The sequence below is a fragment of the Vicia villosa genome, linkage group LG5 (genome assembly GCF_029867415.1).
Source record: "Vicia villosa cultivar HV-30 ecotype Madison, WI linkage group LG5, Vvil1.0, whole genome shotgun sequence".
NCBI lineage: Eukaryota > Viridiplantae > Streptophyta > Magnoliopsida > Fabales > Fabaceae > Vicia > Vicia villosa.
The window spans coordinates 163,900,399-163,972,487 of record NC_081184.1 but is presented as its reverse complement, the minus strand read 5'-3'; the positions used below and the strand labels follow the sequence as shown (position 1 = coordinate 163,972,487).

The window sequence follows — 72,089 nt, the reverse complement described above, 5'->3', positions numbered from 1 at the left end:
GTTAACCCTGAAAAGAAACAAGGCAGAGAAAAAATGAAGGCGGAACAAACCCTAATTCTAAAAATAAACCAAATAGTATTTAAATTAAATTAAATAGAGTACTTAACTTCGTATTTTGGATCAGGCGCGTAGTCGGGATTAATCATATTGCTAACCCTGAAAAGGCATAAATAATAAAAAAAACATTCAGTGTAGGGCATGATCTTCGTAAACCCTGATTAGGGTACGAATTTAATAAAGTAGCAAAATTGATTTGATTAATTATTGGTTTCGCAACCTAATTAATTTAATTGAAGAAAAGAAAATAATTATAATCAGACAAAAGTATTTTTATGATTTTATGAATTAAAATAAATGTGAATTTAAAGATATTAAATGAATTTTAAACAATTAAAAGAAATAAATAAAAACCATTATCATAATTATTAAAAATAAATGGTATAAGAAATAAATATAATAAAAATAAATAATACAAATAAAATAAATAAATGTTATAAATATTATTTATTATTATATATAAAAAAGAGTATAAGGTTTTCTAATAAAAAAAACTATAAAAGAAATAATATATATATATATATATATATATATATATATATATATATATAATTAATAACAAACGGGTTATGTAATTAAGCATAAAAAAAAAATTGAAAACTTATCTTTTTGATTCGGTGTGGCAAGGCTGAAGGCGCATGGCGTGGATCTGCAGTCTGATGTGCGTTGGATGGAGGAAGGCTGAGATCTGACGGTTGGATGCGAGAGGGTCCATGGCACGCGTGTGGGCTAGGCACATGCAGGACGCGCGCCAAATTCTTTTTTGTACCAGCAAATCGCGCCAGGCCACGTAATCGTCTCCTCCATGAAAATCCTGCAACACATCTTTCACAGCGCTATCCATATATGCGCTATAAAAAGTAGTCCTCTATTACACCTGCAAAATTGAAAGAGGGCCAAAACACAACAAGAAATTTGGCGCGACTACGCCATTAAGATCGTCCAGCACTCCTGAACGCGATTATGGCCATGGTTTTATCTAATTTTGCCTATAAACAAAAGCCCCAAATTGAGGTTCAAAACCCTAACCATGGAGAACCTCTGTACCTGTGCTTATCGTTCAATTAAACCATACAGAAAGTTTGCAAACACAATCATAAACATAAATATGCAATCGGAACATGAGTATGTCGCATGAATTTGGTGAATCGGCTTTAAACAAAAAATTGCAAACCGTGAGTTTCTGATGGTGATTCTGGATGCTTCAAGCTTCGTTCGTGATTGAGAAACGATCAGTTATGTTCTAGGAATATGTTAGCACCTTCAAAACTCCTTGAACTCGCCTCAATTGCCAAGAACAAATTTGACTTTTCCTTCACTTTTTGCACTCGGTTTTGGGTTCTCTTCACTGCAAAAATCTGAACCCTTGCATCTGAATAGCTTGTATATTTATAATGGATGGATTAGGGTTGATAAATTTGCATGAGATCTTCATAAATCTTTGATTGAGACTTGATTGAAATTTAGATTTTTGAATGAATCTTTTTGGTGCAAATCTTACTTCTTTTGACCAAAATTATATCTTCTTATTCCAATCATTCCTTGGCTGGTTAAAGGAGAATATTTGATTGAGTTTTTTTCTTAAAAGTCAAAGCAAATCAAATTTTTATTTATTTCTTTATTTTATGTAATTTTATTTGTGATTTAAAGTCATAAAAAACCATAAACTAATCAATAAAATAACAAAATGTCAAGAATTTTATTTTTTGGGCGTGTATGGGCTTGGCATGAAGATTTGGTAAGAAGGAAATGGGCCCATTAGCAAAAAGGGATCAAACTTCTTCATATTTTTCCTTCCAAAATGACCTAACTTTGACAAGGCCTATCTCCTTCAATTTTGGAGGTATGGAAGTGTTCTAGGACATTTTGGAAACCTTAGAGAGTCCTCTAACCAGTGCCTTTGGTCCCATGTCAAAATCATTTTCCATTCTCATTTTATGATCTTTTGAAAAAAAGTGTCTTTCTGTTGACTTTTGTAAAGGACCTATAATGTATGAAGCCATATCTCTTAAACCGTTGACCTATGAGCACTGATTCTTGGGCCATTGGATAGAGGAATGAATTCCCTTCAAAATGAGCTTTGGTGGGAATTTTTCTGATGAAGTATGAATATTTGGTGAATTTTCAAAGTTTGGTTGATTTTTTTCAGTTCATGCCCAAAATAGTAACTTTTGACTTTTGACTTCTCTGATCTTTCCTTGCATCATCATGATCAACCCTTGATCAAATGATGATTTTAGGGTTATGAGGATGTTGTTGACCAAATATCTTGAGTTTTGACTATATATTGACTTGAAATGACTGTTTTGCCCTTGATAGTCGACTGTTGACCTAATCAGGATTTGGGGGCCTAAATTTGCTCTGTTTGACTTGAAACTTTATATGGAGATACTTTGGGATGTTAGTGACCATATGGAACCACCTTGAGCCATTGATTCAATGATTTTCCATCGAATTAATCAAACCCTAATTCAGAGCTTTTGTATAGGAGAGTGTGTTTTGGAGCTTTGTGTTTTGATTTGATTTTGTGTATGGAAAATAGCATGGGCAAATTTTGGGGTATGACAAAAAGGAAATTGAAGATTGCTTGAGAAATTTAGAGGCTTGTGAGGAGATGAATCCATTTGAAACTCAAATTGAAGAGTTGAAGGATGAACCTAAAGTTGAAGAGCAAAAGGTGGAGTTGAATGTGTTACCGTCTCACTTGAAATACGTGTTTCTCGGTCACAATTCTACTAAGCCGGTTATCATTAATAGTGGTTTGTCTAACAAGGAAGAGCATCGATTGAAGGAAGTGTTGATAAAGAATCAAGAAGCAATAGGATGGGTTTTATCCGACTTGAAGGGTATTAGTCCGGCCTATTGTATGCATAAGATTATGTTAGAAGATGATTTTCGGCCCGTGGCACAACCTCAAAGGCGATTGAATCCAACCATGAAAGAAGTTGTTAGAAAAGAGGTTGTGAAGTTATTAGAGGCGGGGATGATTTATCCCATCTCCGATAGCGAATGGGTGAGCCCGGTGCATGTGGTTCCTAAGAAGGGTGGATTGACAGTTGTGAGAAATGAGAAGAACGAGTTGATTCCTTCGAGAGCGGTGACCGGGTGGCGTATGTGTATTGATTATAGGAGGTTGAACCAAGCAACAAGAAAAGATCACTTTCCATTACCTTTTATGGATCAAATGTTAGAGAGGTTAGCCGGAAGAAATTTCTATTGCTTCTTGGATGGTTATTCGGGATACAATCAAATATCAGTGAATCCGGCGGACCACGAGAAAACTGCTTTTACATGTCCTTTTGGCGTTTTTGCATACCGAAGAATGCCATTTGGACTATGTAATGCTCCTGCAACATTTCAAAGGTGCATGCAAGCTATCTTCTCTGATTTGATCGAGAAAAGCATTGAGGTGTTCATGGATGACTTTTCTGTGTACGGGTCGTCATTTGACTTGTGCTTGAAAAACCTTGAGGTGGTAATGGAGAGATGCATTGAAACAAATTTGGTTCTCAACTGGGAGAAATGCACTTTCATGGTGACAAATGGGATTGTTCTTGGCCACAAGGTTTCTTCAAAGGGGCTTGAGGTCGATCCGGCAAAAATTGAAGTTATTGAAAAGCTTCCCCCTCCGGTGAATGTGAAAGGCATAAGGAGCTTCTTGGGACATGCTGGGTTCTATAGAAGATTCATCAAGGATTTCTCCAAGGTCGCAAAGCCTTTGAGTAATTTGCTCAACAAAGGTATGGAATTTAATTTTGATGAATCATGTCTAAAAGCTTTCCTAGAACTTAAAGCAAATTTGACCACCACACCCATAATTGTCGCTCCTAATTGGTCGCTTGAGTTTGAACTCATGTGCGATGCGAGTGACTATGCGGTTGGTGCAGTCTTAGGCCAAAGGAAGAACAAACAATTCCATGCTATTCATTATGCGAGCAAAGTTTTAAATGAGGCACAGGTTAACTATGCCACTACCGAAAAAGAATTGCTCGCAATTGTATTTGCATTGGAAAAGTTTCGCTCTTACCTCATTGGTTCTAAAGTGGTGTGTTATACTGATCATGCCGCAATCAAATATCTTCTCACCAAGCCTGATTCAAAACAGAGGCTTATTCGGTGGATTCTTTTGCTTCAAGAATTTGATCTTGAAGTGAAAGATAAGAAAGGTACAGAAAATTTGATTGCGGATCATTTGTCTCGGTTAGTGAATACCGAGGTGACAAACAATGAAAAAGAGGTGAGGGAAGAATTCCCAGATGAAAAACTGTACATGGTACAAGAAGTTAGACCCTGGTTCGCAGATATGGCTAATCACAAAGCATCTGGCTGGATACCGGAGGATCTAACTTGGAATCAAAGAAAAAAGTTTTTAAACGATGCTAATTTTTATGTTTGGGATGATCCTCACTTGTTTAAGTTGAGTAGTGACAATCTTTTGAGAAGATGTGTCGCGGATGAGGAGACAAAAAGCATTTTGTGGCATTGCCACAATTCGCCTTATGGTGGTCATTTTAATGGTTTGCGTACGGCCACAAAAGTCCTTCAATCGGGATTTTGGTGGCCTACTTTGTTCAAAGATGCTTACCACCATGTTGCCTCATGCGACAGTTGTCAACGAACTGGTGGAATAGGGAAAAGAGAGGAAATGCCCCTCCAAAGTATTGTAGAAGTAGAAGTATTTGATTGTTGGGGCATTGATTTTGTTGGACCCTTCCCTTCCTCAATGTCAAATGAATACATCTTGGTAGCTGTGGATTACGTGTCTAAGTGGGTGGAAGCGATTGCTTCACCCAAAGCGGATGGTAAGACCGTGATAAAGTTTTTGAAGAAAAATATATTTTCGCGGTTTGGCTCGCCAAGAGTATTAATTAGTGATGGTGGATCTCATTTCTGTAATGCTCCGCTTGAAAAAGTGTTGGAGCAATATGGAGTAAAGCACAAGGTAGCTACTCCCTATCATCCACAAACTAATGGGCAAGTTGAGAGGACCAATCGAGAGATTAAGAGAATTCTTGAGAAAACTGTGTCTAGTTCTAGGAAGGATTGGTCAATGAAGTTAGATGAAACCTTGTGGGCGTATCAGACCGCTTTTAAAGCACCGATCGGTCTTACACCATTCCAAATGGTGTATGGTAAAAGTTGCCACCTTCCCGTAGAATTAGAACATAAGGCATATTGGGCTTTGAAGCTTTTGAATTTTGACCACAAGTTGTGTGGAGAGAGAAGAAAAATCCAACTTAATGAGTTGGAAGAGATGAGATTGCATGCCTATAAGTCTAATTCGATTTACAAGGAAAAAACCAAATTCTATCATGATAGTAAGGTTAGACTGAAGGACTTTAAGGTAGGGCAATTAGTTTTACTTTTCAATTCCCGGTTAAGACTTTTTCCGGGAAAGTTGAAGTCTAAATGGTCTGGACCGTTTTTGGTCAAAGAGGTTAGAAGCCATGGGGCTATTGTGATAGAGGACCAAAAATCAAAGCAAGAATGGGTAGTTAATGGTCAGAGGTTGAAGGTTTATCGAGGATGCGATTTTAATCGTGAAACTTGTGTTTTATCGTTTGGTGATCCTTGATTGCCTTTGACCGTCGAGCTGACCGACGTTAAACAAAGCGCTTATTGGGAGGCACCCCAATTTGTAATTATTCAGCTTGTTTTATGTGTTTTTTACCGTTTATGTTTTTTGCGTTCTGGTCGAGCCAAAATCAGTCTACCGGTAAAGTTACACTTGCTGGTAGAAGAAAAATTTTTCTGTGTTCTGTCAAGCCCGCTTAGCGCGCTCTATCCCGCTTAGCGCGCTTTGATGATTTTTGAACCCTTAGTTCCAGAGATAAGCGCGCTTAGCGCACTTCAGACCCCGCTTAGCGCGGGTGGTTTTTCAAAAAAAAATATATATATATATATTTTGAAGGTTGGGTCTTTGTTTCTGACCCGGCCCAGCGCGTTTTCTGAAGGGAAAATAGGGTTTTGAGGTCTTTGTGCCTCATTTTCCCCATTTTTGCTCTTCTAAGCTTGCTTTCTCTTTGTTTCTCCATTTTAGTCTTTGCTCTTTCTTCATCTTCATCATCACCAAGGTAAGCAGCTTCTTCTCCATTTCCTTTTCTATTTCTTTATGCTTGTTTTATATCTTAGGGTTTAATTGTAGATTAGGAATAGAAATTTTGTGGTTAGGGTTTGTGTTTTGAAAACTAAGTGATATAATCTGATTTCCAGTGCCTTGTACATGTTTAGAATAGAATTTGGGTGCTGGAAATGTTTGGTTGCAACCCTGGTTCGCAGGGAATTTTTCTGCAAATCGCAGAGCCCGCTTAGCGCGGTAGGCGCGCTTAGCGCGGTAGGCGCGCTTAGCGCGGTCTGGGGATTTCAGAAAAATTCCCTCTTCTGCCTGTTTTTGTTTGATGCAGGGGGAGTGTTCTATTGCTTTGATTCTGATTGTAGCTGTTTATTTTTGTTATTTTTATGTTAACATGTTGGTTTTGTGTTGCCATTTCTTTAATTATTTCAGATGGGACCGAAATTCTTAGGCTCTAAGAAGCGAAAGACCGGAACCGAAGGTGGCAGTTCTTCTCAAGCACCTAGGGCTATTCCGTTTAATCAAAACCGGTTCAAGAGTCATGTCCAAGAGGAGAGGTACAAGAAGTTAGAGGTTAGGACATGGTGGCCAGAGAGAATTGTGAGGATCAATCCTGAGGGAACCTATGGGTGGTGTCATCACACCATTGAGGAGTATGGTTGGCTTAGACTTTGTGAGCCTGCACCTAAGTTTCATTTGGAGATTGTAAGAGAGTTCTATGCTAATGCCGTTCCAAATGAAGAATTTCCGGTTGAAGGTGTTCCCTTTGAGTTCAAAACTTGGGTGCGTGGTAAGGAAATTGATTTTTCTCGTCAGGCTATCCGTGAGTTTCTTGGAACTCAATTACCTTTTGAGGATGGTGAGCTGTGTGGGTATCATGTGCAATTAGCAAGGGGTAATTTCGATTGGGAGCATTTGAGGGAGGTCTTGTGTTCGGCTGGGCAGTCTTATGATCTTAATCCTTCACAACAGCCCCAGAAATTCTCTAGGAAGTCGTTGTCTACTAATGCTCAGATTCTCATGTCTGTGGTCCTTCATGATTTGAGGCCTAGGAGTCACACTTCTTCTTTACCTGCTGAGTCTGCTGCTTTGGTTGCTCGTATGATTGAGCATGAGCCGATTGATATTACTCGCATTATTGCGAATGAGCTGAAGAGGGTTGCTTTGAGTGGAACTCGCCATGGTGATCGTGCTCCCTGCAAGTTGATATTCCCGGGTTTGATCATGAATCTGTGCAGGAAAGCTAGAGTGCAGATTCCTTCTGAGGGGCTTATGTCCATTGACACTTTTATTGATGATACTTTTATTGAGCGTTATTGTTTATCCAGGTTAACTGCTGTTCCTGTTGCTGCTGCTCGCCCTGCTCGCCGCCGTAGTGATCCTGATAGAGAGGAGAACTTGGCATTTCATATGGCACATCAGAGAGCATTCATGTTTATGCATGACGCTATGTCTCAGTTGAGGTTGCAGATGATGGAGCCCCATGTGGCTCATCCGTGGAGTTCTCGCCAAGATTTGGTGGATTATGCTAATTGGCGTGAGGTCAGTCCATTTCCTGAGGAGGAGGGAGATGGTGGCGAGAATGAGAATGTGGAAGATGAGGAGGATGAGTAGTTCTTTTTAGTTAGTATGTTTAGTGCTAGTTTTTTTTTTTTTTTGACTTAAGCTTTGTAGTTTTTTGTTCCGTCCTTTTATAGGATGAGGTATTGTGAACCTTAGGCATTGCTATGCCTTTTTGGATATTTTGACACCTGTTGGTGTTTGTTTTAATTTATTAAGTTTTTAGTTTAATTGCTTTTATTTCTATATACATATGCAATTGTGTTTTTTTTAAAATTTTTGTTGTTGTTCTTGTGAAAGTGCTTCCTTTGATGAAGCAAGCTTTTACAACCAATTGGGGCGGTGATGATATAGTGTGAAATTAGTACGTGCAAGGTACATTTCTACCGTTCCTTTAATATACCATGAATGAGATGCTTGTAATTGTACAAATGAGATGTCATATTTTCTTTAACAAATATAGTTCAATAATGAATCATTTTAGTTCTAAAACTAGTGTGAGGAGCCTTTCCATTGTACATATATATATTATTTTGTGGTTACCAACAATGTGCGTTTAACTCGTGTTTATTATGTTTAATCTTGCGTTTTTTATTTTAATTGTGTAAAGCATGAAAGTGATCAAAGCATTTTGTTTCGCATTACGAGTATAACTTCTCTTCCAAATATAACCTACCCGGTGAGTGTGTGAGTATTTGCTAACCACTTTGAGCCATTTTGCCAAGATTCAATCGGTATCATGTCATGCCGTATAATTGCCGATTTTTGATTTGAATCTTGATGACTTTCTTTGAACCTTGAAAAGTACCATGAAATATGGTTAGGATTGATTCCTTTTCGCCTTAGAATAGGGAGCATTCGTGATTATGTGGTGGTAATATTCAAGTTGGGGAGAATAAAATTTTGATCTTGGTTGTATTGGTGTGTAGAAGAAAATAAATAATTGCTCAAGAAAGAAAAAAAAAAAAAGAGAAAATGAATGAAAAGAAAAAGAAAAAGGAAAATAGAAGAGCTTTGTATATAGCTAGTTCCTTTAAAATAAAAAGATGAACTCTTGAGCAATAAAATTGTGTGATCGGTTGATAAGGATGTGTGGATATAATCATGATTTGAATGCTCTCTTAGGAATTGACCCCTTTTGTTTCAATGGCCTTGAGAAATGACACTTCCTTGTTAACCAACCCAAGTTTCAACCCTAAAGTCTTTGTGATTCTTGCTTTTACGCTTTTTATATAAATGTTGTGTAGATGAATGCATAATTAACTCTGGATGTTGGCGACATTGTTGTGTGAGTGTTAGGTCCTCAATTTTGTCTCTTACTAGAGAAGTGTGTATTTAGTATTAGTATCTCAAGCATGGTATTATTTGAGCAAGGGTGAGATGTTGCTTGTGTGCTTATGGAATTTGAACCACCCATTTGTTCTTGTCTTAGCTTGTGCTCTCTTGGTTTTGCTTGTTGATTGTTTTTGTGTTTGTTTTCGTTTGAGGACAAACAAAGGTTTAGTTGGGGAGAGTTGTTAGTTACCAATTTGTGTAAATATCTTAGGTAATTTTTGGTAACTCTCAAGTCTTTTCGTGGTTAATAGTAGTATTTTATTGTCATTTGGTATATATTTATTCTTATATTTATATTATTGTTGAATAGTTCTTATCTTTGCAATCTATGTTGGATTTTGTAGTTTTTATAGATAATTGGAAGCTTGGACCATGGAAAAAGCGTTTTGAAGATGTTCCAAGACCAAAGCCAAGGATTGCTGAAAAGAGGTAGCGCGCTAAGCGGGGTTGAGCCCGCTAAGCGCGCTTTTGAAGAAAAGAAGGAAGTTCTGGCAGAGAGTTCCGCGCTAAGCGAGGTCTGGAGCCCGCTTAGCGCGGTTGGGCGGTTTAAGCAATTAATGATAGCGCGCTTAGCGGGCTGCACCGCGCTAAGCGCGGTCTGCGAAACTTTGTTTATTTGTTTATGGGCCAGATCACTTTTGAAGGGGGTTAGAGATATTTTGGAGAGAAACAAGAGCAATATACACTGTAGCAAACATAGAATTGAAGATTGAAAGCCTTGATCGTCGATTAATCGCCTTTGATGCTTGTTGATCTTCATCCTTTCCTTCTTATGCAAGCTACCATTCTCATGGATAGCTAAAACCCTTTTGTATCAAGATAAGATGTAATCTTCCTAGCCTTTTGTATGTTTTTCTTGTGAATATATGTGTATGAACAAGTTATGATCAATATAGATGGTTTAGTTTGTTTATTAAAGCTTTTTCTTTGGTATAAATGTTTGAGACATCAATGTTTGTATCTAGACCTAACTCATCATCTTTCAAACTATAAGTTGCAGACATGGATTTAGAGTTTGATGTTTACTAAGTATCGGTTTTAAAACGTTATTTGTATTGTTTAAACGGTGGAGAAATCGTCGGTTAAACAATACGGTAAATCTGACTATATCGTTGCGGACACGGACGATATAGGTGTCGATACGTAATTATATTGATCGTTAGCAAGTTCATAAGCATCTATTTATAAGGAAACATACAAACTTAGGTCGATGAAATCGAATCTTGATACATTTTCTTTAACTTAGAACTTTCATTAATTTACTCTTTGCTACTAAAAGTGTTGAATGATCTTTTGCAAACCCAACTTTAAAGTAACATTAACTCAAGACAAAATAGGCTATAGAACGGCGGTGATATCGCAATAATCCCTGTGGAGACGATAATAACGAAAAGTACACCACAATACTCTTTCAACACAATGCATGTACATCGTCAGCAGGATCTTGTTCCAAAGGCATACAATTAGTGATTCATGTGTTTTTGATTTTCATCATTCTCCTTTTTTAGTTGCTTAAGACAAATGAGTGAAGTATCAATGAACATAATGACAAAGATGAAATGATTTGAGAAAAACATGTATATTACATTTTTATTTATTCAAACAGAATGAGCTTCTTACAATGGATAGTACTTGATAACAACAAAAGTAGTACAATTGAAAATACTAAAGAAATCTATACAATGGCAAGTTTGGCCTTATTCTAATGCAAATGAAATGTTTTCTGACAAACATGAAAGTCTTCATGTTCCACTAGTGGAAGCTCCATTGTGAGGTGGCATGGGATTGTTGACCACATTAGGTGCCGCAGGTGTGAATGTAATCTCCTTTGCATCAAGCAGATCCTGAACCTTGTCTTTGAGAACTCTGCACTCTTCAGTGGTGTGACCAGATCCTCCAGAGTGGAATTCACACTTGGCATTAATCTTGTAGTTTGGAGGGAGAGGATCAGGAGGAGGCCTCGCTTCAGCTAATTGAATCAGTTTTTGATCAAGCAAGGCGGCGAGAAGTTGGCTATAGGACATTGGCACACGATCATACACCCTTTTTGGCCTATTCTGTCTCTGTTGACCTTGTCTCTGTTGATAACCTTGTTGTTGTTGTTGAACATATTGCTGATACGGAACCCAAGGTTGTTGACCAACAGGTGCCACATAAGCTTGAGGAGCGGTGGCGTTCACTTGATAGTAGGGAGCTTGATCTTGAGCAGAAGCAGCACTAGTCCAACCTTCTTTCTTTTTGATGAAATTACCTTGAGGTTTTTTGTACCCATATTGATTTGCGGCAGCAGCATTGGCGGGATTCTGGATCTTACCAATTTTCAAGCCATTCTCAATTCTTTCACCAATCCTAACTAGATCGGAGAAACCAGAAGAAACACTACCCACCATCCTTTCATAGTAATGCCCTTGAAGAGTGTTCATGAACATATCAACCAGTTCGGATTCAGAAAGTGGTGGATTAACCTGAGCAGCCATTTCTCTCCACCTTTGGGCATATTCTTTGAATGTCTCATTGGTCCTTTGCACCTGATTCTGTAGTTGCAACCTAGTCGGCTCCATGTCAATGTTGTATTGATATTGCTTGAGAAAGGCATCAGACAAATCCTTCCAAGATCGGATCCTATTACGCTCCAGGTTCATATACCAGTTCAAAGATGCCCCAGACAAGCTATCTTGAAAGCAATGGATGAGCAATGAGTCATTGTGGATGTGAGAAGCCATCTTACGACAATACATGATGATATGGCTTTTTGGACAACTTAAACCCTTGTACTTCTGGAAGTCGGGAGTCTTGAACTTAGGAGGGACAACCAGATTAGGAACTAGACACATATCCTCAGCATCCATCCCATAGGAACTAAATCCTTCAATGGCTCGAATTCTTTCCTCAAGGATTTTGTACTTCTCAGCAGATTTCTCAACGGGTCGAGCTCTTTCAGCAGTTGGTATTGTTTGCATTTCTGGATTAGCAGAACGAGTACCACAGAAAGCAGGAATAGGAATCTCTGTTTGAGAAGGTGGCACAGGGAATGGGAAGACGGGATCAGCCATAGTCATTGCTCCAGAAGTCACGGGTATAGTCCCACCTTGGTTTGGAGCTCCAAGGGTATCAACAGTCATGAAGTTGAATGGCATCCCAAGAGTAGCATTAGTCCTTGCTTGGAACTCAAATGGAGTAGAAGAAGGTGGAACGACCTCAAGTTGGCTAGCAGCAGCTTGGTTACCAACAACGGGAATCTCTTGTGTAGCAGGAACCCTTTCAGTTCGCAAGGCTTGGATAGCTTCCAGGATAGCATCGACCTTAGTTTTCATTTGATCCATCTCTTCTCTAATGGCAGCTTGATCTTGTTCATAGTTCTCCATGATTCTTCTTCTGTGAGCTCTTGTCAGATATCGGTGTGGAGGAATCGTCTTGACTGGTCTGATGGAGAGGAAGAGTGGTAAGAGTCTTGATAACCATGGATGCACATGCATGAATGCAAAAATGTTAATGATGCAAATGTAGCAGGAATCAGGATCAAGGATCAAGGCCTCTTGGATAACAGCTTCTCATGATCAATAAGATATGGTCGAATCCTCCAGATTCAGAGGTTCGACGTTGCTTTTTGGATAAACAGCTTGTGCATAAGTCAAAGATGGTCGAACCCTCCAGATTCAGAGGTTCGACGTTGATTCTGATAGATAACTGATGTAGAACTTCTGTATAAGTCAAATGTCCCAGGATCAAAGGTTCGACGCCTTTTTGAATGCCAGGAAAACCAATAGTCACCAACATAACATGTACCTGCACCTGTATAGAGTATGATTCCCTCCCCACTCACAGGTGTAGTCTAGGTCAGGGTAAGGTCATGAAACGCAGTATACGGTCCGCCCGAAGGTAAGCATCGTCACAGCGCGGATGCGGGTGACGATAATACCTCCGTTTGAAACCACTACTCTGCTCGTGGTCACATAATCCATCCCGAGACGTACACCTCGAGACAAACTATGCTCCCACTCTATCCTAGGGTCCCTAGAGTGCACTCATAGCCTGTGTATTGTGCCTTTTACCTCATAGAACATCCCACCCAACCTGCAAATAGAGAGAAAATATGTGGCCCCCACGGGGACCCATAATATAGTCCAGATGCATGCGGGAAGTAAACATGATATGCAAACAGGAAATAGACATGATATACAAACATATATACAAAATGTAAACACATAAATAAATAAATAAACACCCAATAAAAGAGACAAACAAAGGCTAGGATCGACTTGCTAAGAATGGACCAGCACAGGTCTATCACGTCCCCAGCAGAGTCGCCAGCTGTCGCACGCTCGCGAAAATGAAACAACAGAGTCGCCACCAATATATTTATCCCAAAGAGGAAAGGAATATCGGAAAACCTAGAATAAAGAAAGGATAAGAAAAGGTCTTTCGACCAGAGGTAGGGTACGGAAGTCGGTTACGCGAGGGGAAGGTGCTAGCACCCCTCACGCCCATCGTACTCGATGGTATCCACCTATGTTTGTTGTTATCTAAAGGGTGTATAAATATAAAGCTTAGTTACTGAGGGAATGCATGCAAATGAACAAAGAAGAAACACGGGGAAAATAAGTTTTATAAATAGTTGTGCTCGCTTAGGCCCCGCGACCTAATGCCTACGTATCCTTTTCAGGAATCAGAGCGCCGTAGTTCGGCTCTTTAGTTTTTGTTTGTTTTTGTGTTTTTTAGTTGAACAGTTACATTCACACTCCGCTGCTCGACCTCTGGAGTCTTAAGCTGGGAATGGAGCGGAAATAACGTATCCGATTAAGAGAAAGAGTGCCCTGAAGGCAAGAGAAAGAATGCCTCGGAGGCAAGAGAGAGAAGAGAGAAGATTGGTTTGTGTCTTTTAAATGTAATTCCATGATGAACAAAACCCAATACAAGGCTTCGCACCACTTCCATACTTTGTTTAGGTCTGAGCCTTTATTAAGTGTTTTAAGTGTTTTTGGTTGAGTGTTTTTTAAGGGAATTTACTTTGCGATTCGAATCACATAAAAATGTATAATGATTGAGAAGCAGATTAGGGAATGAATCCCACTCACTTCTATCCCATTATGTAATGTTCAAGAAACAGATTAGGGAATGAATCCCACTCATTTCTATCCCATTAATTAATGTTCGAGAAACAGATTAGGGAATGAATCCCACTCATTTCTCTCCCATTAAGTAGTGACCGAGAAACAGATTAGGGAATAGATCCCACTCATTTCTATGCCACTAAGTGATTGAGAAACAGATTAGGGAATGAATCCCACTCATTTCTCTATCACTTTCTTAATGTGATTCGCATCTCTATTTGTTAATGTTTTAATGTTGAAAAGAAAAAGGAAACGAAAACTAGCCTAAAATGAATAACTAGCCTAATGTTATGATGGGGACTTCTAAGTCCTAATGTTGTCATGGTTTCTACCTAAAGTTAGGAATTAAAGAGACATGAAAATAAAGTCAAAATTAGAAGTCATAAGTAAGATTCACGAGCAAAATTGAGAATGATATAATGGTACCAAATTATACGCAAGCATGAAGTAACAAGCCAAAAAATATAGTACAAAAGTGGCCTAAAAATACTACTAATTTTATATTGATTTTAATGAGAGAAATTGAATTACAAGTCAAGTAAAAGACTAAAACAAATAGCCTAAAACTAATATTTTTTATGATTGTTTTTATGTGACAAAAATTGTATTAAGGTCTAAGAATACTAGGTATATGCATTTCTGAACCTGTTTCTGCTCCTGCTGTTCGTTCAGAAGCTGCACCAATAGAGGTTGTCCCTACACCTGAACCAGAAAAAGCCACATCAAAATCATCTGTTTTTGTTCATGTTCTTACACCTCCATCTTCTCCTATAACCATTCCTTCCTCTCCACCTACCACCAATCCTGTTCTGGATATACCACCCCTTCAAACTCTCTTTCCATCTCAATCTTTTCCCAATGCCACATTTGAACATACTCTCTCCACCTCTCAAAACAACCCTTGTGATTCTCCTCTTCCAACCTCTGCATCACATGAGCAGCTGCTCCGTGATTGCAACTACACTCCCAAGCCTCGTCCTGAAGCTGAAATGGTAGTGTTAGATTCTGATACTGAAGCAGAATCTTCTTATAGGTTGGATAGAGAACCTCATCCGTACTTCACTTCCAACCCTGTTTGTTCAAAAACCCAAATAAACTTCCGCCTTGAATACCCTATTGGTGTAGTTTTTGAAACAATAAAGAGGAATCTCAGAAGTACCTTTGATACTCTCAGAATTGCTGAAAGTTCTGGATTGAATGATGTTGCTATGCGGAACTTCTGGAGGATCTTTCGCAGAGAATCAGATGCTCTGTTTTTAGAACTTCAGGAAGCCTGTGTAGCTGCTGCCCCACGGCCTCGTGGAATTCTGAGGAACTATGAAGACTTCTGGTTTGCTAGTCTCAAAGGAAGACATCTGTTGGAAGAGAAGCCCTTCTTGGATGAGATGGAACAGTTAAGACTGGCTGCTGCAATGGAAGCAAATCCATGCAGGGATATTGTTATCTTTATTCCTGATCATCCTGTTCTGCTCGGAGACATCAAGACACTCTTTAACTATCTGAGGGAAAATCCTTCTAAGAAAGGCCCAAGCGTGGTCATTCCGGAAGTTGTTGACCCACCAGAAGTTGAAGGTCCTTCTGCTCCCAGAAATCTAGCTGCCATTCTTCAGGCACTTGAGAATGGAGACTCAGAAATTCCTGCTGCAGAATATGGAGATGCTTTTATGTAAGAAGCAGATGCTGAAGATCATGTTGCTGAATCAGATCCCGTTGAGGAAATTCCTGCAAATGATCTATCCATGGAAGCTACAGATCAAGTTGCTATTCCTGTGGTTGAAAGCGGTGAAACTTCTTCTGATCAATCTTCTCGTCTTGCAAGGACTCTGGAAGAAATTCAGAAGAGACATGATGAGCAAAGCTCACTCAATGCTGAGTTTAGAACTTTCATGGTGAGGCAAGATGGACACAACAATGAAATTCAAGAGATGCTGGCCAAGATCCTGTCAAAGCTAGGGTCATAGATTGAGTCTGTGTTGTCTCTTTCTTTTTGCTGCATCTGTTTTTGTGCATCTTGTCTTTCTTCTTTGTGTGTACTTCTGTACCTGTTGTTTGCACTTAAATGAAATCATCCTTTTCCTCCGTGTGTTTCTTTTTGTTTGTCTCTGAATCTTTTCTGTTTTTTGATGATATGACAAAAAGGGGGAGAAATATATGATAAATGATTTGATTTAATCAGTTGCTTTCACTAACAAGAACTGCAAGTTCTATATGGTTTAAGTGTTTTGCAGGTATAAAGAAGTGAAGAAAATCCTCAAAGCAAACACAAGAAGCAAAACCATAAGAAGCGTTATTCTGTAAAAAGAATAAGCTTATGGAAACTGAAGCAAGCTGAGTGTTGTCAAGCTTCAGAATCAGAAGCACTAATAATAGAATTTGATCCAAAATTTGTCTATTTGCTTTGACAAAATTCTATTTGCTCTGATACATTATTTTAGCCTATATGGCTCTGATACATATCATGTGTTCTAATATACATTTTATGTTCTGACTCGTTCATGCTGACTTTTGTCGTTTAGTTTTTGTTCTGTAACATTTCAGGATGTAGAGATGCTCTGGTACATTCAACAATGTTCTGATACAAATCTAGCATGAAGTGATGTTAGTAGAAATTCAAAGCTCTGAAGCTATCCGAGGGAAGCAGAAATCAGAAGCTGTGAATGTTCTAAAGATCCAGAAAACTCAAGTTCTGAAGCTGTCCTAAATGGAAGCAGAAATCAGAAGCTGTGAATGTTCTGAAGATCAAAGAAATTCAAGTTCTGAAGCTGTCCTAGATGGAAGCAGGAATCAGAAGTTGTGAATGTTCTGAAGATCAAAGAAATTCAAGTTCTGAAGCTGTCCTAAATGGAAGCAGGAATCAGAAGCTGTGAGTGGTCTAAGGATCTAAAGAAATTCAAGTTCTGAAGCTGTCCAATGGAAGCAGAAGTCAGAAGCTATGAATTCTCTGAAGACAGAAGCTTATGTGATCGTCTCTACCGAAATAATCAGGGAAGTCTTTTATTAAAGTTCTTCGAGTATTTATTTCAGGGGGAGATTATTTATCTCAGGGGGAGATTGTTAATCTCAGGGGGAGACATATTCACATGCTTATGCTATAGCTGTGTAATTTGTCTTTTGCCGTCTGCTCTTTTTGATCGCAAATTCATATCATTTATATATGTTTTTGTCATCATCAAAAAGGGGGAGATTGTTAGAACAAGATTTGTTCTGATCAATTATCTTAGTTTTGATGATAACAATAATATGAATTTTGCTTAAGATAATATGGTACTCTAATCCAATGCAATTTCCTTTTCAGGAAATATATAAAGAGTATGCATAAATCAGCGCTCAGAAGCTTTGACTCAGAAGGTTCAGCATGCAACATCAGAACATGGTCTGGCAAGACATCAGAAGATGGTCGAAGCAGAATCAGAACATGGGTCTATGGAAGCATCAGAAGAACATGAGATCAGAAGCACTGAAGTTCTGATGGTATCACGCTCAGAAGCACTTCAAGGTCAGAAGATCAGAAGATGCTTTGCACCAAGCTGTTTGACTCTGATGATAATCAAACGTTGTATTTACAAACATCAGATCAGAAGAAAGTACAAGTGGCAGGCTACGCTGACTGACAAAAGGAACGTTAGAAGATATTAAAGGCAACGTCAGTAGACACAGCGTAAACAAGGCTCGAGGTAGTTGACAAAAGCATATAACATTAAATGCGATGCTGTACGGAACACGCAAAGCATTAAATGCATTCAACGGTCATCTTCTCAAACGCCTATAAATATGAAGTTCTGATGAGAAGCAAGGCTAACCAACGCTGAACAAAATTATTCTGAAAGACTTGCTGAAACGCTGTTCAAATCAAAGCTCAGAATCTTCATCTTCATCAAAGCTCACTACATTGCTTTTGTAATATATTAGTGAGATTAAGCTTAAACTTTAAGAGAAATATCACTGTTGTGATTATAGCTTTTAAGAAGCATTGTAATACTCTTAGAAAGATTACATTAAGTTGTAAGTAGCTAGAGTGATCGTGTTGATCAGAATACTCTAGGAAGTCTTAGCTTGTGTCTAAGCAGTTGTAATTAGAGTGATCACGTGGTGGTCAGGATACTCTAAGAAAGTCTTAGCTTGTGTCTAAGCAGTTGTTCCTAGAGTGATCAGGTTGTGATCAGGATACTCTAGAAGACTTAGTTGCGGACTAAGTGGAAAACCATTGTAATCCGTGCGATTAGTGGATTAAATCCTCAGTTGAGGTAAATCATCTCTGCGGGGGTGGACTGGAGTAGTTTAGTTAACAACGAACCAGGATAAAAATAACTGTGCAATTTATTTTTATCTGTCTAGTTTTTAAAGCTACACTTATTCAAACCCCCCCTTTCTAAGTGTTTTTCTATCCTTCAATTGGCATCAGAGCGTCGGTTCTAAGGTGCAAGCACTTAACCGTGTTTAGAAAAGATTCAGGAAGAGAAAAACGCTTCATTAAAAGATGGCTGGTGAATCTCAAGCAAATCCAACTCCATCTACATCTGGCTCTGCTGAGCAACACAATGGAAACAATGGTTATACTAGACCACCAGTATTTGATGGTGAAAACTTTGAATACTGGAAAGATAAACTGGAAAGTTACTTTCTTGGTCTAGATGGTGATCTATGGGATCTTCTGATGGATGGTTACAAACATCCGGTACATGCCAGAGGCATAAATCTGACAAGGCAAGAAATGAGCGATGATCAGAAGAAGCTTTTCAGGAATCATCATAAATGCAGAATTGTTTTGCTGAATGCTATCTCTCATGCTGAGTATGAGAAGATATCTAACAGGGAAACGGCCTATGACATATATGAGTCCTTGAAAATGACTCATGAAGGAAACGCTCAAGTCAAGGAGACCAAAGCTCTTGCATTAATCCAGAAGTATGAAGCCTTCAAGATGGAGGATGATGAAGACATTGAAAAGATGTTTTCAAGATTTCAAACTTTGACTGCTGGATTGAGAGTTCTTGACAAAGGCTACACCAAGGCTGATCATGTAAAGAAGATCATCAGAAGTTTGCCCAGAAGATGGGGCCCAATGGTGACTGCATTTAAGATTGCCAAGAATCTGAATGAAGTCTCTTTGGAAGAGCTTATCAGTGCCTTGAGGAGCCATGAAATTGAGCTGGACGCAAACGAGCCTCAAAAGAAAGGTAAGTCTATTGCATTAAAATCAAATATCAAAAAATGCACTAACGCTTTTCAGGCTAGAGAAGAAGATCCTGAAGAATCAGAATCTGAAGAAGAAGATGAACTGTCCATGATCTCCAGAAGGCTAAATCAACTCTGGAAGAACAAGCAAAGGAAGTTCAGAGGCGTCAGAAGTTCAAAGAAATTTGAACGTGGAGAATCTTCTGATGACAGAAGATCTGACAAGAAGAAGGCTGTTTGCTATGAGTGCAATGAGCCTGGACATTACAAGAATGAGTGTCCGAAACTTCAGAAAGAAAATCCCAAGAAGAAGTTTCATAAGAAGAAAGGTCTTATGGCAACCTGGGATGAGTCAGAAGATGATTCAGACTCTGAAGATGAGCAGGCTAACTGTGCGCTGATGGCGACAGAAGATGACGGATCAGAATCTACATCAGAATCAGATTCTGAAGAGGTATTTTCTGAACTATCTAGAAAAGAGTTAGTTTCCAGTCTAACAGAACTTCTGGAACTCAAAGCTCATCTTAGTATCAAATACAAAAAGCTGAAGAAGCAATTTGAATTTGAAACTAAGAAGCTGGAATTGGAAAATTCTGAACTGAAGGAAAAAGTTTTAAAGTTATCCAAAAACAGTGGATCTCCTTCTGAAACAGAAAAAGCCATTCCTAGCATGAATCATATTCTGAAAGAATATGACTTGAGCTTCAGAAAATTTTTATCTAGAAGCATAGGCAGAAGTCAACTTGCTTCTATGATATATGTTGTGTCTGGAAATAATAGAGTAGGCATTGGTTATGAGGGTGAAATCCCATACAAGCTTGAATCTGTGGATGATATGAAAATATCATACAAGCCTCTGTATAACCAATTTAAATTTGGCCACTCCCATGATATTAGGCACACATCACATGCACAAAGCTTTCACATAACACACACTAAGAAGCATGTGACACAACCTAGGAAATATCATGAAACTCAGAATAAGAAGTATCATTCTGTTCCTCCTGTTAAATATTTTGCTAAACCCAAGTTCCACCAGAACTTGAAGAGAACTAACAAGAAAGGACCCAAGAAGATGTGGGTACCAAAGAAAAAGATTATTTCTTTTGCAGATTCTCTTGGTGACAAAGAAGATAACATACAACATGTCATGTCACCTGGACTCAAGATGTTCTCAACACTTGAAGAGAAGAAGGACTATTTTCCAAGTCCTGATACTTAAATCTGCTGAAGAAGTTAAGTGGGAAGGAGATCAGAAGAGCAAGTTTATTAGATCTGGAACCATCTGTTTAAGTTTGTTTCTAAAGCAATGGTGTTTCGTTCTTGGCTATTCTGAATGCTCTAAAAGCTACAGAATATACAATAATTGAAACATTGATTGTAGAAGAATCAATCAATATATGGTTTGATGATAAACTTGGTTTTGAAGAATCAAAGCAGCTTAAGAATTTTGCAGATATAGTTTATCTTATCAGAAGCTGCAGAACCAAGAAGCAAATCTCCAGAAGCTATGTATATCAGAAGGAATGGATCAGAAGATCATTCAGATTTACATCAGCACACTTCAGAAGGAGCGTTTCCAGAAGAGAAACTTGATCAATCAGAAGCAGTGATCAGAATCAAAAAGGCGTAAAGTCTATTCATATTCTACAACTGACATCCATTATCTGATGATGAACTCGTGTCTGTGCGGTTAGTACAAAGCGTGCAGTTGAAAAGACGCCGACCTAGGTAACTGCTTTAAATCATTTCATTTACCACGATCTCTCTCCTCACGTCACTCGTCATTAAATGAAAATGATTTCTTTTGATTTTGAAACTATTCATTCTGTCTATTTATTCTTTTTTATATTCGTCTCCTTATTTTCTTTTCAAATTATATCATATATCTTTTTCGCTCTCTTGTTTCTCTTTCTTCTTGCATTTTCTCATTTGAAAAGTTCTTAGTCGCTTCTAAAACCCTAACCGAAAACCCAGAATTTTGTTCTTCCTAGCTGTCCATTCTATTTCAATGGCTGCCTCTTCATCTCAAAATGTTGATTCATCTACCCTTCTCCATATTCAAGATGAAGTTAATCAGGAACTCACTCCAGTTGTTGCGTGCTCCATTCCTAAGGAAAAATTAGATGTTTTATGCGAACTTATGGTTGATTTTGATAACATTGAAGAACATGGTTTTCATCTCAAAGAAGATATAATTTTTCAAGGATGGACTTCTTTGTTTGCTGAGTTCTGTGGACCAGTCTACCCAGATCTTGTCAAAGAATTCTGGGTACATGCAGTTGTCGCTCCAAAATCCATGTTGTCTGTAACTCGGTGAACTGACTTTTATTTTTAGTATGCAACAATGTTGCGGTGAGCATGAGTCGCCACCGACTTTTATTTTGTCCAATGTTAGGAAAGGTAAAAAGTACAGAGAAAAACCTTTTTGAAAGAAAACGGGCTCGGGGGGTAAGTTATGAAAAGGGAAGGTGTAAGCACCCTTTTCATCCGTAGTTATCTACGGGCTCTTAATTTGCTTAGCTCATGTTTGTTTGTTTTGAGTTGAAAAGAAATATAAGGACTTTAGCGTAAATGCGTAGCCTTAGTTTTTTGAAATAGTGTGGAAAAGATATTTTTTATTGAGCTAGGCAGGTTTAAGAGAACTACCCTAATTACTTGGTCCTTTTCTATATTTTTTTACAATTCCCAGGATCATCCGTACTATATAGAAGTAGGAAATCCTTGTTATATTGGACGTGCGGGTCATCGAAGGGTCATCGATGGTCATTGAAAGCAACAAATAGAGATACTTTAGCAATTTAGCGGGACTATCATCATTTTTCGAAGGGGCTCAGAGGGACAAGATCTTTTACCGTAGGCAACTCCGAGGGACGTTTAGGGACTAAGATCTTTTTATGATGATATTTTCACGAGGGTCATCGTTTGCTAAAGTACCTCCATATTCGAGGGACATGACCATATGATCGAAGGCAACCAAGAGGGGCGTACCATAGAGGTGAGTGTGTGAAAGGTGTGTTGCATTCAGTTATTTATTCTTGGAATTAGTGAGCTAACGGTTGATTTTAAGTCTTTCCATACAATCCTATTAACCATGCATCTAAACAGTTATATAACAGTTTATATGGTGCGGAAAGTAAAGATGCAAAAAATAAACCCTAAGACTATTACATGGCTTCGGGATGGGGATTACATACATATTTACCGAATGGGGGATGGAACCTACTACGATTATTACAAACCAAATGAGAATTAAAGCAAAATAAAATGACAATATGTACAAAACATTAAGCAAAGCTTGTGAGTATCCACGAAGATAATCCGAATGCCTCAAAATTAATACTTCACAATAAAAATAAAATGTTAGTAACACAAAATAATATATGGAAAAAAGAAGGTAAAAATATGGACAAATATTAATCAAAGATTAAACAAAAAGAACTAAACATTTTTGATATTTTTTAATATAAGAAAATAAATTAAAAGAATTAACTTAAGAAATTTAAATAAAATAAATTAACTAAAAGATTAAAAGAAAAAACTAAATAGAAGAAATATGTTAAATAAACTAAAATGAGGTGAGGGATATTGAAAAGTAATAAAGTTAGAAAGGTCTAAAGCCCAATTAAATATCTAAACTCCAACTTTCTAACTAATAATAAAATTATAGAAACTATAATAAAAACAATTAACATGATAAAATATCAAATAAAATAAATTAAAAAGAAACATGAAGTGGGGTGGTTCCTCATTCCTTACGTTGGAAGTTAAAGTTTTTGTTTTTGTTTTTCCTTTATAATAATAATAATAATAATATTAATAATAATAATAATAAACATAAAAGAAAATGAAGTGAGACTTTTTCAAACCAAGTAGCACCAATGAGATTTAGGCACATCATATACTAAAAAAACAAAAAAAAAAAAAAAAAAAAAAAACATATTAGTAAACACAAAACCATATATCAGTATGAAGAAGAAAGAGATAGCTCCAACAAGTCCTCTCTTCTCTCTCTTAAACCAGAACAACAAATCCACTTTCAATTTTCAAACAATTCAATTAATCACCATGATTAATTAGCATGAATTAAAAGTGATAGAAACCAAACCAGAAGAGATGGCGGATACGAAAGTGGCGGAAACGGCAAAGGGGCGGTAATTGGTGGAACTCCCAACGGTGGTTTGATGGAGGTCTGAGACGGTGGCTGCGGATCGCGGGGCCGCTACAACGTCCGTTTAGGATCCGTTTCGGAGGAGGTACTGCGTCGGTGGCAAAAGGCGGCGCTCGCGGTGGCCTGCTCATCGGAGATCTTAGGCTTCGATCCAACTCTCTTCTTCTTCTCTTTTCTGCAAAACGAAGACAGTAACACAATAGCTTTTTAACAGTTAATGAAATACACATATAACATTGTATGCCTTGAGAACAATTGAATTATGTGGTTAGTTTGTAATAAAGATTTGTTTTTGCAGGTTTTGTATTGATTGTGTTGTTAGTGTCAATGGTGAATTACGGTGGTAGTGGCTATGATTTTTGATATAGGTGGAAGTTGTTGTCTATGATTTATGGATGTATAGGTTGTGTTGAAAATGATGTGTATGGTTGAAAAGGGGTAGTGCAAAGTTGAAACAAAAAGGCTGCTAATTGTTGTATGAAAATGGTTTGGAAATATATGCCTGTTAGTTTGAAGTGGGAGACGGTGGGATAATGGAAATTGGTGCGGCTACTGTATCAGAATAGGGTTCCCCTTGTGGTTGTGTTAGCCTCTTATTTATATATTGTTTTTTTAGGTTAAACTAAAAAGGACACTAATTAGAATAAGATCAGAGCAATAAAAACCCAAAATTAACATAAATATATTTTCTTGATTTTTTCTAAAAGTAGAGGAAATCAAATCAAATATTTAAATGCTAATTATTTGGATTAAAAAAAAGAATGAAAAAACTACTATTATAATTTTTTTGAATTTTTGGTTAAAAATGCATAAAAATGACACAAAGTGAAAAATAAATATTTTTTAAAATGCTTAATTAAATAATACGAAAATTAAAAAATTAAATGATAAAAAAAAAACAACTTTTTGATGTTTTATGATTTTTTGATTAAATGTAAAAATAAAGTGAAAGGCATAAAGTTAGAAACAACTAAAAGTAAAAAAAAGTGGGATTCGAACCCATGACCTTCTGTTTGCAAGCCTTTCATTCTTACCAATTGTGCTATGTTATTCATTTGAAGTAAAAAGCCAATTGAAAGTATATGAAGCATCGACCAACATTTTCTATTTATTAAAATATAAGCAATTTGAGAGTAAACCACTATATTTTAAAATAGACTTTAAATTGAATATTTATAAAATTCAGGATATCAGTGTAAATGAACCCAAGATTTTTATAAAACCCAATTTTTGAAATTGTTTTGAATTTTTTGAAAAGTATGGGCAAATTTTGGGGTATGACATTGTCTTTCGTCCATGGAAAGTTTGTGGTAGTAACTGAGAACATCTTAAGGGTGATGTTTGATTTGAGAAACGCTGAAGGAGCTTTTGAAATCGACAAAAGGGAAAATTGGGAAGATGTTTTATCTACTCTCTACCCAGACATAAATGAAACAAAGAATGTCAAGGATTTGAAAGATCTCTACAAAATCTGGACCAAAATTCTCCTTGGGTGTTTCTATCACAGGAAAGGGACACATGCTTCTGACTTCATCAACAATGAGCAAAAATACATTCTGTACTGCATTGCCACTAAGAAGAAGGTTGATGCTATCTACATTATCTTCAACCATATGTGGAAGGCTGTGAAGGAGTCCAGAAATGCTTTCAGAGAAAAAGGTGGAACAATCATTCCTTTTGGAAGGATTATTTCAAATCTTTTGGTTCATTCCAAGATTGTTGAGAACCTGGAATCTGAAGGTATTATCAAAGATCTTGCTGTCACAACTGGGGCCTGTCTGAATGCCTTCACTTTAAAGAAGATGAAAGTGATTAAGGCTATCACTAAGACTCCTCAACCTCTTGCTGCAACAAGAATCAGAAGAGAACCAGTTCTAGCTGAATTTAAAACCTTCTTCAATAGTGAGGTACCAAAAGTCAGAACTAGGTATCTGAAGTCTCAAAAAGAGGACAAAAGTCTTAAAGATCAAGAGAAAGGTGCTCCAATTATAGTGCATCGCAAGAAGGAAGAAAGGACCAAAAGAAAGCTTGATCATCCTGCTGCTACCACCAAGAAAGAAGTGGTCCCAGAAGAAGTCATTGCAAAAGTTGTTAAGGCTGTTTCTGATGACTTTGTAAAGAAAAAGAAGGAAGCTGAGAAAAAGAAGAAGAAGTCAAATAACAATGCTGAGATTGTTGAAGTTGTTGAGAAGAAGAAAACCAGAAAAAGGAAGATGATTCTTCAAGAATCGGATGAAGAAAATGTCTCTCAAGAGGCTAAGAATCAATCAGAAGTTCTGGCATATGTCAGAAGGAAAGAAATCTCTAGCGGCAAAGCAAAGATCATTGAAGAGCCGAAGAGTAAGAAGCAAAAGAAGACTGAGGATGTGGCTAAAGCTTTTCTGAGAGGTTCCAAAGGTATATGCATTTCTGAACCTGTTTCTGCTCCTGCTGTTCGTTCAGAAGTTGCACCAATAGAGGTTGTCCCTACACCTGCACCAGAAAAAGCCACATCAAAATCATCTGTTTTTGTTCATGTTCTTACACCTCCATCTTCTCCTATAACCATTCCTTCCTCTCCACCTACCACCAATCCTGTTCTGGATATACCACCCCTTCAAACTCTCTTTCCATCTCAATCTTTTCCCAATGCCACATTTGAACATACTCTCTCCACCTCTCAAAACAACCCTTGTGATTCTCCTCTTCCAACCTCTGCATCACATGAGCAGCTGCTCCGTGATTGCAACTACACTCCCAAGCCTCGTCCTGAAGCTGAAATGGTAGTGTTAGATTCTGATACTGAAGCAGAATCTTCTTATAGGTTGGATAGAGAACCTCATCCGTACTTCACTTCCAACCCTGTTTGTTCAAAAACCCAAATAAACTTCCGCCCTGAATACCCTATTGGTGTAGTTTTTGAAACAATAAAGAGGAATCTCAGAAGTACCTTTGATACTCTCAGAATTGCTGAAAGTTCTGGATTGAATGATGTTGCTATGCGGAACTTCTGGAGGATCTTTCGCAGAGAATCAGATGCTCTGTTTTTAGAACTTCAGGAAGCCTGTGTAGCTGCTGCCCCACGGCCTCGTGGAATTCTGAGGAACTATGAAGACTTCTGGTTTGCTAGTCTCAAAGGAAGACATCTGTTGGAAGAGAAGCCCTTCTTGGATGAGATGGAACAGTTAAGACTGGCTGCTGCAATGGAAGCAAATCCATGCAGGGATATTGTTATCTTTATTCCTGATCATCCTGTTCTGCTCGGAGACATCAAGACACTCTTTAACTATCTGAGGGAAAATCCTTCTAAGAAAGGCCCAAGCGTGGTCATTCCGGAAGTTGTTGACCCACCAGAAGTTGAAGGTCCTTCTGCTCCCAGAAATCTAGCTGCCATTCTTCAGGCACTTGAGAATGGAGACTCAGAAATTCCTGCTGCAGAATATGGAGATGCTTCTATGCAAGAAGCAGATGCTGAAGATCATGTTGCTGAATCAGATCCCGTTGAGGAAATTCCTGCAAATGATCTATCCATGGAAGCTACAGATCAAGTTGCTATTCCTGTGGTTGAAAGCGGTGAAACTTCTTCTGATCAATCTTCTCGTCTTGCAAGGACTCTGGAAGAAATTCAGAAGAGACATGATGAGCAAAGCTCACTCAATGCTGAGTTTAGAACTTTCATGGTGAGGCAAGATGGACACAACAATGAAATTCAAGAGATGCTGGCCAAGATCCTGTCAAAGCTAGGGTCATAGATTGAGTCTGTGTTGTCTCTTTCTTTTTGCTGCATCTGTTTTTGTGCATCTTGTCTTTCTTCTCTGTGTGTACTTCTGTACCTGTTGTTTGCACTTAAATGAAATCATCCTTTTCCTCCGTGTGTTTCTTTTTGTTTGTCTCTGAATCTTTTCTGTTTTTTGATGATATGACAAAAAGGGGGAGAAATATGTGATCAATGATTTGATTTAATCAGTTGCTTTCACTAACAAGAACTGCAAGTTCTATATGGTTTAAGTGTTTTGCAGGTATAAAGAAGTAAAGAAAATCCTCAAAGCAAACACAAGAAGCAAAACCATAAGAAGCGTTATTCTGTAAAAAGAATAAGCTTATGGAAACTGAAGCAAGCTGAGTGTTGTCAAGCTTCAGAATCAGAAGCACTAATAATAGAATTTGATCCAAAATTTGTCTATTTGCTTTGACAAAATTCTATTTGCTCTGATACATTATTTTAGCCTATATGGCTCTGATACATATCATGTGTTCTAATATACATTTTATGTTCTGACTCGTTCATGCTGACTTTTGTCGTTTAGTTTTTGTTCTGTAACATTTCAGGATGTAGAGATGCTCTGGTACATTCAACAATGTTCTGATACAAATCTAGCATGAAGTGATGTTAGTAGAAATTCAAAGCTCTGAAGCTATCAGAGGGAAGCAGAAATCAGAAGCTGTGAATGTTCTAAAGATCCAGAAAACTCAAGTTCTGAAGCTGTCCTAAATGGAAGCAGAAATCAGAAGCTGTGAATGTTCTGAAGATCAAAGAAATTCAAGTTCTGAAGCTGTCCTAGATGGAAGCAGGAATCAGAAGTTGTGAATGTTCTGAAGATCAAAGAAATTCAAGTTCTGAAGCTGTCCTAAATGGAAGCAGGAATCAGAAGCTGTGAGTGGTCTAAGGATCTAAAGAAATTCAAGTTCTGAAGCTGTCCAATGGAAGCAGAAGTCAGAAGCTATGAATTCTCTGAAGACAGAAGCTTATGTGATCGTCTCTACCGAAATAATCAGGGAAGTCTTTTATTAAAGTTCTTCGAGTATTTATTTCAGGGGGAGATTATTTATCTCAGGGGGAGATTGTTAATCTCAGGGGGAGACATATTCACATGCTTATGCTATAGCTGTGTAATTTGTCTTTTGCCGTCTGCTCTTTTTGATCGCAAATTCATATCATTTATATATGTTTTTGTCATCATCAAAAAGGGGGAGATTGTTAGAACAAGATTTGTTCTGATCAATTATCTTAGTTTTGATGATAACAATAATATGAATTTTGCTTAAGATAATATGGTACTCTAATCCAATGCAATTTCCTTTTCAGGAAATATATAAAGAGTATGCATAAATCAGCGCTCAGAAGCTTTGACTCAGAAGGTTCAGCATGCAACATCAGAACATGGTCTGGCAAGACATCAGAAGATGGTCGAAGCAGAATCAGAACATGGGTGTATGGAAGCATCAGAAGAACATGAGATCAGAAGCACTGAAGTTCTGATGGTATCACGCTCAGAAGCACTTCAAGGTCAGAAGATCAGAAGATGCTTTGCACCAAGCTGTTTGACTCTGATGATAATCAAACGTTGTATTTACAAACATCAGATCAGAAGAAAGTACAAGTGGCAGGCTACGCTGACTGACAAAAGGAACGTTAGAAGCTATTAAAGGCAACGTCAGTAGACACAGCGTAAACAAGGCTCGAGGTAGTTGACAAAAGCATATAACATTAAATGCGATGCTGTACGGAACACGCAAAGCATTAAATGCATTCAACGGTCATCTTCTCAAACGCCTATAAATATGAAGTTCTGATGAGAAGCAAGGCTAACCAACGCTGAACAAAATTATTCTGAAAGACTTGCTGAAACGCTGTTCAAATCAAAGCTCAGAATCTTCATCTTCATCAAAGCTCACTACATTGCTTTTGTAATATATTAGTGAGATTAAGCTTAAACTTTAAGAGAAATATCACTGTTGTGATTATAGCTTTTAAGAAGCATTGTAATACTCTTAGAAAGATTACATTAAGTTGTAAGTAACTAGAGTGATCGTGTTGATCAGAATACTCTAGGAAGTCTTAGCTTGTGTCTAAGCAGTTGTAATTAGAGTGATCACGTGGTGGTCAGGATACTCTAAGAAAGTCTTAGCTTGTGTCTAAGCAGTTGTTCCTAGAGTGATCAGGTTGTGATCAGGATACTCTAGAAGACTTAGTTGCGGACTAAGTGGAAAACCATTGTAATCCGTACGATTAGTGGATTAAATCCTCAGTCGAGGTAAATCATCTCTGCGGGGGTGGACTGGAGTAGTTTAGTTAACAACGAACCAGGATAAAAATAACTGTGCAATTTATTTTTATCTGTCTAGTTTTTAAAGCTACACTTATTCAAACCCCCCTTTCTAAGTGTTTTTCTATCCTTCAAGTTGGAGGAGTTCGCGTTTACCTACCGGAGTCAGTCCGACGCTCCTTTAACGGCGTCGACTTAGAGAAATAAACTTGAGGAAATCTTCACTTCAGGTAATGTTGGTTCCTTTCAATCTTGCGTAGACCTCTTCTTCTTCTATTTCAAATTGAGAATCGTTATTGTGGTATCTTTGTTGTTCGCAGTGAAGATTGATAGTTGAAGGTGATGATCTTTCTGAGGAGATTGAAGGGTGGATTCGAGGGAAGATTGAAGGAGAGTGTGGTGTGATGCTGTGTAGATGGAAGGAGGATGAAGACGTGATGATGAAGAGTGAGTGAAGCTTGAAGTCGTGAATGATATCGTGTAACAAGAATTTGAGAGAAAGTGGTGCAGAATGTGAAGTTTGAGACTGAGAAAAATGGTGGATGGTGTTGATTGATGAAGATGATGAGAGGCTCAAGGTGAGAAAAATGGGAGAGAGTGAAGGTGAGTTTGAAGAATGAATAGAAAAATGGTGGAGAGCTTCTGAATTGGAGGGAAGTTCTGTTATATAGGGGAGAGGGAATTGGATTCAGTTGCAATTGAAGGTTAGTTCAATCTCTGAATTTTTTCTGTTACTCACTTCTGATTTTCTGTTAAGAGAACTTGCTGAGCTGGCTGATTCGGTTAGGTTAGTTACAATAGGTTGTTACTTCTGTTAGGTTGTTATGAGAAGTGGTTAGAGATTGTGAAGGTTGTTAGAAATCCTGTTATGCAGTTACTTAGAGGTTGGGAAAAGTGGAATAGGTTAGTGAAATTAGTTAGGGTAGTAAACAATGATATGTATGTGATGATGATTGGACTTGTTGGTGTGAGTTTGTTATGGTTCGGTACTGACTTGGTATATGGCTTAGAGTTTGTAATGAATCTGAATGTGCAGAACTTATTATGAATGCAATTTTGAACTGGTTTTCTTTTTATGTGCAGGAGATTTCTTAATTTATGGATTTGTGAAGCTGATAACCGTTGCTCGCATGATGAATGATGGTTCTAAAGAGTGAAGATAATTGAAGAAAGTTGGAACGGTTGATGTAGCAAGCCGGTGGATTCTTGTGCATAGCGAAAAGCATGAAACTCGCGGGATAGCCTTAGGAAATTTGTATAAGTCTTGATAGTGATATTGTAATGAGCTTTGGATTCTTGACCAAGTGGTTCTCATCTCTTTTTATGTTTTTTTTTGTAAATGGTTAAATATACTAAAAGTAACATATTGTTACGTTATGGAAATAATCATCTTCCAATATTCACTGTCTGTAAGAATTATTTGATAACAAGGCAAAAGTTTTACTTGCCAGCAAACATAACCAGTCTAACAAACCCAAAAATGTTCCGGGCACACACATTATTACCAGGATGACTTTGTGTTGTATAATGAGCCTTATGAAATTTCCTTGTATCATAAACAAACTGACTTGATTAGATGTGATACCTTGCACCATAATGCACACAAATTATAACATTAGAACTCAAGTGATGCTCTTGGTGTGAAAGCCACATTCGTAACAAATATTTATTTAGATTGGATGGATGATGGCTTCCAAGAAATCTTAAATATACCATGGGATAATTCTGGATACGAATACGCGAGGAAGATTTTGAACTCAAGTATACTACTCTGCCTTCTCGCAAAATATCCAATGACCTTAACTCCATGACTCATATTTGATGAAAGAAATAGTTGCACTAAACTTCAATACAGAACCTTCACATCAATAATAAATATTCTAATTTTGAGATCCTTGATCCCCTACCAGGATAATATAATATTTTAATGAAAATATGATGCATTGGATGACCTAATGAATGCATTCATATGAACGCGAAATTCAAGCCAGTTAGAGATAAAATAGATGGGCAAATTTTGGGGTGCAACACCAACAAGCACAACCTAGTTAAGGACATCCAGGGACATCAATCAACAAAACAAACTAGTTAAAGAATACTCTTAAAGTACTATGGCTAAAATATGTAAGAAAATACGAGAGATTTATAGAGGTGGTGAGATAAATGAAAAGTGAGGTTTTTCACATTTTCTGGATGTTAAGAAGTGATAGGGAAACTCTTTATTTATAGGCCAAGGCGTGGTATAAATTTGAAAACAATCCATCGGCCTTTTAACTCACTGAATCGATTAGGTTAATCAATTAGGCACCTTAAATAATTGATTGTTCAGGACCAAAAATGAAGATTTTGATATCGAGTCGTTACCAATCATTAACAGACAGTCACAATCAATTGTAGACTCGATTAAGCATCATCTAATTGATTAGAAAGATGATCTAATCGATTAAACAATTAGAAGAAGTCTCTTGATCAATTGAACACTACCCTAATCAATTGGCTAGGCCTCAAAAACAATTTTTCATCGTTTTATTTAAAAGTGAGAGGATTCTCAATATTTTTCGTGTGTATGTGAATTAGACATAACATTTCCAAAAATATCCTTTAGTCTTTAAAAGACACTGGTCCCTCAGACAAACACCCTTTAAATAAAGAGTTTCCAAAAATACCCTTTATTGTCTTCGGTTTTAAATGTTGCCCCAAATTCGATGGTTGATATGCCATAAAAGAATAATGATTTGTCAGATAAATAAACATATGATAAAATCTAAAGATTCAAATTAGTGTCGGACATAAGCAGCAGAAGAAAAGTTGTAGGGGATCCACATCCATTTTAATGGGTCCTTGAATAAAATAGTAATATTTATTAGATACAATTAATGATTCATGAATAAAATATAATAATTAAGTTATAATAAAATTAAATATTAGTAAAATAATAACATATGAGTTCTTTAGAGTTGCACAATTGAAGTTAAAATCAATTGAATTACTTTAAAATGATGTGGTTTAGTAGAACCCACAAAATAACTCAAATATGAGTTGCACCATTGGAGGTGATATATGTAACACCCCCAATTATCTGTGAATGTTGTATGATTTATTCGGTTTATTAGATTAATTTGTGAAAATGAGAGTCCTAGAGTTCGAGACATAATAAGATAATTATAGGTGAATTAGAGTAAAATAATATATGAATTATATTATTATTTAATTAATTATTCAAATAATAAGAATAAAAGAGGATGCAAAAATTCTGAGGGCAAAATCGATATTAACAGGTGAGTGAGTAAGGACTTGTTGGGAAAGTCTAAACTGAAATAATATTTTAATAGGAATAGGGAAAAGAGTAACCAGTTTACGTCATACATGAAATTGGAGAAAACCATAAGAGGAGTGTTAGGGTAAAAAAAAGTATTCATCCTTTCGACCTTGAGAGATCAATTGATAGGAGTTACAATGTAAGATTGGGTGTAACTATGGATGATTATGACTGGTATGTCGGTAGGATAGACGTAGGTTTGGTTGATTATATCGATTGGTGATGATTGCGTATGGATTATTATCGATAATGGTGTTTGAGAGGCCATGATTTAAATCCAATATGTATATGTGATGAATTACTTATAAAACCATGATTTATGATGATTATGATGTATAATTGATGAGTTTGATGCCTGGAAATTGACCCTGGAATGATCAGGTATTGTAGCGAATCGCACTAGGAAGGTTGCTGATAGTGCAAAATCGATGGGCGAGAGCCACTCGAGTTACTGGCGAAGCAACTTCGCCGGGTGAGCCTGAGGCGAGCGAGAGTCGAGGAGTCGCCGCTGCTTTTCCAGACGAGCTCGGGGCGAGGGGATTTGGGGGTATGAGACGGAAACGAATGGCACTTGGGAGGTTGCTGGAATCGCGAATTCGCCGGGCGAGCCAGAGGCAAGCGGTAGGCGATAATTTCGCCGTTGCTTTGCCGAGCGAGAGGCAAATGAGGAATTCACCACTGTGTCATCGGGAAAGAGAGAGGCAAAAGGACGAATTTCTCCGGGCGAGGTCCATGCGAGGGTTGGGCAAGCAGACTGGCAGCGAAGGCAGAACGCGTCATTCCTAAAGTTTCGCGACTCTGCTTGATGCACCGTTCGAAGTGTTAGGGAGCCAATGCGCTGAACTAGACCATGATACAATTAGATGATTTATTTGAGTACTATTCCAGTACCTAATGTGTTTAGGGGTGTGGGTTGTTATGCATTATGTGTGTTTTTGATAACCTGTTTTGTGATGAATTATGACGATGTTGCGATGATGTTATTATGATGATACCTTAGTGATGCTTCATGTTTCAAACATATGTATATCCATACTATTGCTAATGATAAACATAATGTTGAAGACACACTTGACTAGCCGCGGTTGAACGTACGTGTGTTGTTTGTTGTTGTATGCGGAGAGTCCATGCATACATGATGAGGGAACTTCAGTTATGTTTATGATGTGGCCTCAATCCCATGGTGATGGATCGAGTGCGAGTAGCTAGAATTCCCTGGTTGGGTATTTTAGTGAAGCGTTACTATGGTGATGGTAGCAATTTATGATGTGCTCCAGTTCCAAGAGGGAATCGATCCTAATACAATAATAGTGGGGATCCTGGAGGGAAATGAATCAGGTGTTCATAATTGATATCGCATGCATTGAGTCAGTGTCATTGCATAATCTTGTTGATGATGTGTATTGTGATGAATATTAAGCCGATAAGTGTTTGTATGATGAATTCTATGATGATAATTGTATGTGTGATATTTATGATAAATGAAGGTTTGAGTATATGTTGTATTGATGTTGTTGAATTGTAGACTATATTAGTGAAAATTTACTCTTCTCTTACACCTTTTATAATTGATTATGATTACACACCCTTTATGTTTGAATATTGTCTCTACGTGGATAACATGCAGATACTCAAGAGTAACTACAGATGTAAGGACGATAACTTATTGAAGTATTTTATTAGTTTACGTTAATTTAGAGGTGTCTTGCTCTAATATGTAACACCGGGTTGGGAACACTTGATTGAGTTTTTATATCACTATTATGCGATGATTTTGCAAGGATTTAATTGTTGGATTAATTTTGTTCTCAACCCTTTTATGAGATTATTATGTCGTGAATTTGACAGTTTAAGGATGTACTATGATGATGATTCTGTTGCGATGTCTTAAATAATTATTGAGGTTGCATGAATACCATGAATGTGTATACTTATGAAGAGTTATAATTAACTCGTGTTACGGAGCATGATTTATTGATGTATATTTTTTTGAAGTGTGACACCCTTGTGTGGTGATTTTAAATTAAATTATTCTTGAATTTTGTGTGAGTTTAGAAGGATGTTACACTCTAAGTTAACAAGAGAATGCCTACTAACTTTAATTTTAGATACACCCTACATATGTTACGTCATTCTTTACCATTTTTCTTAAATATCTTTTTCAGATATATAGATGTTATTTAGTAGTAAAAAATTTACAAATTTAAAAATACTCATTACCCACATTTTTATTGAATCCATTTATTTTGACATTTTTGTTTTCCCCTCACGCCACTAAGTTACCCTTCTTTGGACTATCTCGAGCTAGCCTTTCTTTGCGCTACCTCGAATCCTTCTTTGGGCGACCTCGGGGTTCAAGCCCTTTTTTGGACTACCTTGAACCCTTATTTGAGTGATCTTGAGGTAGCCTCTTTTTAGACTACCTCGAAGTAGAGATGACAACGAGGCAGACAAAGGCGAATTTAAGCATTACGAGCCCGTCCCCGCCTCCTAAAACCCAGTCGGGGTCAGCCACCAACGAGAAACGAGTTTCCCCATTTTGCTCCCATCCGTATAAATTGTGACTTTTTTAAAATGCACATTTTTATAAAATTTATTACAATGTTTGATATAAAATATTTGCGAGTGAAAGTACTAATTTTTATTTATACTTTTATAAATAATAAAATATTAAATATATATGTAAAAATATTTTATACTAAAATAGATACAAATTAAAATATAATACTATTATATTACTAAAAGATATGAAATATATTAAGAAAATTAAATGAATTATGATTTTTTAAATATTTGAAGATAGTGTTGATATGAATAATTTTTTTTGAATAAAATAAAATAAAATAATATGAAAAGATTTATAAAAATGTATGTTGGAGTGAAGAATAAAAAATAATTTATAATAATGTGATATTATAAATTATGTTGAAGATATATAGTTATGTATAGATAAAAATTCCGAAAAATTATTATAAAATTACTTTCATATATATGTTTTAGTAGAAACTTCTTGAAATGTATATTTATTTTTAAAATAAAACTTTTTTTATAAGAATTTTTTCTAAATATCATTTGATTCTACTTTTTTTTTAAAAAAATTAGAAGATAAGTAAAAGTAAATAAATCAGAGACCATATAAATGAAAGAAGGACAATAATATTTTTGTAGTGAAAAAACAAAGGTTTATTTAAGTTTTTTTTGGAACTAAAAAAATATACGACTCTAACACCATAGTTTAACTTAGGGTGTGTTTGTTTCATGGATTAATATTATATTCTTTGGAATACTATTCCAAGGATTATTATTCCTGGGAATATTATTCCAACCTATGTGTTTGGTAGAAATTTAGATTCCTAGGCATAATAATAAAATTTGTTTAATTTTAAATTATAAAAAAATAAAAATAAAAATAATTAAGAGTAATAGTTGGAAGTTAGAGTTAGTTTAACTTATTCCCATGGGAATATTTTATTCCCACCCTTTATGCCTTGGAATAAGAATTCAAAAACTATGTGTAAATAAGATTCCTTGGAATAAAAAATTCCTTGAAACAACTTTTTAAAACTTGAATCAAACATGGGAATATTGCATTCCCATGCTCATATTCCCAGGAATAATTTTGGTAACCTTGAAACAAACACACCCTTAGATTCCAAATTTCCAATCTATTTAAGATTTGGCCGAAACAATGAAGATATCCCTGGTGGAAAGGACCGACCCACACTAACTTATTCTCTCTTTTGTGTTTCTTTGGTTTTTTCTCTCGTCTATATATCTCTCAAATGAAACCTACCGTAAAAATTTTCTCTACTTAAATAAATTATCATTCATTTTTAAAACCCTTTGACCCAGACCTAAAATCCCGAACCAGTTACATTTTTTGTTAAACCCCTAAACCCTCTAAACAGAACCAACCATGATGGAAAATTCCGCCGCCGCCGCCTACGGCGGAGCAATCAGCTACGACGCAAAACTGAAAGAATTACTTCACAGAATCACTTCACCAGAGATAAAGCTATGTTCCGATGCCTCAAAAGAGTTCGTAAAGCTCTTAAAGAGCGACAACGGAGCAAAACTTCTCCGCGACTACGTTCTCGGTTCTCCCAAATGCTCCGAGTTAATAGAAGCCTGGAAGTTACGACAAGGAAAACAAGGTTTGCATTACGTTTTTGCGTTAATTTCCGCATTACTCGGTCACCGTAGTGGTAAACAGAAACAAGGTTTCAATGATGCTGAGAGTGCGAGTATTGCTAGGGATTTGGATAAATTTGCACGGTTGATTGTAACGGATTATTTGAATGATTTGTATAAAGAGTTGAATGGGAAGGAATTGAAAAGGCAGAAAGCGGTTTTGTTGCTTTTGGCTTCGATTGTTCGGAGGGGAGCAAGTATAGCTTCGGAGGTTGCGAAGAGTTTTGATTTTAAGGTTGCAGGATTCACGGCATTGGCGAAGAGGAAGAGGAAAAGTGATGGTAAGAGAGAGGTTTTATTGAGGAAGTCGTTTGTTGGATTCGCGATGTCGTTTTTGGAGGTTGGGAAGCCGGGATTGTTGAGATGGATTTTGCAGCAGAGGGAGATGTATTCTGGTGTGCTTCGCGGCTTGGAGAATGATGATGATGAGACTGTTGTTTTTGTTTTGTCTACTTTGAGGGATTATGTTCTTGTTGAGGCGTCGTTGGTGCCGCCGGGGTTGAGGAGTGTTTTGTTTGGGAGTGTTACCTTGGAGCAGTTGGTTGGTATTTGTGGAAGGGAAGGTGGGGGAGATGCGGCTAAAATTGCTTTTGATGTTCTTGTTTTGGTTTGTACTGATCCGAGTAATGGATTGATGCCTGATCCGAAGAAGCGGCCACATCCTTTGAAGGGTAATCAGAAGAGGATGATGGATTTGTTGAAGAAGATGTGGCCTACCGAGGTTCAGTATCATAGGGATTTGCTTTTGGCTATTGTCAATGCTCGACCTACTTTTGGTTTGTTGTACTTAAAAGAGTTTCCTCACAATGTTGAAAACTATAAATCATCTTCATGGTTAGTATTGGTTATATGCATTTTATTTGTCCCTCTTTCCTTTATTATCTTTATATTATATATGTATATATGTATGATATTGTTATGTATGTATGATTAATGTTAGTATCATATAGTGTAAACCCACTAAATAACTAGGGTTCATTTTCTTTCTTTTTTATTTGATAGGCAATTGTTAGTGGTTAATTTGTTAGAGGGAGGGGGAGGGGATTTATTAGCATGCTCAGCCTGCAGGGTCATTATATCCGGTTTTGGGTTGCAAATGCACCTTCAAGGTGAATTTTGTGTAAATCCAAGTTTTATTCCATCAATGAATAGATTTATGTAACTCACTCCCTTTGTCAAACATGATTATTAGACTGATAGAACCAATAAAATGGAGAAGAATCCCCTTTGATTACAAACAATGGAAACACTTAGAGAGTTTGCCTAAACAATAACAGAGCTATCATAGACCTCCTACGTAATACTCCTCCAGCCTCACCTTCATAGACCTCCTACGTAATACTCCTCCAGCCTCACCTTCAGAGACAACTAGGGTTCGTTCACTACCAGTGGGACTAGCTATTAGATTTATTAGCTATTGGTGATGGTTTTGGTTTTGCTAACTTTTTCTCTTCTGCGTATATGTTTCCATTCTTTATACACTATTCGATTATGACTTCTGTATTTGCAGGATTTTTGCAGTTTCTGTGGCAGCTGATTTAATTTCTTCAATCAGCAATGGCATTTCCAAGGAACTTGGTAATTCCCAATCAAATGTTTCTTCCTCGATTGACAACATGGATTTACTTGACATTGTGAAGTGCTTGTTTCCCCGTCCATTCAGCAGGTCAATGTTTAATAAGGGGTTGCATCATGCTAACTCTTTTGTGAAACATGGCACTCTAAGGCTTCTTCTGGAGTTACTGAAACTGCTGGACTCCCTTTTTGGTGGTTTGAGTCGTAGTTCTAGTTCAGACAATCCTTTGATGCTGCATATGGCATCTGTCAAGCAAGAAATTCAGAATTATGTTCAACCTTATCTTCCTGATCTGCAGGTTTTATTAAATTTACTCTCCTCTTTAGATACCTGTTATGAATCTACTAACTCAAGTTTGAAGAGAAATGCATCCCATCATGAACATGATGGGAATAGTAGAAAGAAGTTAAAAATGGATACTTCTGAGAGTGACATAGATATAATTGTTGGCGGGATAAGTTCTGCTCCAGATATTGATTTGAGTGGTAACAGGGGAACAGTTGATGATAAAGAAGATGCACCAGATGATGCAGAGGATCTCAAGAATAACATTGGGGAAATATGGGGTTTGGACCTTCATTCCGTTGGTATTAGCACTCTGAAAGATGCAGAATCATACTTATTGGCTAATCTGCTTGATGCTCTCAAATATTATCATGTATGTTCAGTTTTATTTCATATAGAGATTGATAAGAGAATGCTTATGATTAATATATTTGTAATTTTTGGAGGATTAAATGTTGACTGCCAGATAAAATTTAAAATGAAATCTACAATGTTGTGTGGTATGCAGTTTTTGCACTTGCACCTAAGCTAAGAATGTCTTCTTAACTAGTGAAGGAAAGGAAATCTGGCGTCATAGTAATTTATTTATATAACTTTAATTTCTTTTCACAAGTAATGCACCTATTTATGAAGTTATCATATATTTATTTTGTTTTTCTTGTGCAGCGGAGTTTGCCTTTAACTTTGGACCATTCCTTTGATACTTTTAAAGGTCTTCTTAAAAACCCATTAGAGTTAACAAGTCACCTTCAAGTCTCACTGTTGTCTTTGCTTGTGGAATACATTCAATGGTGTCCAGAGAATGAAACACCTATAAGAACTCCAGCCATGTTGTACAAATATCTACAGCCATTCACTATTTTGTTTATGTTTTCACCAATAAAAAAGGCAAGGAATCTGGCATACCGGCTGGCCATGGCAGCTATGTTCAGTACTGGTGCTTTTGACGGGAACCTTCATGAGATACATGCATGGCTTTTGTTTTTACCAGGTTATCAAAGGGAGCATTCCTCTGTTAATATATTGGAGGTGGATGTTTTACATAATTTGGCTTTGTTTGTTATTACATTCTTATGTGATGCTGTTTCTACACTCGGGAATAATTTAGTCAAATATTGGAACATCCTTAAGAATCATGTACACTCTTTGGAAGGTGATAAAGGTAATTAACCCTAAAATCACTTACATTGGTTCTATTGCATTTATATCTGGTCTGGTCAATTCATTTGACCAAGGTGCGTCCGTTGGACTGTATCTCAAGCTCATTTTCTACTGTCATAGTACCCGTAGTGGTCCTGACATTTCTTTGGGGAATGCTAACATTTCGGTGTTACCGAAATAGTGGAGAAACTTTTGGCTCGTTATTGCTACACTGAACTGGTGGTTTTCAATTTCATTGCAGATTTATCACCTGATGTTAGTCCTTTTATCATATGTGTATTGGAGAAGTGTCTGAAGGTGATCCGATCAAAATCAGGAACCTGCTCGTTGCCAAAAAAATCAATAGTACTATTATACACTTGCAACACAGTGAAATACCTCTTGCAAACACATGTATGTGTATAACTGGACATATTTTGATTTAGTCTTGCAGTTTCTGCTTGTCTAATATTGTATCTGTGTTTTTTATAGGTCAATGCTGAATTGTTATCTTCTGTAGTTAATGCAGACTTGACTGAGAGACTTGACGACAGTTATGAATATGATGAAGTCTTTCCTGAGTGGAAGCCTCTGAAGAATTTGTTGGATTTTGTGGAGGGCATTTCACACCGACAAAATTGTTGCCTTTTATCTGGAAACAAAGAATCTGTCCATCCTGATGGTTCTTTAGGAAGTTCACTTGGTGATGTAAATAGACTATTACGTGACAGGGATGATCATCGGATGGCAGAAACAACTGTAGCTTTCGTATCCTCCATTGTATGCGAAAATACTGATAAGATATCCACGAGTCTGCCATCAAGCGTGGTCATTTCACGCGACTTACTTGATGTTCCTTTCTCTCTCTTATCATCTATATATTTTCTTGATTATAGTGTTCTTGTTCATGCTTCTAAGATGTGGCCTGTGACGTTTTATGCTGGCTTGGATATGGCCATATCAGAGCTGTGCAGTGATAGTCAAAATACTGCTCCTATTGAGACATCTGATCTTACAATGTGTTCAGACTCTCTTACTTGTGGGCAACTCTTAGATGCTTTTGAACCTGATTCTGCTGCATTTAGTATCGTTCTAAAACAGACACCTTTCCATGTGATATTTCCTGCAATGATGTGTATGAATGGTCATTATGCATCAAAGCTTTCTAAGATGCAAGATCTTCTGCTACATAAGTTACGTGAATCTGTAAATGACCACTCACTCCTTCCCAGTCTGCAGCTTGTGCTGTTCTGGACTCATCAGATTCAGCTAAGTCATAAAGTTGTCCCATTAGTTGAAATAGAACAGCTTTTGAATATCTGTGTTATTCTTGTACATAACCTATTAGCTCAATTATTGGTTCCGGAAAGTTGTCCTGACTTGTCTATAAAAGACTCTGCTTTGTCTTTCTCAAGCCGCTACATTGAAGAAGTTGTTAAAACCATTTGTTGTCATCCCTCTGTTTTGGTATCATTATCCTTTTCTCTAGGAAATAGGCAGAACATTTCGAATGGAAATACAGGAACCAACTTTGATATCCAAAATGTACTATCCAGCGAGGGGTTTAAAAAATTTGGTAATCCAATTTTAGACATATTGACAATGACTCTAGACAAAATGTGGTTGTTATTCGGTACCCACCTTTGTGGATCAAAAGCTGAAGACGTCGCTAATAATTTTGTGAAAATCTTTAAGGGGCTTCAACAGAAGCTGTTTCTGGAGGTCAAGAAAAGATTTGAGCTGTGCATTGGTGCTAAAGATATGACGCCTCTCCTACCAACATTGTATGCCTTACACACTTTGCATCGGTTTCTATCCCCTTTTCAGCTCCTTGAATTAGTAGATTGGATGTTCAATAGAGTTGGGATGGATGATTTGCCAACTAAGATTTCCTTTTTATCTGTTGGCTGTTCCTTAGCTGCTTATGCTTTCAGTACTTTATCTTTTTATTTTCAGCAGTCAAGTGGAAACAGGGTTCCATATGATTTGTTTTGGGAAATGGGTGAAAACAATGCGGAAGCTGATATTATTGAGCAAATATACAGTAAGGTAGTTGATTTTTCTGTAAATCATGAAATAGATTGTGCAGATAGCTGCTTGCAAGAAGCTGTCAATGCTTTGTATAAGCAGAAAAATATGCAACAAGAAAGTTTTCATCCTTTGATGTTGGTTGTGCAGAAAATTATAATGAATACTCCTGTGAAAATGCTTTCTCTTTGCCTGTACAAAATGAATGCAAAGAGAGCTAGATTCTTACATATTCTCACCGAACTGAGCTCTCTGCATTCATCTATATTTGGGCATTTATTTTTGGGCATAGTGAAGAGAAGTTTAGATCATGATGTTGGGGTTGCCGAAGCTTTTCATCTCAGTCTTTCAGAAGATCAGTTTATATTGCTTTTACCGACCTCTTTATCATATTTGAGGTTCATTTTGAAGAGATTTAGGGATATGAGCCACAGAGATTTTAAAAAGATACCGGACTTCTATTCAAAAATCCTTTTAAAAGGTTTTAGCCAGTGGAAAAGCTTTTTATCCAAAGACATATTTGAGGAAGAGTATGGAGAATCTGTCCCATCATCTGTTCAAGAACTTCTCTGTCTTACTGATTGTAGTCTCCTTGGAAAATCAATCCATATGTTGCAGTATCACTTTGCTCTTAATGGAGATTCTCTGAAACTGAAGAAGCGTTTGAAGCTATTCAAATCCATTTGCCCCAAACTTGCCCTACATGATGAGCTGATGGATTGTCATAGTCAATGTATTGATAGTTATTCTCTTTGCCAGTCATTCAACATAATCAATCATGTTGTTGCAAAGATATCACTTTGTAAAATGTTACTGTTTCATGATGAAGAAGGTGGGGATTTGAAAGAGGTTGCTCTGGAAATGCGAAGCAAATTGAAAGCATCCAGGATACATTTCATGAATGTTTTGGTGGACATTTGGCAGCTTATTGTTCAGAAATTTTCTTTATCCTCTGATCAGTCTGGAACAGGGAAAAGCACAAGCATTTCATTGCTATATAATCACTTGGAAGTTTTTGTGTTAACAACCATTCTTGAGTTGGCTGTAGAGATGCAAAACGATCTTATTCAATCACAATCCATTACTTTCCTTGAGATATTATTCAGGTCTGCTCTTCTCTATAGGTTCAGTGATCCTAAGACAATGAAAACCCTCCAGGTTATATTAATTCGGCTCAACGAGGGGAGGCTATCATATGATTTATACCTTCAGTTATTACTTGCTCACTCTCAGTTTGCTCCCACTCTCCATTCAGCGCGCAGACCAGCTGGTTCATTTTTGAAGCCTGTATCCAGCATTTTGAAATGTATTGCCATTCCTTTTCTTGACCATTCAGAAAATAATGAGAAGCACAAGGTGCTAACAACCAAGCTCTCTAAAGGACCATTGGAAATTGTTAAATTGCTTTGGATAATCTTATGGACAAAGGCTCGTGAAACTGATTTAGATTCTCGAAATGAGATTGTCATAAATTTAAAAGAGCTTCATGCACTACTGCGTAATTCTTATGGTGCAACACTCAGTGAGATTGATTTGGCAATATACAACGTGATCAAACAAGTTGAGTCCTTGACTGGATCATTCCCTCAAAATGTAAAGTTAAATTCAGAAGTAATTGAGGAATGGACTAGAAGTCAGCAAAAGGACAACTTTCCAATTGATCCAGACGTATGTGTGTCAACAGTGCTCTTTTTTCCTTATGACAGAAGTGCTTCTGATGAAGTGCCATCTGTAAACAAGATTGAAATCGACAACGTCAGGAAAAAGGTTGTAGCATGTTTAATTTTTCTACTTGAAGCAGCGTTTCCCTGCTTGTAGTCTTGTGCTTATTCTCATTCTGTTCCATAACTTAAACTAACTATTCAACATCCTTTGCAGATACATTCTTCTCATGTTGAAGTTGGAGAACGTTATGATCCTGTATTTATCTTGCAATTCTCAATTCATGGCCTGTCTAAAGCATATATAGAGCCTGTAGAGTTTGCTGGATCAGGTTTGCTTGCAATTGCATTTGTTAGCATGTCTTCTCCAGATCATGGAATACGACGATTAGCTTATGACACACTTGTTAAATTTAAGAATGCATTAGAGGTTGGTAATGTGCTTATCAGTTTATGCTTATTGTTTCCTTATCATTCATTAAAAAGAAATCGGTCATTGCATGCTGATTCCTATTAGAAAGCTATCTTAGGATCTGTTTCTATTTTCAATTTTCACCATTAATTTTTATTTTATTTTTATTATTTGTTTAAAAAATGTTGAAAATTACAAAAGCTATTTTCACCATTTCCTGTATAGATTTTTGAAAATGAGACATTGTGAAAACAAGGTTAGATTGTATAATTGTTAGTGAAGATAACTTTTTTTTCTCTCTCAAACCAAGCATCCCCTTATCTGTTTTACAATATTTATTCTTCCAAAAAGAGCACTGTATGCTATGAGTGAGTAGAAGCCTCTAAGACAGACGCCTAGAAGCCCAAACTCGTGCAAGCTAAGGCCAATGTTTTTTTTTGTATCGTTGTGGCTTGGGATTTTTCCAAGGGTTTATCTCTAGGCTTCAGGGCTCCATGAAAATGGCGTTATTTGGATTAGCGCATACAGAAACATTGGATTGGCTTCTATAAAGTTCAATCATTATATCAGATATGTCCTTTTAAGAATGTATTTGTCGCACTTATGTTTGCTGTTGACTAATTGTGATTGATCAATAATCAAAATGTTTTACAGAAGTGCCAAAAGAGGAAGGATGTAATGGGACTCCGGCTTCTAATGAATTCTGTTCAAAACAGTATTGAAGAGTCATGGCGAAGAATCCCATCGGTTATTGCACTGTTTGCTGCAGAGGCATCTTGTGTATTGTTAGATTCCTCGCATGATCATTATGCAGCAATATGCACGTTCTTGACACAGTCTTCTATGTTGAATATGAAGGTATATATCTGTGATATTGGAATTTTCTTTCATAAATTGATTTACATAAAACATATGCTTTGCGATGAATAATTGTTGTGTAAGTTCCATTTGCTTCCATTTGTAGGTTATACCTCTGTTTGATAACTTTATATGGAGTTCATCAGTCAATTTCAAAGCAGAGAGATCTTGGATACTTCGGCTAGTATATGCAGGACTGAACTCAGATGATGATGCCATGATGTATATCAGGAACTCTGTTCTTGAAAGTCTAATGAGCTTTTATGTCTCTCCTCTCTCAGATGCTGTGTCAAAGGACCTGATCATTGAAGTAAACATATATTCCTAATTTTCCCGTCTTTCGATTGCATTATATATTGTTATCACTTTCTGGTTGGCATTGTTAAAAATGACCAGAACTGTGTTTCTGCCTAAAGCCTAATCTCATAGCTTAATTGCCAAATTTTGGATTGAATCGTTAATCACAGTTCCATATTTTTAAATAGTTGAATCAAATCAAACCATAAATTTTATGATTCTTATTGAAAATTAATAGATTTGAATTAACATTTTACATAATAAGTTATCCAATAATTTTTTGAATCTTATAAATAATGTTTTGATTTGATCCCATATAAATTTTATGTTCACATATAAAAATTAAAAATTAACAGGTCTAAATTAACATTTTACACTATAAGGTATCCAATAATTTTTTGAATCTTATAAATGATGTATTGACTTCATCCCGTAGCAGTTGCACAACAGAAGGAGAACCAAGCCACTTAACTTCTTCACCGATCATCCCATACTACTTGAAGCAGGTCTTTGGGCATTCCATAATACCCCAAGTCCCTATCCCATACCTATGTATGACGGGTAATAGCAAGATTGCTTAAGGACTCGGTAAATTTCATGGAACAGCTGGTTAAAAGTAGAGCACTCTAATTTATATATTATCAACACTGTTAATGTATTCATTTAAGGATTTAGGGTGCTGCAGTGTTAATGGTGATCTTATTAAGTGTTTGCTTATTTCAAAGAGGCTGGCTGCTTACTAGAACCACATAATGTGTTTCTGCTGTTGTTGAACCTGACCTTTATACTTTGAAACCACCATCTAGTTCAGAGCACTAGGAATATTATTTTCGGTATCTATTTGCAGTGTTTCAGTCTTTAGGATAACACCCTTCTTTAAGAAATGCTGGCATCCATGGTGTCAATGTGTTCTATATTTGACCAATGTGTGGATTGCCTACTTGATAAAGTATTAAAGGGTGATATGAACTTGTTTGTTGGTTCCTATAAAATTTAATTTGTTCGGGATGTTATCCTCTATAATGAAATATCCATTTTACCCAAGATAATTACTCTGGCTGTTCTCCTTTGAGTATCTTCTACCAATTTAATAAATGACTTTTTTATTTGCTGTGCAGGTGATAAAGAAATCCATTAAAGTGAAAAAGATTGCCCGTCATCTAGTGAAACGTTGTTCTCTGTTTTCATGGTTATCATCTCTCATCTCAGTTACTAGAAGGGTTGGGCTTAATGGAGATGAAAATAGATTTTTCATGAAGCATGTATTGGTAGTGTTGAAGGTAATTGCTTAATATTTTAGTCATTTCACAGTTCCTGTTGGATGGAACAAGGTGCTCATTCTGACTTCCCGACTTGCATCATTTGTTATTTTTTTTGGTTTTATCTGTAAATGTTTCCCTGATTTTTATTTTCAAATTTGTTGGGGATTTGTTTACTCTGACTTGGAAACCTGTTTTTTTTTTTTTTTTTTTTTATTTATTTAATTTTTGAATGGTGTAGTGTAGTAAAGCTCTACACTAGATACTTCCACTTGGTAGAAAAAGCTTTGTTGTTGGTTTTGTTCATTGAACTTAGTACTGAGAGGGGTATGACTTGCAGTTTGATTCTTTGAATTCAAGTTTTTCCAAAGAGGAAGCTCAAATCATAAAACAATTACTTACCTGTCTTTCGCTCTTGTACCTAGCTGAACTGAAGTCGGCATCGAAGACTGATCATGGAATTTCATCTTGATTTCCATGGTGGTCTTGATCGCTTAGCTCTTATCTGAAGATTTAGCTGTTGTTCTCTATGCATGATCTTCAAATAGCTTTGATACCACAAGTTATTGCCTAAAGTTGTTCACCGCTTTTATTTTTGTCAAATGCTTACAAACATGTGACCTTTTTTTATATGTATTTTTATTTTCAGTTTCCTTCTTTTGCACTGAATGCCCATAAGCTTTTATTGTTTAGGTGGTCAATGATGTTATTTCGTCTGGAAACATGTCCAAGTGGTTGCAAAATCATGGCCTTGAGCAGCTGACTGAGCTTTCATCTAATCTATTCAGTTTCGTACTCCATGATGTAACAATGACAGATGAATCTATGGAATTAGTTAATCCTTTTCTACAAATGATAGTGTCGGTGTTAAAGTTCTCTCAGAAAAGGAAAATATGTCAGCCACGTTTCACCTTATCAATAGAGGGTTTATACCAGATATACCAAGCTGGCAGTGTGTGTAATCAAGCTACAAAAGGCATTAACCCGGATTTTGCTCTTGAAGCCATACTTATGAGTGCACCTCCTATTTCCATTTTCTTAATGGTACTTTTATTCATCCCCTTTATTAGTTTTTGGTATGAAATTGGTCTATATTTTATAAGTGATTTTTTAAAGGCATACAAGCAATCAATTTTGGATTGTATTTGATATTTGATTAGATTTTAGCTGTGCAGAAATGCTATTGGTTTTTGTATAAGTTTATTGGTTATCAATTGTGAATATGATAAATGAAATTCACCTAGACATATAAAATTGAGCATATGCTATATGCTTTAGGTACTATGCACTCTACATAATAGAATTTTTATATCATACTATTGTGTAAGAGTTAATTTTGAAAATATTGTCTTGTAATTGTTTCCATCATTTTATAATTGTTCTTGTATCTGGCTTGTTTATGGTGTTTTTTCTCATGCTAGAATATGAGTGCTTGGATTCTACCATTGCATCGGTCATACACAACAAAAGAAACACCTCCTTGTTCAATTTTGCATTTTATTTGTTAATTTCCCTACATATTTGTTTTATACCACTACATAATGGTCTTGGGTAGAACATTGTGGTGGAATTTGATCCATGTAGTCGACCCCACTTAGTGGGATAAGACTTGGTTGTTGTTGTTGTATATTTGTTTTATACCAACTGGTAATGTTAACATTATTGACATGTGGTATCTGGTGGTTCTTGCAAATGAATAACCTTTACATGTATACAGGATCAGGAAAGGCTTCAGAATTTTATTATCTGGGCAATTACAACTGCGTTAGCTTCAGATTCTAAACAAAGGCTGAAGTCCAACGAGTCTCTCATTATTGTTAAAAAAGAATTAGGAGAAGAATCTCATGATGACTCGTTAGTGTCAAAATTTTTGCGCTGGTTAACAGCATCAGTAATCAATGGGAAGCTTCATCAGAAATCCAATGATATATATTCAGGGTTTACTGAAACACATAAACTAGAATCCCTGCATTCTTTACTGGTGCATGTAGAAAATACCTCGGGACAAAGACATGATATTAATATTGGTTGTGAGGAGTTGCTTGCTTCTACAATTTTCTATCTCCAACTGCTTCCTGGTATAAATCAGGAACTTCTACCATCAGTTGTATCTGCTCTCTGTCTCCTGACTTTTAGCACCTCTAATTTACAAGGTACCCTACTTTATAATCTATACCTTTTAATTTGGTTTCCTAGGTGCAATTGTGGTAATAGGTCAAAGTTGACTATTCAGCTAGATATTTTAATCGACACTCATGCAATATATTTATGTTTTTTTTACGTAATTTTGCAGTGGGAAGAAGAACCATTTTATTGCAAGGCTACAATACTATCATATCATCAAACTCTTTAAGAGTACGATGCCCTCCCGAAGCTAATCCGGCTTGGAGATGGTAAAGATCTTAACCTTTTTAGTCCCTGTGGTCTGTAGTCATAATATTGAATAAGGAAAACATACATTTTTTTTTCTGCTACCACAAACGAACAAAGTATCGTTGAAATTTTGATATTTATCTGTACTTCAAAGCCAATCTTATTTGACCTATATTCATTGCTTAGGTCGTTTTACCAGCCAAGGAAGGATCGATCACTGGAGCTCAGTGGCACTGGTACACAAAATATGGAGGAATATCATGCTTGTCAAAATCTATTGGTGATTATTGCAAATGTGCTTGGTGGAAAGAAAATAGAGTCAGCTTGTTTGTCTCCTCTAGATGTTGAGATATCTTCCTTAGTCAAATGGGAAAGAAGTTTATTGTGAAACTGAATGTTTATTATCAACCCATTTTCTGGTATGTTGGAAGTGCATTGATTAGTGGTAATAATATTTCAAAAAGTAGTGTGAAATATACAAATGGAGCAGGGCCATGTGTTCGGTGTATTCAACTAGACCCAACCGGCCAAACCCCATTTGAGTACTCAAATGATCCAAATATGGGATATGCCTAATCAATACTCTTCATCTGAACCCAAGATTACACGGATGGAGGTTCAAGAGATCAAGGCCTGAAAGGATCGTGGGCACTTCCGGTACGTGTGATCTTTATTGGAGCACGATGTATGGGAAATAACTGCTCACGAGGTGACTAGCAGAACAGAGAAAAGGAGTAGGCGAGAGTGTTATACATAAGAAAAGAACATGGTTATATACGACTAGCAAACTTAGAAAAATTTGTTGTATTGTTTGAGTCATTTTTCTTGTATTCTTTTTTTGACACATTTTCATTGCATTCAAATTGTCTTGGGCCTAGCCCCCCAGTTTTGTGGAATACCATCATATACATGTTTGTTGAGTAATTAACTTTGCCACCTCCCGAGTTGTACCTGGCATTCCCCAAAACGAATGAAAAGACCATTATAAGTTATAACCTTACTCAAAATTTACTATATCGAAAATTTCACTTGCATATTGAAAATTCTTTGAAAAAGTAAGTAAAATATCGGAAATTTTAAAATTTTCGGGAGAATCACGGAAATTTAGCAATTCGGGTACTTTTAGAAAATTTGAAATTTTCCGTAGTTCAATTTTTTTGTGAAAAATTATCGGAAATTATCAAATTTTTGGTAGTTTAATTTTATTGGAAAAATTCTAGAAATTTCAAAGTTTTCGGCACCTTCTTTCACTAATTTTTTTCTTTTCGTTTTTCTATTTTTTTTTTTTTTATTGAGGGCCAGAAGGAAGGAGAAAACCATTGTTGGCAAGATCACTGATAGAGCGGTAACTGCCGTCAGGGCTGTTGAGACAGAGACTTCTCTACTACGGCTGGACGACATGTTCCGACCGGTTCTCATTGGAAACATATGGCCGAGCAGGCTCAGGGCCAGTTTTGTGCACCCGACACCGAGTTGTTAGAAAGATTAACTGAGTTCCTGATCAACAATGGATACAGTAGAGGGGGAATAAACAAAACTCTATTTGTGAAGAATGATGGAGGGAAGTTTATGATGATCCAAATCTATATGGATGCCATAGTTTTTGGTGGGATGTTTGACATGATAGTGGAACATTTTGTCCAACAAATACAATCTGAGTTTTGTGAATCTTGTAGGAGAACTCACTCATTTTCTTGGTCTTCAAGTAAGGATAATGGAAGAAAGTATTTTTGTGTCTCAAAGCAATTATACTAAGAGCATTGTGAAGAAGTTTGATCTTGACAATGCAAGGCATAGGAGAACTCATGCTGCAACTCACTTGAAGCTTTCTAAGGATGAAAATGGAGTTGATGTCGATCTAGGGACGAAAATAGGCCAGACCGATAACACTGACCTACAGGCTAGCCTATATAGGCTCAGGCCAGACCACACATTTTTTAAACAGAAAAGGTCTAGGCTTGTTTATAAGCCTATTTAATTAAAAAGGCTAGGAGCCAGACCCCAAAAAAGTCTTTTAAGCCTATTAGGTCAACTTATTTAAATAAATATGAATAATTTTTTTATTATCATTTTGTTATGATTTGTACTTGAATTAAAATACATAAATAAAACTTGGTTATCTTGAAGAACTTGTGAAGTAAGATGAAAACACCTGATAAACATTGCTTTCATAAGTTCTCTTAAACAAATAGTCTTTGAGAACTTATACTAACATGTAAGTTAAAATAAATCAATGCAAACAAATTTTTAGTCTCTTGGTCTTTTAGTTAGTTAGTCTATTTAAACATTATTTTAATTGTTTATTTACATATGTCTAAAACAAATAGGCTTTTATGTAGGCTAACAGGCTAACCAGACTTTCGAAAAGGTCAGACTCAGGCCTAAAAATAAGCCTACGACATGCTAGAGATCAAGCTTAGGCTTCGGTTTATTTGACAGGTCAGACTTAGACTTGGCAAAGCCTAACTCGGCCCAGCCTATTTCCACCCCTATGTCGATCAAAGCCTCTACAGAAGTATGATAGGAAGTTTGCAATATCTCACAGCTAACAGACCTGATATCAAATTTGATGTATGTGTATGTGCTAGGTACCAAGATAAACTTAAGGCTAGTCATCTCACTCAAGTGAAGAGAATCTTGAAGTACATAAGTGAGACTTATGACTATGGCATCTTGTACTTTCATGATACAAATTCCATACTTGTAGGGTATTGTGAAGCAGATTGGGCTGAAAGTGCTGATGACACAAAAGTACATCAAACAAATGTTTCTTTCTTGGCAACAATTTGATTTCTTGGTTCAGCAAGAAGCAAAATTGTGTCTCTCTATCCATTGTTGAAGCTAAATACATTGTTGTTGGAAGCAATTGCACGTAATCACTCTAGATGAAACAAATGCTGAAGGAGTACAATGTCAAACAAGAAGTCATGACATTATTCAGTGACAACATGAATGCCATAAATATATCAAAGAATACTATTTAACCTAGTATAACCAAGCACATTGACATTCATCATCATTTCATTAGGGATCTTGTAGAAGATAAAGTGGTGAATCTAGAGCACAAAGCAACTGACAAGCAACTGGTTGACATATTCATTAAGCCATTGGATGTTGTCCACTTTGAAAAGTTAAGAAGTACACTTGGAGTGTGCATATTGGATATCCTATAGCAGCCAAAGAGTGGGAAACGTGCAAGGAGACCATGTAACACCCTAAACCCCACACATAATTATCAAAGAATTTAATTAAATAAACACAACCACTTAGGGTGTCACACACAACAAATATGACCTTCTCCGTAACACGAGTTACAACAAAATATTTTAATACATACATTTGCAATTATGATGTTTACATGACATCCAATCCATCTGATTTGTACTTGGGATGTATACACGACATCCAACTCATATGATCTCTTCGCAGCGAAATAACAATTAAGATAATACAAAAGAAGCCATATAACACTCATAACATTTAGTCTCATAAACCCACTTCAACCTTTTTTTTGGAAGAATAGCTTTAAACTTTATTTACCAAAAAACGATAAGTACAAACCGATCGCTAGGATCCAGGTCTCCAAACAAAACCAAACCTAAGCATACTATCTCATATGTATACTTAGTTTCCTATACATAGAACAATGAATCAAAATTCTATTAATTCTATCAAAAATTGTGTCCTCAAGCTATTTTTGGGAGAAGATACACTCATTCCGCGCCTTCCACAATTCATAAATCGTCTCCGCCACGACAATCTTTATAACATAAACAAAAGGAGTTATATTATCCTACTCTCAAAACTTTGAGATCTAAACAAAATAAAATCAGAAAACTCCAACAAAACAAAGCCAAGCAAATAAAAGCGAACATTCCCAACCCGATGTTACATGGTCAGAGCAAGACCCTACTAATAAAACTACAAACTAATGGAAGTCGCTCTAAGAGATATCTTCCACTTACTTTAGCCAATATTACTCTTGAGTATCTGCACGATGCCTATGTGAAGTCAACATTCAAACAAAAAGGGGTGACAAATCACAATCAATAATAAAAGGCATATATTACAAGGTAGGAAATCAATTAAAATTCTCACACCCAACTCACCAAGCAATCATAACTAAACAAATATAACTCAACAAATGTACATATAACTCGTTATGAAATGCAACTTGACTATGCAACTCTATGCATATGGATGTGATACCAACTCCACATTTAATCCTTTATAAAACCAGGTCCCCATTTCTGAACCCATGAGCCCTATCTCTGAGCTTGGGACAAGCTACTAGTACCATCTTTTGAACTAGCGAACATGCCTCTTGACACAACTCAACATGAATGCAAGGTCATATTCACAAAAATCAATTCGCTAAGACCCCTCTTTTGATCCTAACATACACGTATTGACAAACTCACATAATCCTCTCTTCTGGATTACCACAACAACTCAACACAATACTCAACATATCAACACAACTCAAGCACATATAATCATTAAACTCGATAAAATTATTGTTTCTCATAATATGCAACTCACCTTTAAATCAATAATACACAACAACATATCAATTATAATCATCATGTATAATACATCGATTCATACTCTTAACTCATAAATATATTAATTATAGCATTCACGATCAACAACACGACAACGATACATGTAATTCTCATAAATTAATCATATTATTACAACATAGAAAGTCCATGATTTTATTTTCACTTGATAGGAAATCACGTTAGCTTTCTAATGCTTTAAACAAAATCTCGTTTGGACTTATTGATTAAAAGTTATGGCTAAAACATATCAGAATGACTCAAATAGTAACTCCAACAATTCTAAGGTAACAAATCTCTCTTAAACTTATCAACATAACTCTAAAACTTATAAGAGCTGCTCAAAGACAACTCTAAAACATATCAAACTACCAATTACACTCGATTACCTTTAAACAGCTCAAGGCTACTCAATAACAACCCTAAATTCATCAAACAACCTCAAAATCATGCTTCCTACTAATCAAACATCATATTCAAATAATTATTTAAAATATCAAATAAAGTCGAAATCAAGAAAATGAATATATTCCGGAAAGTTTAGAGAGTCTATTTTAAGAATATGATTTTTATTTCAGGACTTAATACACCAATCGATTCAGTTTAATGAAACAACAAAAACGGGTACTCACATCGGGCAGAATGTTTCACCTGAATTTAAAATGACGCCAAAAATTATATACTTATGAGAAAATTATGAAAAATTTTAGTTGAAAATATCATTAAACCCTATTTCCAATGCAACTAAACGCAACCCAAACATTCTCATGAGACTCTAGTTACACTTCAAACAAGCTGACTAACACATGACCAAAATCGTCAACATTTATGGTATGAAAACCATATAACCACTAATGTTGTAGCACTCCTAAACTCAATTTATTCACTTAGACATAAATATTACCCCGTTATCTTTCTAACGCAACTGATAGGGACTCAAACGAACTTACGGAGCTCAAGATATGCACAAAACAAATCGATAAATACTCTCCCGTGTTTTCCTGCAATTTTCTTACGGAAATCTAGCTCCTAAACCCAATTTCTTCTACCCAAATATATCTCCACTCCTTTCTAAATATGGATTCCTAAACTTTCACAACTCCCTAAAACCTTCAAACATCATCAATGGTGGAAAATACACAAACACATCAAAACAAAATTTTATTCACACATTGACACATGAAATTCAACACTCATAACAACACAAAATTACATAGAATCATCAAATTCAAGATCATCAACAAAATTCATTAATCCTATTGGAGATTAAGGACTCCTGTACTCTACCCATCATGCATAAGCCATTTTATTAAAATTTATTCTCTCCCCTACCTTAGATTTCTCTTGCAAATTCTTCTAAGCTTCTCCAATGGTTGCTCTTTCTATGCTATACTTTTCTCCCTCTTCTCCTTGCCTTTTTTCACCGTTTCTCCTAAGAATTCTACGTACTTCTTAACTCTTTCCTTCTAATTCTCTTTTTACAATAAAAACCTAGTCCCTTAGTTAGGATGTTCCTACTTTACACTTAATTTTCTCTCTATTTCCCACCTTGCCCTCCATATCTCCGCCACTTCAATTTTCTTTTTATTTATTTATTGTATTTAAATAATAAAATCAAATTATTATTTTAATTAATAAAATAATTCTAATTTATTCTATTTATATCTAATTACTCTCCACACCCCACCATAAGGCCACACACCCTCCCTCTCCCCCACATTTAGTTAATCCCCAAAACATAATAATTAAATAAATACACAAAATTATAATTAAATTGAAATAATATAATTTACTGAAACTGGGGTGTTACAAACCAAGAAAAATCACCTCACATATTCTCTATGGTGCACATATATTCAGGGTGGTACAAGCAAGAGAAAAGTTCTCATATCCTTATCTGGTATTAAGAAAGCAGTTCTCTCTTCTATTTTCCAAGTGTGTGTACTATTCAACATATACTACTGCGGAAAATCCATACCACAATGGTTGGAAAAGAAATACCACAATGCTTAACCAACCGTTGTGAGGTAATGGATGATTATATGTCTGGTGCTTTCCACCACGGTCGCGAGACCGTGAATATAAGTCAGAGTGCGTACTATATATCACAACGATTACACTTATTAACTGTTATGATATATATATATATATATATATATATATATATATAGGTACTGGATTCGAAACCCATCAACAACAAATTGTTTGGAATATAAATAATATTTCATCATGGTTACAATAAATAACTGTGGAAAGTACCTAGAGTTTATTATATAATATGTAGATTGCTTATTTTTTCATACGCATCACTAAAGAAATACAACCATTCAAATTGATGAAGAAGTATATAATTTGAAAATTAAACTATTCTTGAAAAACAACTTAGACAAACCACTGTTTTTCGAAGTGAATGCATGACAAAACTCATATCTTGCTCTTTAATATTTAGACTATGGTTCAATGGTCTAATTCATTCCTGTCATTAATTTATCGGCCAAGTCTACCTCACCATCGTCATTTATCATCCTAATAATCATGATGATTCGTGACGATGATGAGGTAGACTTGACAAATAAATTTATGTTATTCAAACTAAATTATAACACAAGTTATCGATGCAATGGAGGAATCAGGTCAGAGAATCACATTCCAAATGTTAAAGAGCGTGATATGAATTATGAGACGTATGTGATTCGAAAAACATTGATTGATATGTTGGTTTTCAAATACAACTTAATTTTTAGATTATAAGTTTCTATGTCAATTTAAATGAATTTATTTTCAGTGAAGGGTTAGTGAAACAAACAATCTACATACAGTATAATAAACTCAACTTGATCTTGTGTTAATCTGCATAATAATTTAAAGAACAAAACATTGCTAAGTTACAAGAAAGCCTTTTTCTTGTGACTTAGCAATATTTTGTTCTTGTTCTGAGAACATTAATGAACAACAGTAACATACATCAACATTTATCAATAACACAACAATAACATACAACAACATTAAAAAACATACCTTTTACAAACAAAACACTGACAACATCCACAACATACAACAACACAAGATATAATAAAATGTTTCAAGAATGCACCTTTTATTTAAAACAATCGTGGAACTGGAATCAATGATGAAGTTCATCTAGATTATGATTCTATGAAAAATAAATACAAGGTGGATGAAGTTTACACAATAGCATCATACTTCTTGTATTGTTTTTCATATCAACACAAACTATATGTACCATAGCAAAAATATGAGCTTTGTTAAGATGGTTTTCTTCTCTCACTTTCCCTATAAGTAAAAAAAATAAACACCATGACATTAACATCATTACATGGAACATTCACCAAATGAAAAAACGAGAAACCCTTTTTAACAAGAAACGTAAACAAAACCGGAGCATAAGTTTAATGAACGAACCTAAAGGTAGCAACTGGTGAAGACAAATCTGAAGGTTGCAGTATGTGTGATGAGTGACATGGATGTTAGGGTTTTCTTTAGAGAGAGAAGAGTGAAATGTGTTAGCATTTTCTTCTGAGAGAAACAACTGTTATGTACTGAGCGAGAGATACTTTCGCTTATATACTAAAAAATATCACTTTTCATCATGGATAACATGATGAACTATGATAAAATGATTGGACTTTACGCCATGGTTAACTAAATTAACCATGGTGATATACAGGGACATTACCTTTTTGTGACGATAAAATGAGATATTGAAGGAGCTTGGAATCGAACCCTGTAACTCATGATACATTTCACTATGGATATTAACATTCACTATAGTGAAATATATTTTAGTAAAAATAAAAATAAAAACACCCAAAAACGAGATCCCACCATGATTAACAAAAGGCGTTGTAATGTTGTTTGACGAAAGGTGTTTTCCGTAGTAGTGATGAGTCATAACTAGGAGAAAACCAAGAAGACTTCCTCTAGGAAGAGATTCAATATCGACAAGGCCATTGAGAGGTTTCTTAAGGATGAGAGGAACAAGAACAAGGGAGGTGGTTCCACTACTGCTGCTAATGTGAAAATCCATTGTGGACCATATGTTGGAACATCTGGAAAATGGAAGACATATGTGTCCAAGATGAAGACTTTGATGAAGAAACTAATGCAAGAAAGTGACTCGGATGCTGATGTAGATTGAGTTACCTTCATGGATTCAGTTAGACATGAAGACTGATGGATTCAATGGTGTAGGGAGCTTCTGATCCAGAAGATTGATGAATTATTCTTTTTTAGTTCAATTTTCATGCCTTTGTATTTTGGGTTTTTTTAGCCACTTATACTATTTCACTCATACTCATTTGCGAGCTTTCTTCTTCCTTCCTATTTTCCTTAGATACGATATTGTCTTGGGAGGAAATTACAAATAAATTTCCTTTCTTGATTAAATCTTTGACAAAACCTCCAGTTGTACGCAGTCTTCTATGTTTTGGATATTACACAAGTGAAAATGATAATATCAAGATTTGTACACTCCTAGACATTCTTGAAGTGGTTTTGGTGTTACAACTTGTTCTTGTTTAAACTCTGTGTTGATGCATTCTTGCAAGATACACTCTCTTTATACGTTCAATGATGTGTGATCTTTGTATCAGAGGGGAGTGCTCCCTTAGCCTCTTGGTAGGCTCGTGAATATATTTTGGCTTCGCCCCTCTTTTTGTTTCCTTGTTTGGTTTCTTCGTTTTCCCTTCATATTGTTTCTTCTTTCTCAAACCATGTGTCATAAATTTTTTTATTGAAGGTGAGCTTTACCTCGTATTGTATAAACTTTTCGGCCATTGCTAGTGGATTGTTAAAGATTTTATTGGCCCTGATTCCAATACTTTCGAAAAATTTGGACCCTTGGTTGAGTCTTAGAGTTAACATGTATTTCTTCATCTTCTCGTCAGTACTTATAATTTCTATCACTTCTCTATTGAACATCTAAATATAGGATCGTAGCGGCTTGCCTTTCCCTTGTCTGATGGATCTCAAGTTTTCCACGAACATGGGATGCCTTCTCGATACCGTCAAGTGTACAGAAAACAAGTACTTCACGGGATCTAAATTTGCTGAAAGTATTGGAACTATAGGGAGATGTCATCCGTGCATTTCACAGTGTCGAGACGATAACCTAAGTCAGTGGAAATCCTAGGATCCATTAGACAAAGGAAAGACAAGCCAATACGATCCTACATCGAGAGATTTAACGTAGAAGGGATACTAGTTAAAGGCGCCAACGATGAGAGAAAGAAATATTAGTTAAGTCTAGGAGTTCAATTGGGGTCCACATTCTTCGGAAGTGTTGGAATCAGGGGCTGTAAAACCTTTAACAATTTGGACGAGCTTCATAGATAAAGGAAGGACGAGTCATTGAGAAGAAGGGAGAATGCCATTTATTCAACTTTTAGGGGAGAAAAATCACATTTTTTTAATATATTTTGGTGAAGAAGAGATGTATGTGTATAATTTTTTAATTTTAAGTAGCGTCAAATGTGATTAAGTTTGAAACCGCGACATTCTACTTATTCCCCTCTAAGGGGTAAAATTATGGTCAATGATAAAATAAATGTCAATTACTAAAATATCCTTATTAAATTAGCGAAAAGAAATAATTAATATCATAATAGTATTTTAAAATGACAAATAATTTAAAACAAATAAAAAAAAACAGACGAGGGAGTAACACTATTGATTAACTTTATTAGTATTTGTAAAAAGTAAAAAAGTGACACTTAAAAAGGGAGGAAGTATCTCTTGGAAAAAAAGAAAATGTAATTTAATAAATAAAACAAATTCATTAACAAAATAAACTTTACAAAATACAGTAAAAAATGTTTTTTTTAATGTAGTGGCAAACCAACTAATTTGTGTGAGCTCAAAGTTTGAATTTGCCCCGTCTAAATTAAGGAAGTAGAGCCAGGACAGGGCCTCCATTTGTTTTGCGACCCCTACCCTTCTAAGGGTGGTTACTGTCCTTGCACCACTGCATGTGACTGCTTACAGCGGAGACTTGACCACTAACAGTTTCCCTTATTGGGAATCTAAGCATTGAAATTGGAGTAATGAAGCAGCGAAAGAAAATTAAAGCCACAAAAAACGAAACAAGAAAAAACCCATTGACAGATTTTACTACCAGCAGCAGCAGGAGGGGGTTTCATTGATGGCAAATGAAACTGATCACGTATTCAATCTTGAATTGTGTGACCATCACAGAGAAACCATGTGAAGTGAATAACTAGCTGCTCTCCATCAAACTTAACTAAAAAGAAACAAACTAAATGTTGATATCAAACTTAAGTGGTAAATATATCGTCAACGAATAGATTAACTGGCCTTGTTCTTCTAGACTCTCTAATCTAACACTAATAATATTGCAATACTATATACTATAGCCTGTGCAGGGCCTCCATTTCTCTTAGCCAAAACTCTACCGTGGCCAGGTCTCCATCACCAACTGAGAATCAATATACTCTCATTCCTAACCACTCAAATAATTGAATGTGAAATTTGTGTAAAATCTATGTTACTACTTACTACAACAATTTGATTTGTTTAATAACTCATTTCTTTAGGCTTTTCATAAAAATGATATATATATATATATATATATATATATATATATATATATATATATATATATATATATATATATGAACAAATATTGGTGGATGATTTTCTTTTGACTATGCTGAGAATTATCCTTTTATTGAAGGTTGATCATTGGTGTTAGTCATTTAGAAAAGTGACGTTTACTCGGTTGTTTTTATCTATTGTAATTTTTTTAAGCACTTTTAAAAATCTCACAAGCTTGATTAATAGCTAGTTGTCACTCACGCGTTCATATCTTTTTCTGTCTCAGTCATTATCATTATTGCATGTTAAAATTCAGAAAAAGATTTTAGGAAAAGAAAAAAAAAGGAAGAAGAGAGGAAGTACTATTAATTATGAAGACAAAACTAATGAAAGTACCTTTCTGTTTCTTCTTTATTTCCAAAACACTCAAAATCAATTTTCCTTTTTCTTTTTGTAACCACTAAAAAAATCTGAGAAAACAATATGCTTTGAAAAATAAATTAACTTGAAAAAACAAATATCAACCACTAACAAATTTAAGATACTAGGGAGAAGAGAATCCATTTGCTCCATGATGTCATAATAACTATGCTGAATAATTGCAGACAGGAAAGTGGTGCTCAGTACCTCTACTTTTCTTTTCTGCAAATCTTATTAGTGGTAACTTGAAGAATTTTTCTAATTTTCTTAGACGAAACTATAATCAGGGGCAGTTTAATAGTCCAGCAAACATGGGCATCTCAACCCCTTTTTTTTTTATTCCCCCTATTTAATATCTATTTTTAGATAAAACTAGAGACAAATTTAATAAAAATAGAGTGTGAAAATTACTAAAACAAATGAATAATCAATTGTTCAGTCCAATTAATTATTTTTTGTCTACACTATCTAAAATTCCTAACTCCGCTACTGACCATAATAATCATTAAAATTCACACAACCCTAAATGTTAGGGTTTAAACTAGGGGTGGCAAAACGGGCCTGACCCGCGAAGAAAGTTCGTTTTGCCCGCACTTTTTTGCAGGGCGGGTAAGATTTTAGACCCACTCTGTTTAATGTGTCCGTCCCGCCCCGTCCCGTTTTTTTACGGGCTTTTGCGGGCATGAGTTTTTTCAACAATTTTACTATTTTTAAGCCTAAAAGGTTGAATGACCGCAGACTTTCTTCGCTCCGCCCTCACTTTTTTGCAGGGTGAGGTAAGATTTTAGACCCGCACTTCTAAATATGCCCGCCCCTGCCCTATTTTTTTCGCAGGCTTTTGCAGGGCGGACCTAAACGAGACGAGCATGTTCGTTTGCCACCCCTAATTTAAACTCTCTGATGATCACGTTCAATCTAATAATGGCAGTTGAGTTAAAGTTTGCAGAAAACTCAAGATTAATGTATGATTATTAATAGTAGTAGTGAATTAGTAAAAGGAAAACACTTATCATGGTGGCATGATGTACGTAGAAAGTTCGTGATTACACACATAGAATACTAGCTAGAATATAGCTATAGGTGTAGCCATTACGTAGGTAGAGTTTTAGTTGATGAAATGTCATTTTAGGGTTAGATGAAGGATTGGGTCCCTAATATATTATGGACCCCATCATGATAAGGTTCAGAAATGTATGTCGCCAACTAGGGCATGTTATAAGTCCCTCCATTACTTTTCATCATTTAAATAAAAGAAGAGAGAGAGAGAGAGAGTTAACATCTATTGCTTATACTCTCCAGGCATCAACATAGGTATAGCAAGAAAGATGGGTCACCATTCTTGCTGCAATCAACAGAAGGTTAAGAGAGGTCTTTGGTCCCCAGAAGAAGATGAAAAGCTCATCACTTACATTACCACTCATGGCTATGGTTGTTGGAGTGAAGTTCCTGATAAAGCTGGTCAGTGATCACATCTTTTTCTTTTTCATTCATGATCATGTTCATCTTAATTTATTTTTTCTTCTTTTCTACTTTGAAATAATAATTAGGGCTTCAAAGGTGTGGTAAGAGTTGTAGACTGAGATGGATAAATTATTTGAGACCTGATATAAGAAGAGGAAGATTTTCACCTGATGAAGAAAAATTGATTATTAGCCTTCACAATGTTGTAGGCAACAGGTACTACTTCATTTCTTCTTAATCCAATTTTCATTACACTATTAGTACCACTTGTTTATGATTTTTAATTGTAGTTTTTATCTCTTAATCATCAACTTTTTCCTTATAGATTTCTCTTCTTCAACCTTTCTATATTGTATTGATTGAATTGAATGTATGTACATCTAAGAATCCAACAAATAGCCTATTCCATAGATATCCTTTCGGTTTCACTTTCACCTCCTGACCGAGGTGATAAGCTGTTTTTCACATCGGTCAGTCGCCCGATGTGAAAAGTGACCTGCCATAACACCTTACCTTATACTATTAGAAAGCTAACCGATGTGAAATGTCTTTTATGTAGTAGTGTAGGATATAAAATATATTGAATTCCAATTAGGTTTTCGTGAATAGGTTTGAATCAGAAGTTAGGTTAATCTTGTTTGATAGATACAAACTTTGTAGATTTTGATCTTATATTTTGTGATTGATCATATGGGAAATGTGCATGCAGATGGGCTCACATTGCAAGCCATTTACCTGGTAGAACTGACAACGAAATAAAGAACTACTGGAATTCTTGGATCAAAAAGAAAATCAGAAAGCATAACTCACCTTCTAATTCATCAACCACCACCAATCTTACACAAAACCATGTTATTGATTACAATTTCAATATCAATAAACTAGATCAGAATATTGTAACAACACCAAAACCATCACCATTTCAAGAAACTACCTTGTTTTCTCCAACATGTCCTTTGTTCATGTTTGAGCACGGAACATCAACAACAACAATAACAGCAACAACAACAACATCAACGCAAAATAGTAGTATTAATCTACAAACAGATCAATACTTTCAAGATTCTGTACTAGGTTTGAACTCTGAAGCATGGAATCAAGTTCAATCATCACTACCTCCTCCAATATCAACAACTTTTACAATGGACACAATGAACTATCTACCACCTTTGATAGAGAATGTGGAAAACATGGTGGATGAGGAAGTTGGCGATCATAGACAAGTACAAGAGTTGAACAACATTGATCAATGGCATCAACAACAATATCCTAACAACAGCTTTCTCTTTTGGGACAACATTGTTCATCTCGGTGGGGAAGAAGAACAACAACTAGCACCAAATTCATCATCAAATATGGGAACAAACAGTACTACACTTTCTCCTTTTCCTTCTTCATCTTTTTGAGATTTAACAATTAATGATTTGTGAAAAAAGTGTCCCTACTCTTTTTTTATTTTTATCTTCTTTTGACAATTCTAACTCGGAGAAAAAAAAATTCATGATGGTCCATGCCAGGCTTTCGGAAACTTGCAGGGATTGTTCTTTTCCTTTTGATGATATCTTTTTCAATTTTCTATGTACCTTTTGATTGCTGATTTGAATGTAAAGATTGTAAAAAAAAGTGAGTGAAGTAAGATACATGTCATGTATAGCCATGCATGCGTGAGGTTATTGGTGTGTGTTTTCAGACCCTTTAGAGGGAAAAATTATAATTATAATAATCATAATAAAGGTGATTGGTACTGGTAGGTAGAACTTAGCAGAGTTTGATTTTGAAGATACTATATAAAGCAATATTTCATCAGTTAAATATTCACTCAATATTTGAAAGTACGTGTGGTTTGATTATAATTGATATATTATGATAATAACATATCAGTGTTCATTACATTTCCATTTCTTTATTAATGCATGTTTAATTTATTTTTTTGTCGGTAAATAAAGTGGTAATAATTACTAAAAAATTTATACAGAATCGTAACTATTAGGGTTAGAGTTCAAACTCTGATGATAACGTTAAATCTAACAGTACGTCGACTTTGTGAGTTGAGATTTAATTTAGTGTTAATTGTGATTGACTATAGATGTGGTGATTAATTGATGAAATTTGAAGGGTAATAATAATAATAATAATGGGTGTAGTAGACCTTTAAATTTTGATGTCTAATAAGTACACTACCAACCTGTCTTTGAAAAATGAAAAAAGGATCAAATAAAGAAAGTAAGAGAGAAAAAGCATTGACTTATGATCACATGCTTGTCCCCAAATTACAAGTCCCATAAACACCAAAAGCAGAACTGAGAGAAAGAGAAGGGACATGTGTCAGGTATCCATTATCTAACAGCATATGCATATACCCACACCATACAGATTCTTTCCCTCCCTTCTACAAGAAAATGATCATTTTACTTAATCCATGTATTTTTATTGTCAAATATAACAAACTGATATTTATAATATTAATTAGAGTTCTCCCTTTATTTATCTAATACAAATTTGTCATTAAAAAAGTTAATTAAAAATGTAACTAAAAAATAATAATAGTGATCCTTTGAAAATTAAAAATAGTAATCACATTCTAAAATAAATATATGGCTTTTAAATGTGACAACTTTGATGAAACAAAAAGTGTAAGTTTAAATGTGAAAAGAGATTTATAGAATTTATGCAAGTTGGGAGTCTTGGAGCTCTTTGTCACCGCTTACAACATGAAAAGGAATAAGAGTTTGGCAAGATCATTAGCATTTGAAGCGATCATGACAAAGAATTTGAGAACTCCAATTTATCTTCTTTGTGCATTGTTGAAGGGATTGCTCATGAGTTCTCTGCTTCCATACCCCTCATTAGAATATGATTGTCGAAAGAAAGAACTATAACTTACAAGAAATGATGAGTTATGATCCATGTCAAACATATTCCATATCACTTTTGGACAGAAGGAACGAATATTGCTTGTTATATTCACAATCGAGTAACAATTCAACAAGATACCAAAGTTATTCATTATGAGCTATGGAGGGGGAGGAAGCCGAACATTGAATATTTGCATGTATTTGGTGGTACTTGCTATATTCTTACTAATTGTGAACAAAGAAGGAAACACAATCCTAAGAGTGATAAATGCATCTTTTTGGACTATTCCATTTGCAGTTGGGCGTATATGGTGTTCAACAAGCTTACAAAATCTATTATGGATCCATAAATGTCAATGTTAATGACAATCAACCTAAAATAACCCCATACGAAGATGAAGATTCTGGCCCCTCTGGTCAACATGACGTGCAAGATGTTCCAGACAATATAGAGAACAACTTACAATCCGTTGAAGAAGATGAAAATTTAGATGATTATGATGATGATGAGAATAATGCTTTTGAAAGAACATAACAACTATTAAATATCATGAAGAATCATCCTATTGAGAGCATCATAGAAAATCTAGATGAATGAGTCACTACACAAAGAAAAGAATTAATTAATTATAGAGAGATGATGCAAAATATGTGTTTTATTTCGAAAAATTGAACCCCAAAATGTGAAAGAAGACTTGAATGATGAATTTTGGGTAAATACTATGCATGGTTATCTCAATAGCGGAATTAATTAGATTTTGTTTGTGAAGAAGAAAAATAGGAATCTTTTGATAGCTCAATTATATGTTTATGATATTGTGTTTGGAGGGATGACAAGTAAGATGGTGGATCATTTTGTCAATTTGAAATGATCATGGTTGACGAGCTTACCTATTGTCTTGACTTCCAAGTGAAACAAATGAAAGTTATCATCTTTATATCATGACATTATACTGTGACAACTTGAGTGCTATCAATAACTCTTAAAATCATGTCCAACTCAACGGAGTCAAACATATTAATATTTGTCATTATTTCATCAGGGAACTAGCTCAAGAAAAGAAAATCACCCTTGAGCATGTTCGAACAGACAAACGATTGGTTGATACATTCACAAAAGCTCTTAATGCTTTTCAATTTGAAAATATTTGATCAACTTTAGGAATTTGCCTTATCATCTTGTAACTGTTATTGAAAGTGTGGTTGAATGAGTTTTGGGTCTACTGGAATCTTTATTGGCCCACACGTCATAGGAAAAATGTCACTTATATCCTTCACCCCTAACTTAAAAAGGTCAGTTTATATATATTCAAAAAGTTCACATTCTTTATTTTTTCGCTTATGTGCCTCAAGCTTCTCTCTAACCGTTCACTTTCCTCATCAAATGTATTGAGTATACAAGGCAATAAAATCCAGACCCACGGCTACCCACCCGAACCCGCCCCGAAGTTGACGGGGAAAACCCGTTTTGACTGGGTTTGGGTTCGGGTTTGGGTTTTTTTCCCGATTAGAAAACATGGGGATGGGTCGGGTAATGGGGACACTAGTACCCACCCCGAATCCGTCCCCGAACCCGCCTAGTTTATTTCAATATGTACATTATTATTTATATTTCATAACTTATATTATTAAATATGTGGTTAATGTTTTAATAATTTGATTTGTACTTATTATTTTAAATATTTGAAATCTATGTATGAAATTTTTTGAGATTGTTTTATTTTGTTATTTATAATGTAATTTGATTTTTGAAAAAGTAAATATTTTTATTAAAAAAATTGATTTTACGAAATACATGGTGGCGGGGATACCCGAACCCAGCCCGAACCCGTTAAAGACGGGTTTGGATTTTAATTCCCCATCCCCGTTTGGGTTTGGGGCGGGTAACGGGGATTGATTGGGGATTCGGGTTTGGGTTTGGGGGAGGTAAAAACCATCTCTGACCCGCCCCGTTGCCATGCCTAGTATTGAATCTCTCTGACAGAAAGTGGGAACAAGAAAATGGATGACACTTATATAAATGATAAGAAGATATTGAAACGGTCTAGCTAGGGGTTGAATATACACGTTCCCTTTTAAACCACTTTCAAAAAACATTTATTTTTACGAAATTAGAGTTAAAAGCGTGAAAGAAAAATGAATTAAGCGGAAGTAAAAATGTAGCGGGATGGATTCAAAATGGTATATTTCCTTATTATCCTAAGATTAATGATTCAAACAATAGCATCAACATTACGGAACTTGAAGTTACTTTGACAAGCAATTTAAATCCAACAATTTAGAGACCATACAATCTTAATTCAAGGAGTGAATGTTCAATGAATTAAATGAATCACATACCTACACTTAATTATATGATAAAACACTAACAATCTAATGATGAACAATACTTAACATAAATAATGATATGCAGAAAAATAAAAGAGATAAGTAGATAAAAATGTACATAAGATATATGGTGGTTTGGGAATTCGTCCTTGCCATGCCTACTCCACTCTTTGATGATTTTCATCATTGGAAATAGTAACATCTTTCACTATTTTAAGGTTAAAGATACAAGTATTTTGAAACAATGAATTATTATCAATCTTACCACTAACAATCCAAAGCTTTAGCCAACAAGGATCTAAAGCAATAATTTCTTCTGTGGATGCAGATTACTCAAGTGCTAACACTCAAGATCTTCAATGGTCTTGAAACAAAAACATGATAGACACGATAATTTTACCCGAAGCTTCAATTATACAACACCCTTTATTGGGATCTGACAAAGACTTGTCTGAGTGATACTTATACCAACGAATGAAGACAGCTCCCAACTTTATTTTGTGGAACCATGTTTTGAAGGTCATTGATCAAGGAATATTTAATGAATATGAACATGCTTTTGATGGTGACAACTAGTCTTTGATGAAAAAACTAAAGTCAAGAATAAAGTAGTTAAATATGCAACCATAATAATAGGCTTGATAAATAGATTATCCAACAATGGCATTTAAATGGAATATAACTCAAGCCTCATCTCAAAGTAAAGTTCAAGCAAGTGTCTACAAGGTGGAAGTATTTGACAAGTCTTGAAGGATTTGAAATGTAATACTCTATATCCTCTTAAATACTCCTTAGTTGTTAGTTGTTGTCATTTGAGAAAAACTGAGTTCCTAAGTGCTCTATTAATTGTCAGTTGATATCAATTTTTACTAAAGTAGTTTGAATTTATCTAACTAGTGAAAGAGTAATTTGTTAGTAGCAAATTAGAAGATATTTTTTGTCTAAAAGACAAAGATTTTGACCTAGCTTATTACCATACTCTCCTCTTGCCATTTCATTTTGTTAATAAGAGAAACAAGAGAAATAAGAGAAAACTTGGAAAAATCAAGAACAAAGCTTGGATCCTCAAAGAATCATTTCAATCCTTAATCATCTTCACTTGGTAGAGGCGCGTTCCAAGATAGTATTTAGCTTTGGGAGAAAATTTCATGCTTGGGGAATTTACGGTTTGTGTGAAGTATGTTTTATGTGAATCATTTGTGCTATGCCTGATGTTCTTGATGCTTGACATGTTGTTGTTATGATAAACTATGCTAGTTTATGTTATTTGATGCATTAAAATCATGGGTTTTGAGTTGTTTGCGTTTCTGATCTGCGTGAGATCTGTCATCCTCGCTAAGCGAGACAAGGTAAAGTGTGAAGAAAACTTTCTTACAGGTCTTACTACAGCTTGCTAGGCCTCGCTAAGCGAGAGTTTGCTTAATGTGTCCTCGCTAATCGAGGAAGTGGAATTATCTAGTTTTATGGTTATTGTCCTGTCTTGCTAGGAGCTCGCTATGGCTCGCTAAGAGAGCATGACAACATGGAGAAAAAATACGGTTCCAATTGTTGTGAGATTGGATACGTTGGAAAGCTAGTCCAATGAGATACCTTTCAGGTAGGATGGGACTATTGTATTCGATAATTTATTTAATAATGAATGTGAACTAATTGTGTGAGTTTCACTTGTGTTATGCATGCATGAATTGATGATGCATATATTGTATGGGCTTTGTGAACCATAATCGATGTAAGCCTAGTGACATGCTAATTCGATCATTTGGAGATGTGACTAGTCGTACACGTTAAATTCCAATCGGGACAAATCGTAATTAGTAATGCTGAGTTATGCACTAAATCCAACCGTGTGGGGTCGTGATTAGTAGTATGACTAAGTTCCTTTAGAGCTGTGATTAGTATACATACTAAATTTCGGGTCTTTGTTAGCGATAGTGTGTCATGTGCTAAATCCAAACCAAGCGGAGTCGTGATTACTTGCAAGACTAAGTTCAAATCATAAGGGTTATGAATTGTGTGAGTATCTTGCTTCTAGTGAGAAACAATGAAGACACCTTGATACTAGTAAGAGTATCAGATTAAATAAAATAATCAATACACCAATTGATTATGATGTGTACTATGTGAATAAATGTAAAGTGGTGAAGACACTATATTATTAACCTTATATCCAAGGCAAGATGTATCAAGGTTTAATGGGTGTGAAGGATGACTGATTACATTCTTAGGCAGTGATTGTGATAACATTCTCCTATAACATAGGGTTCATTCCCTAATACCCATGGATTGTAAGATCCTGTGAGGATTAATCAAGTAGAGTTAAGTGGTTAAGTGTAAACCCTTTAGGGCCCGTTTGGTACGCAGGATATGATAGAGACATGATAGGATATCAAGCAGGATAAGGATAGGATATGATACAGACATGATAAGACTTATCCTATCATGTGTTTGGTTGACACAGGATAACAGATAGTATATATATATATATATATATATATATATATATATATATATATATATATATATATATATATATATACACACACACACACACACACACACACACACACACACACACACGCTTGTAAAATAACTATATTTTTTCTATATTATTTTGTAAAATATTTTAAAATTAATAAGTTAATAAAAATAATATTTTTCAATAATTAAAAAAAAATCATTGATACTATTGAGTAAATAATTTCCAAATTTATATATATATATATATATATATATATATATATATATATATATATATATATATATATATATATATATATATATATATATATAAACTCTAGTAAAACAACTATATTTTTTAGAAATTATTTTGTAAATATTTTTAAATTTATAAATTGGTAAAAATAAATTATAATTAAAAAAATTCATTGATACTATTGAGTAAATAATTTCAATTTTTTTTTGAAAAAGATCATTAATTCTCGTGTGTGTGTGTATATATATATATATATATATATATATATATATATATATATATATATATATATATATATATATATATATATATATATATATATATATGACAAAATTACCCTTGCAAGAATATATATTTAATTTGATAAAAAATAAAATTAGAATTCATATTTTTAAAATTTTAAGAATTATTTTACTTTTAAATATTCTAATTTTTTTATTTTATTAAATTAATTATTAATATTTTTAATTTAATATCAAATTAATTTTTATTTATATTTTGTAATATTTAATTTTTATTTTAAATTATATTTTATAGGGGTAAATTAGTAAATCATTTTCTTATCCTATCCTGCCAGATTCTAACCCAGCTCATATTCAGGATAACAATTTGAATTTGAACTAATGAGGCAGGATATGATAAGTTTCAGGATTAATTTATCCCATTCTGTTGTATCAGCAAACACTGGATTAAGATAAGATATGATACAGATATCCTATCCTGTCTCTTATCCTGCGCACCAAACGGGCCCTTAGAGCGGAGTGGACTCATAGGATATGGTAACTCATTGAGATTATTATCTCATCCCATTATTATTGTTGTTTTTCAGGTATTTCTATGCAGATGAAAGGCAGGGGTAAGCTTGTGTGATGATGTTTCGACGACTTGCTCATTTTGGATGTTTTTCCACAGTCATTTTGAGGATCTTTGGATTATGATTCTTTTAGATCCTATTTTTTTCTAGGCACCTTTATATATATCATGTGCCATTTATGTATATTATTATTTTTGACATGTTTGTATAACGTTGCTGATAGACTTTATGATTATACCAATACCAATAATTCTACTATATATAATGTATTTCTAGATTATATTATATGTGGGTGTTATAATTGGTATCAGAGAAGGTCCATCATCGACCCAACCATGAAACATCATAAATGATTCATTTATGCCTCATATGTGTAATTTTCGTTGTAATACTCTTCTAAACCCCATGTGAAATTAATGAATATATTAATTAAAATCTTCTAAAATGCATTTATACCATTTGGTTCGGTTTGATTTGTTTTTGAAAACTCAATCTAAAATTCAAAGCATTTCGAACAAATTTAACAAAATAATATTCATATAGTCCAATAATATTTAAGTGAGATATTAGATCAAACTCTAGTAAGGTCGAAGGGTAGTTTCTTGGTTCGACAATTTGACAAGAAATTAGCATGTCGTCGAAGTCTATTAATATGTTGTAGTCAAAGTATGATAGGATTGTTAGCATGTCGAATTGGACATGTTTGTTATGCCTAATTATTTAAGTTAGCTTGTGTAATAGGTCTGCATGTAAAAGTCCATTAGTTTAGTGTGTTAGTTTTATTATAAATAGCATAATAGTCTTTCATCATTGCACATTGCAAATCCTAATTAGGGTGAGATATGTTATTTGTTATTCTGTAACACTTATATTCTTATTTCAAAGAGAAATTAAAGAATAATAGTTTATAACCAATTTCATTGTGTTCTTCTCGCTTCCCTCTTTCTAACCCTTGTGGATTTTTTTACAAGAAAAAAAACCTATTATACTTGGTTCTTGGCATCGATTTCATAACAAATTGGTGATGTGAGTGTGGAGAAGAATGTCGTCAACAAAATATGATATTGAAAAGTTCGCCGGAGTGAACGATTTCGGTTTGTGCATGGTGCTTGAAGATGAAAGCCATAATGGTTCAGCAGGATTGGTTAGAAGCGTTGAAGGGAGCCGCAACCATGGATGTTGCGTTAACGAGAAAGGAGAAAACGACTATGGTAGAGAAAGCCCACATCACCATCTTATTGAGCCTTGGTGATAAGGTTCTCCGACAGGTTTCGAAAGAGACGACGACGATGAGTTTGTGGTCGAAACTCGAAAGTTTGTACAAGACCAAATCGCTGGTCAACCGCCTCTACCTAAATCAAGCTATGTATTCATTCAAGATGAGTGAAGACAAAGTCTTGACTGAGCAGTTGGATATGTGCAACAAGTTGATTCTTGATCTTAAAAATATCTATGT

The 72,089-nt window shown here is 35.5% G+C and overlaps 3 protein-coding genes across 5 annotated transcripts in view; all 3 read left to right on the top strand.

Moving 5' to 3' along the window:
* Nucleotides 1-36,526: 36,526 nt before the first annotated feature.
* On the top strand, nucleotides 36,527-49,831 carry LOC131603666 (uncharacterized). Of its 3 annotated transcripts, XM_058876077.1 has the most exons (14): nucleotides 37,808-37,852; nucleotides 38,529-38,596; nucleotides 38,682-39,252; nucleotides 39,546-40,041; nucleotides 40,282-40,433; nucleotides 40,512-43,814; nucleotides 43,926-44,138; nucleotides 44,775-44,978; nucleotides 45,085-45,288; nucleotides 46,394-46,555; nucleotides 47,228-47,578; nucleotides 48,252-48,687; nucleotides 48,828-48,927; nucleotides 49,094-49,831. In XM_058876077.1, the coding sequence occupies exons 3-14, from the start codon at nucleotides 38,689-38,691 to the stop codon at nucleotides 49,293-49,295; spliced, it is 6,387 nt and encodes a 2,128-aa protein (XP_058732060.1). In that variant the 5' UTR covers nucleotides 37,808-37,852; nucleotides 38,529-38,596; nucleotides 38,682-38,688; the 3' UTR covers nucleotides 49,296-49,831. The 3 variants fall into 3 exon arrangements, with proteins under 3 accessions (XP_058732059.1, XP_058732060.1, XP_058732061.1); XM_058876076.1 differs by having other exon boundaries at nucleotides 36,527-37,852; nucleotides 38,529-39,252; XM_058876078.1 differs by lacking the exon at nucleotides 37,808-37,852 and having other exon boundaries at nucleotides 38,685-39,252.
* Nucleotides 49,832-61,676: 11,845 nt separating this feature from the next.
* On the top strand, nucleotides 61,677-63,758 carry LOC131603664 (transcription factor MYB86-like). The gene is made up of 3 exons (XM_058876074.1): nucleotides 61,677-61,920; nucleotides 62,010-62,139; nucleotides 62,633-63,758. The coding sequence occupies exons 1-3, from the start codon at nucleotides 61,788-61,790 to the stop codon at nucleotides 63,327-63,329; spliced, it is 960 nt and encodes a 319-aa protein (XP_058732057.1). The 5' UTR covers nucleotides 61,677-61,787; the 3' UTR covers nucleotides 63,330-63,758.
* Nucleotides 63,759-71,760: 8,002 nt separating this feature from the next.
* The window catches only part of LOC131605927 (F-box protein At1g60400-like), a 5,633-nt gene continuing 5,304 nt past the window's right edge, over nucleotides 71,761-72,089 (top strand). The window contains exon 1 of the mRNA XM_058878215.1: nucleotides 71,761-71,999. Within this exon, the coding sequence (XP_058734198.1) occupies nucleotides 71,761-71,999 (239 nt within the window). The remainder of the gene's footprint in view (nucleotides 72,000-72,089) is intronic.

Coding starts and splice junctions, on each gene's coding strand:
- LOC131603666 (XM_058876076.1), top strand. CDS start 36,744: ATGATGGAAAATTCCGCCGCCGCCGCCTACGGCGGAGCAATCAGCTAC. Junction 47,579..48,251: donor CTATTTCCATTTTCTTAATG/GTACTTTTATTC, acceptor ACATGTATACAG/GATCAGGAAAGGCTTCAGAA. Junction 48,928..49,093: donor GCTAATCCGGCTTGGAGATG/GTAAAGATCTTA, acceptor TTCATTGCTTAG/GTCGTTTTACCAGCCAAGGA.
- LOC131603664 (XM_058876074.1), top strand. CDS start 61,788: ATGGGTCACCATTCTTGCTGCAATCAACAGAAGGTTAAGAGAGGTCTT. Junction 61,921..62,009: donor TGAAGTTCCTGATAAAGCTG/GTCAGTGATCAC, acceptor AATAATAATTAG/GGCTTCAAAGGTGTGGTAAG. Junction 62,140..62,632: donor CACAATGTTGTAGGCAACAG/GTACTACTTCAT, acceptor ATGTGCATGCAG/ATGGGCTCACATTGCAAGCC.